At 42.5% G+C, this 71,183-nt stretch overlaps 4 protein-coding genes across 4 annotated transcripts; 1 reads left to right on the forward strand and 3 right to left on the reverse strand.

The window, feature by feature from the left end:
* Positions 1-11,514: 11,514 nt before the first annotated feature.
* On the reverse strand, positions 11,515-15,830 carry MEIG1 (meiosis/spermiogenesis associated 1). Its single transcript, XM_050915140.1, has 3 exons — positions 15,727-15,830; positions 13,687-13,849; positions 11,515-11,643 (listed from the first exon to the last, which is right to left on the reverse strand). The coding sequence occupies exons 1-3, from the start codon at positions 15,828-15,830 to the stop codon at positions 11,515-11,517; spliced, it is 396 nt and encodes a 131-aa protein (XP_050771097.1).
* Positions 15,831-18,536: 2,706 nt separating this feature from the next.
* DCLRE1C (DNA cross-link repair 1C) lies at positions 18,537-32,678 on the forward strand. Its single transcript, XM_050892121.1, is given in 15 exon segments — positions 18,537-18,645; positions 18,783-18,834; positions 20,860-20,944; positions 23,828-23,887; positions 25,208-25,263; positions 25,910-26,011; positions 26,275-26,347; positions 26,512-26,652; positions 27,191-27,292; positions 27,910-28,046; positions 28,211-28,265; positions 29,691-29,779; positions 30,646-30,746; positions 31,565-32,086; positions 32,089-32,678. Coding segments are annotated over 15 exon segments (2,130 nt in total). The 3' UTR covers positions 32,535-32,678.
* A 2,254-nt stretch (positions 32,679-34,932) lies between these two features.
* Positions 34,933-45,638, reverse strand: SUV39H2 (SUV39H2 histone lysine methyltransferase). Its single transcript, XM_050892133.1, has 7 exons — positions 45,620-45,638; positions 44,263-44,408; positions 42,609-43,280; positions 40,689-40,835; positions 38,968-39,097; positions 37,344-37,459; positions 34,933-35,328 (listed from the first exon to the last, which is right to left on the reverse strand). The coding sequence occupies exons 1-6, from the start codon at positions 45,636-45,638 to the stop codon at positions 37,350-37,352; spliced, it is 1,224 nt and encodes a 407-aa protein (XP_050748090.1). The 3' UTR covers positions 34,933-35,328; positions 37,344-37,349.
* A 1,288-nt stretch (positions 45,639-46,926) lies between these two features.
* HSPA14 (heat shock protein family A (Hsp70) member 14) lies at positions 46,927-60,711 on the reverse strand. Its single transcript, XM_050915118.1, has 14 exons — positions 60,655-60,711; positions 60,353-60,433; positions 60,168-60,250; positions 59,138-59,186; positions 58,199-58,292; positions 57,988-58,078; positions 56,706-56,810; positions 55,727-55,888; positions 54,661-54,816; positions 53,277-53,379; positions 50,873-51,085; positions 50,296-50,469; positions 49,204-49,274; positions 46,927-47,621 (listed from the first exon to the last, which is right to left on the reverse strand). Exons 1-14 carry the CDS (start codon positions 60,709-60,711, stop codon positions 47,543-47,545), a joined length of 1,518 nt encoding a protein of 505 aa, XP_050771075.1. The 3' UTR covers positions 46,927-47,542.
* Between the last annotated feature and the right edge of the window lie 10,472 nt (positions 60,712-71,183).

A 71,183-nucleotide genomic window follows, 5' to 3' on the forward strand; every position in this document is an offset into this window, starting at 1 on the left:
TATTGTCTGAGAATAAAGACAAGCTGCTAATATCAACTTCAAAACAAGTGCATCCATGACTGCCACAATTTTGATGCTCCGTAACACTGACGCACTTCTTTCTACAATTTAAAGTAAGTATATCAATCTTCAATGAAAAGTATGTACACTTTTCAGGGCTGAAATAAAAAATAACCTGCTTTTTAATGGAGGAAATAATATAAAAGGAAATCTCAGATGGTTTAACATTGCAAAGGTTTGTTCTGCTCAGGTTGGACAAAATTTGCCTTCCCTTGTTCTTGTTTAGTGCGCTTTACATTTATCACAGCTGGCTGCGTCTAAGTGTTAGAGCAGTTCCAAAGTTTACGTGCCGAGCTTTAGCTCTCCTTTCTCAAAAATAGTCCTGGCATTGCTTCCAAGAAATAGATTTGGCTCATAAATTGCAGAGAGCTTTGGAGTCTCTTCAGAACATCAGCATCGTAGACTCGTAAAAAAATATATGCTCTCTCCTGTCTAATATTTTATTTATTCTAAAGGCTATCATGTGGTTTTACCTGTACTCTGGGTGAAGATTTAACTCAGCACATATATGAAAATTTTAATATATCCCAAGGCTAATTATATATCATTGTCATTGATGCTGCTGCCTCCGTAACTCATCAGCTTGCTGTTTGAATCCCCAGGTGGAGGTCAGTAACTCATCTCTGCAGGCAATGCTGTCTTTAGCTCTTCACCAGCCCAGCTCTCTGATGCTCTACGTGTCCTTTCAAGTGATCTAATGCGCTGGGTTTTCTAATGCATCAATTTATTCCGTAACTCTTTGTTAGCACTGGCTTTCTGCTGCAATTTATCTTAGTCACAGCTCCAGCAACAGCAGCCACTGCTCTCCTGTCTCCTTCCCCGTAGCGATTTCAGCTTCCCGACACAGCCGTTAGTGATTACAGCCTGGTAATTGGTTTTTGCACCATTAAATCAGCCTTCAGCTCCCAGCGTGATGGCCCTTTGGCTGTTCTATTTGGCATGCTTTATTTTGAAAGGATACAGTTTTCTTTGGAGCTTTCCAACAAAGCTTCCACAACCCAAAATTCCTGGAGGACCCAGGAGCATTTTTCACCTGTGTTTTTAAGCCCAAAGGGAACCTGATTAACAAACTTGCTTTGTTACAATGGACCTTAAACTCATCTCTGTCAGCCCCCAACCCGAGGAAATGCTCTGGAAGAGGAAAAAATGGACACGATGTTTCTGACACTGAGATCCCTCTCTGTCGTCCCAGAAGAGTTGTGTTTGTCTCCTTCTGCAGAAAGGGTCTCCCGACCCTGGCAGATCATCAAGGGGAAAACCAGCTCAAGGACTGCCAGCATTGCTCCTCCGCCCTAGAGGAAGGGGCATGATTTTTTCCAATTAATCCTGCAATGCTGAGATTGTACATTTCTTGCCTTTGCACGTGCCAGGGGCGCATGCTCTGCTGCGAGGACATGGGGTTTCTGAAGACTGCATGTGAAAAGAGAAGAGAAACCAAAACCTTTATGTTTTGCAGTGCCCGTGGTCAGTTTTATTTAGTAGCTGCCTGTGAGGACCGAGGGATTTCTAGACTGATACCAAGTGGTGTTACAGACATACTCAAACTGAAAAAAAAACCCAAAATTCAGCAAAAATATTTCTAGCATACTCCAGCTGAGATCTAGTGATCTAGCCAAAGGTCCTTGCTTGCTTCTCTCGGCTTACAGCAACTTCCTTCGAGTCTCTGCCTTACAGCTTTCGGAGATTTTCCCTTAAACAAGGACTCACGCATTATTTTAGCATTAATAGAGAACTCCAGTGGCAGTGGGACCCAAGGGGCAGATGCCACACAGGGGAACACGGCACTGCTGGAGTGACCAGCACCGGCACCGCGGGGCTGGGGCTGACGTGAGCAGCTCGTATCCACCAGCTCCCTGGACGTTATGGTCATTGCTTGGGACACGGGGAGGAACATCAGCCCAACAGGAGGGGAAAAAAATCATGGCCTTTAATCGTTTGCAATCAAGGAGAGGCTTGGGGGAGGCAGTCAGCAGAGGGAGGCATGAGCTCACAGATTCAGCGCGAGTCTCAGCCCATGGCATCCCTCCAAGCTGGGAAATACAGGCAGCAGGCTTTAAATGGTACCGCAAAACGATTTCATTTTCCTTTTTCCACATTTATGTTTAGCTCTTGGAGATCGGATGAGAGATTGAACAAATGAAGAAGCTGAAACATTCAGAGTCGGGGATGTGTTGTCCAAATTATTCATTAAATCTTCACTCTCCTTCGGGTTTTCCAGCAGTTTGAGTTTCATGAGGATTATGGGTTCTCCCTCTTTTACGTTATCTTATTTAATGTCTCATAGAAGCTTTCCCATCTGCTCCTTCATGCCCAAAACCTCAGCTGAAAGAGTCACAGCATTTGATAGAAGAAGATTTAGAGAAAAAATATCTTCAAGCTTTTTTATTTTTGAGAAAAAATATCTTCAAAAAGAGAAATGTTTCATTAAAAAAATCTATACGTATGCATGTATCACGAAAATTTCCCTTCTGAGCCTCTGATACTTGTATAAGCAGTTTACCAACATCCAGCTCTTCTTTCAGGTTGGTGGCAGACTTTAAGTGGGGCAGCACCTGTGGGCCGGCTTCAAAACATCCCTTTGAAGAGCGGAGGAAAGTCGTTCGAGCTCACACCGGTCGTTTCCGTGTTTGGAGCCTTTGCACCAGCTGAACGGCGAAGCCAGCCCTCTCATCTCCTGCGTTTGCCCATTAGACAACATCCCTTGTCAGCCCAGGGAGGGTGGCAGTAACATCAGAGGGAAATCTGGATTGCTACTGTATTTTCAAGAGGAAAAAAATGCCACTTTTAATCACAAAAGGACAGAGAGCAACAGTACCACCTCCCAGTTTTGCAGGTTTTCTATCTTGTCATTTAAGCTTTCCACAGCGGAATGAACAGAAAAGAAAAACCTCCCTCTCCTTGTCCTTCCTCATTATGCGCATATGGTCCCCTTGGCACCGCCACAGCCTTGAAATACGGGGGTTTGTGATGCTTTCTGCCAAGAGGTGAGGTGAAAGACATTCCTCGCCCGCAGCCAGCATGCTTCGCCGTGCCAGGAGAGGTCATCCCACCAGCAGCGAGGGTCTGCGTGACTCCTGCATCTTCCCAAGTCACCTCAAGGCTACCTGGCAGCCAAGCTCATCCAGGAGAAGGAGGTTTTCTTCCCAAAACTCAGCGTCCCTGAGGCACATGCTCCATTAAACGGTGGTTAGCCGCGGGGCGACTAAAACACCTGCCTGAAATCCAGACTGCTGCCTCCTGTGCTGAAATGTTTCCAGCTGGCACTGCCAGCGACCACGGGCTTTTTCCTCTCCATGCAATTCAAACCCTGCAGCAGCTACAGCCTCTGAATTGAAAAGCAAGTAGTTTAAATCCTATTTGCACAGGGGAGCTGTTATCTTACTAAAAGTTGATGGATTTCACGGAGTCTGAGGGCGGAGGGCTCCGTCCCATGTGAGAGGTGTGAACCTCTCGTCTCGGGGTCTCGCACAGCACCAGTCACTGCTTATATTTAGGTAACTCTGGGCTGAGACTGATGATAGTGGTTAGAAACTGTGGCAGTCCTCAGGCAGTAAAATAAGATGTTCCAGAAACAAAACCTCTGAAGCGCCTATTTCTTCATCTTCCCTCTGGCTCGTCGCTGATACTTCAGATCAGCCAAGATGCATCTGATCGGCTGAGCGCAGAGGAAAATACTTTCCAACCTCTTTTTCTTTATTGACAGAGTCCCAGTGTAACCACTTCATTGATTTATCCCTGATTAGAGTCTGCTTATCCAGTATCATTCCCTTTGAAGTACCAGATCATGTTGACCCTCCATCAGTCCTCTGGCACCTCTCCAGTTTTCCAAAGTTTGTTAAGATCTAAAATGAGTGAATTAGAGAGTCCTGAGCTACTGGTCTTAAGACCCCAGACTTCTGAACTGGAAGTGTTTATATTTAGCAGGTGATGCTTCACATCCTCCTCGGTTCCTGATGGTAAATGATTTCATCTGGTGTAAATGGATCCTACTACTTTGCTCTGATATAGTAAAGCAGGAATTATGAACATTTGGTGTGTTTTTTCTCCTATCTGACGGATACAAATGGTAAAATTGTAAATAACAGAGAAGCTATTCCTAAACTAAGATCCTCAACAATATTTTAATGTCTTCTTACTGTCTGTAGCATACTTAAGCTTTTATATTTCCTCTGTTTCCTTTGCCTTGCATTCTCAATAATCTGCTTGCAATATACATACTACCAATGAATATCTCTTCTAAACAGCTCTTCTGAATTCATCCTTCAGATACATAAATCTTTCTTCTCTGATGAAATATTGCTCTGGTCTGACAAAATATTAATCCAATGACATTTTAAATAAATCTCTGTCTGTAGTTGCAAGTGTAGTGGTCTTTCTCACTTGTTGAGACCAAAGTTGTAAGTGATAGGCTATCAAAGAGATATTTCATGCTTTTAATGAGCGTCTCCTCAAAACAGTGATCTTTCAGCCCTTGGTACATAAACCTCCTCCTTTTTGAAGAGTCAATGGAGAGAAGCAGGGTCCCTCTGGGCTGCGACTCAATTCCTTCTGAACAGAATGAAGACGGATCCGCCAGGGAGGTTAGGATAGGAGTTGGCAGGCTCTACCCACCGCAGCCACAGAACAGGGCTACAGAACAAGAGCTCCGCTGTCTGTAGCTTCAGGAGACCAGAGCCGTGGAAGGAGGCAGATCTGCAGGGCCACCATGCTCTTTCATCCAGAAACACTGCCCACCACATCCCTGCATTGAGCGTGCCTGGCTCCAGCCCATCTCTCCATGCACAGCATCCTAGCACCCATCTCCTAGCACCCATCTCCTAGCACCCCCAGCCCGCCTGCTGGCTCTTCCCCGCTCACATCCCAGCATTGGCTGTTCCTCAAAAACATCGTGTAGTTGGCACAAGGACGCTCCCCAGGACAGCGCAGCGCAGCTGACGACCTCGAGACACCCTGGGCAAAAATGAAGAACCTGCCACATGTCCAGTCCGCCTGCTTTTTGCTCCATCCCCCTCGCAAAACCAAGGAGCTGCCAGCAGCTTATCCACCCAAGCAGGACACCTTCCCCTTGGCTGAGGCATTCGGGCGCTCCTGCCAGGGCAGGACGAACATCTGCAGCGAGGAGCTGGGACCGCGTCCTGCTTCCCCAGCCAGCCAGAGCTGAGCTGCTGCCAGCAAGGGAGGAGGTTTCTGTGGGTAGAAGATCACTGGCAAAATGCTGATGCATCTGTGTGGCTGATTCCTTACGCACACTCGTCCTTCCCTGAACTCGTGCCCTTTTTCCCTTCCTCCCCCATCCTCCTCCTCCTCCTCCTCCTGTTTTTACGCATTCCCTTCCCTTTGTCTCCACGTCCTTAGAGCTGCCACCTGCGTGGACATCTGCAGAAGCAGCACCGCAGAGGTCCTGCTGCGTGGGTGCCTCTACACAGCGTCATCCTTCGCTCTGCATCCAAGCCGCCTGCCTCAGGGAGGTTGGCATGAGGACTTGTGAAATATGAGAGCATCTGGTTCAGTAAGTTATGATTTGGTTAAGGACTATTCCGTATCACAGAAATAACAAATTACGAGGAAAACACTAAATTAAACACACAGACCCACAAGCATTGATGAGCAGGTGATGAGAGAGATAATTATGGAAGCCAGAGCTCGTCAGGCACTGACTGAAGGGCCGTTAGAAGAACTACTCCAGCCTTGGAGAGGGTCAGCCTCGATTTTGTACCTGATGAGGAGGAGGAAACAGTGTGGATATAAGGGATATTTGAGGGAGCTTGGGGTACTGCACGAAACTTACTATGGGATGTTTAGGGGAAGGACCGAAGACACAGGAAAGGAAGGATCAGGGTGGAACGAGTATGGGAAGATGGCAAGGAGGGAGACCCATGTGAGCAGGCTGTTGGGCAGGACGTTCACCTGCCTCTGATCCCTGCAGTCTGGCCTGTCTTCTTGTTAAATCCCATGGTTAATTACCTTTTCTGTGTCATCTCACTGTCTATCCTGTGTGCCAGCCCCTGGAGAAGGGGCCATGGGTGATGGGGACCACAGGCTGGGTGTCAGCACCAGGGGGACAGGGGTGTACATGCTTATCTGAGGGGTGTAAGTGCCAGCACCCGCAGCAACCCGCCTGTGTTTGTATTTCCTTAGTGAATTTAGTCCCTTGTGCATGTAATTTGCTAGCAAACGTCAAGCTGCACTAGCCGGTGAGTAGAAGAAAAGACACGAGGTCCGAGCCAGGGCTGGGTAAGGGAGCCGGGGTCCAGGACATTGGGCAGGATTTTCAAGGGATCCGTGAGCGCGGGGTGCCTGTGAAGGCAGAGAATAGGGAAGAGTATTGAGGAAAAAAAGAGCCACAAAAGCACCAACCAGCAAAGATACTCTATCCCAACACTGAGACGTGTAAATACACTGGCTGAACAGAGTATCCATAAAAACGGTGATGTTTGTTCAAAGTTACATTGCAGAGGTTTTTTTGGTGCCAACCTGGAACTCTCCTGACAGTAGACATTCACCAGCCACCCTCCCAAATGCTGTTTGCGAGTGTGCCGGGCTTCAGACTTGAAGTAAATGCAAAGTCTCAACTGCAGCAAGAAACAAAACGTGTTTTATTAAGCAATTACAACTTGCCAAGAGGTGCTCCGCACAGGCAGGCTACTAAGAAAGCAGCTCCTACAAATAAATAGAAGACCAGTGGAACTGGGGTAATAGGAGAGAACCTGCGAAGACCGTAAGGCAACTCCATTCAAGCTGCTTTCAGACAGACTTCACTTGTATCAGACAATGTGAGGAACAGCGGCATCAACAGCTGTTGAGTTAGAAAGTTGTCTTTAATGAGTTTGAAGCCAGTCAATCACTTTCAACACCTTGAAACAAGGGAACCATGTTTGAAAACCAAAAGGTTGAGGTTCAGCTGTCTTCAGAGCTGGAAAGACAACTGTCCACGCGGGTACCAAAGTGAAAATTAAAACGCTTATATCATCTTTCTGTGTGGTGCTTTGAGCTGCTGTGACTGCAAAGCAATCAAATAACCACAGTATCACTTTCAGACAATACCGTTCCATAATGAATTCAAGTAAAGGCTGAAAACATCATAGAAAACCAGCCTAGAACACACAAATGCAGCCTTATTTCCCCAGTGTAACTGGATGAATTCAGAGAGGTTGCACCCTTGCCATTTCATTTGTAGCTGTCAAACACAAAGCCTGAAAAGTAGGTCTTGGAAAAGTTTGTTTTACCTCCTTTTGTGAGCTGCAGCAGGCACTGAAAGCATTTATTCTTGTCTTGTACAAAGCCATGAAGTGAATTGGAATTAGACTAAGTACATCAGACTTGGGCAGCTTGTAAGCACTTGCTAACAGGGAGCCTTGCTATCATCCATTTGTTGAGTTGCTGCAAATGGGCATTGAAAGCATTACGGTATTGCCTGATAAGAGGAATACCAACAGAAAAGAAAAGTGCCTTGGGAAGTATTTTCACAGAATTACTTTTTATTAAGACTTAAATCAGCAAAATAGCATATCTTTTCATCTCTAGGCAATAAAATGGAGAGATGTGATTTTGTCTCTTTAAAGTTACTAAAGTTCAGTAAAAAAAGTTTTTGTAATGCCATTCAGAAATAAGTTATTTATCTTGATATGTTGTGTCATCCCTAAAATGAAGCACAGCTTCCCCAGATTGCTTACTTCTGATACTTTTTTCACAACTTTTAGCAACCTTAAATTAAGACACAAGTAAGCTAACAGTTCTCAACATGCTTAAAACTGAGGTGACAGACAAGACATTTCAGTTACAGATTTATCAAATAAGGGAAAATACTGACACATTAAATTCTTTTGACAGCTTTTTTGACTGAAAGAAGTACCTCCAGCATAACGGTAGCAGAGGAAAATTTGTTAGTACTCAAGTATCAGCTTCATGCTCAACAAGCACAGCTGAATACCAAAGCCACTTCAGGAAGAACTTGGACAGGCTGGAGGGGTGGCTCTGTATGAGCCTCATGAAGTTCAACAAGGCCAAGTGCAAGGCCCTGCACCTCGGTCGGGGCAATCCCCAGTACCAATGCAGATGAAGGGATTGAGGGCAGCCCAGTGGAGAAGGACTTGGGGGTATTAGTGGATGAAAAAGTGGACATGAGCTGGCAGTTATGCGCTTGCAGCCCAGGAAGCCAACTGTATCCTGGGCTGCACAACAAGAAGTGTGGCCAGCAGGTCGAGGGAGGTGATTCTGCCCCTCTGCCCTGCTCTGGTGAGACCCCACCTGGAGTACTGCGTCCAGCTCTGGGGTCCCCAGTACAAGACAGACACGGACCTGTTGGAGCGGGTCCAGAGGAGGGCCACAAAAATGGTCAGAGGGGTGGAACCCCTCTCCTATGAGGAAGGGCTGAGAGAGTTGGGGTTGTTCAGCCTGGAGAAGAGAAGGCTCCGGGGAGACCTTATTGCAGCCTTTCAATATATAAAGGGGGCTTATAAGAAAGATGGGGACAGACTTTTTAGCAGGGCCTGTAGTGACAGGACAAGGGGCAACCATTTCAAACTGAAAGAGGGTAGGTTTAGATTGGACATAAGGAAGACATTTTTTATGACGAGGGTGTTGAAACACTGGCACAGGTTACCCAGAGAAGCTGTGGATGCCCCGTCATTGGAAGTGTTCAAAGTCAGGCTGGATGGGGCTTTCAGCAACCTGGTCTAGTGCAAGATGTCCCTGCCCATGGCAGGGGGTTGGACTAGATGACCTTCAAAGGTCCCTTCCAGCTCAAACCATTCTGTGATGCTAAGAATTAACTCAAGCAAACGTCCTTATACTAGATTAGTGTTATCTTGTGATCACGGGCAAACTTGAACTCAGACAAGAACCGCTGTACCTATTTCTTTTTAAAGAGAGGAAGCCCTTCGGCTTCATAGCTAAGGCCATTACACAGCTACGGTCTTTTAAAAAAGAGAGTGCTTTTAGTTAACCTTAAGTTTAGCATGAACTGGAGTGAAATACGGATACGAACTGGATGTCAAAGGACAATTGTAACCAAAACCGTCACCACCAATACAAAATGTGCCGTTTTCCTAATGAAGTGGACTCAGAAGGCTATGTCTGTAAACTGGTCTCCAGCACTAACTACAAGGCTTATCTTTCCTTTTCATCCCATTAATCTTTTAAATATTACAGTGAGATTCAACCTTTTAGCACACTGACAATGCTGAAAAATGTAAGTAATAAAATCTAGGTAATTCACTCGCTCAAAGTGAAAAGAATCTGCCAACTCATACAAAATCAGCATTTCAGAAGTGGAATGTGAATTCCTGTGCTACTTGTTTGAAGTGAAAAGAAATCTCCATGGGCTGTATGAAATGCACACTCATTGTTTTAAAACATAATACAAGAGAGAAAGCACCCAGCAGTATTGCAAAAACATTGAGGTGTAGTCAGGCAAAATGAGGGAAGCCCAGAACAATCTTTTACATTTGTTTCAATTTTTAAAAGTCTTTCTTTAAAACAAGCTAAGCTCTAAAAAGTTACCTGCAGTTTTAATTCCTGTTCTTGAATGCCCAACTATTTATAGACTGAGAAAATGGCTGTACCAAACATTCTCACTTATTCTGTGTGTGCTGATAGCAATTTCTGTCAATAAATTTCAGTTGGCTATACAACACATCTATTTTTGTGAATTTCTTTAAAGGCTCTTTTCATGTCCACTGGAAGATTTCTTTTTTAGGCATCTATGAAGTTAAAGTGAGATCCACTATCTTAAAGTGACAAAATGGACGGGTTATCCTGATAATTGTTCTGTTCCCACTCTTTGATTGCAAAGTATGCAAAAAGTCTTCTCTTAAAAACTACATCCAGAGCAATCCGAATAAAAAAGAAATCATAATGAAAATCTGAAGTGAAATTTACGGTAGCAATGCTTTATTTCTGTCATTGCAGTAACTCACTGTTTATATGCCATTAAAACCTTCCAGGAATAAAAAAGCTTCACAGTTGCTTCCGAGTACCTTGCAGTCATTTCTCTAACAGAGCTCATACAAGTTTAAGCTAAAAATTTCCAAGCAGTCTAAATAAGGTGACTAGATCATCGTCATCTATCGTCAATGCGATCTTTTGACTATTGCACCCATACTACTTATTTTGCCTTGGAGCTGTAAGTCCTCTATTTCACATCTTGAGTTGGCCACCATCTTAGGTTCAAATGAAGGAAGAATATCCATAAGACAGATGGCCAAATGTACACTGCTAACCCGTGCCTGAAACTTAGGTACCCCTTGGTTTACACTCTAGAGACAGGAGATGCTCAACATTTTTTCTGTAACTACCATGAACACACCTACTGGTTTACATAACACTAATCTGTTCTGCTGGTCAAATAGCGAGAGTTCTGGCATCTTAAAGTATTTTACTTAGATTGCCTAGTGAGTGAAGGTAAGTATGGTACCTCGCGTTTAGCAGGTGTCTCAGAGCAGCAGACGTATGGACAGCTTCTGCAGAGCCGATGTCACAGCAACGTGCTCAAAGCAAACGTTACAGATCTACACTGAGAAGAGATGAGTTGTGCCCAGAAGAGCCAACTTCTCTCCATTCAGAACAAAGGGTGTCCAAATGACAAGATCAGGTGTAGATGTTGACAACGTGACATTTGAAGTTAGATGAGATGAATTCTGCCCAGAAATCCCACATATCATCTGTGTAAGTTACCTAACCTTAAATATTACCTAGTATGGATTCCATGTTCTCCCTGCAGTTTTATACTCCCTGATCCCATCATATGTAAATCCACCATCTTTTTTTTCCCCCCTCCATAAAAAGGCATATGCTACCAAGTCAATTAATACTTCCTCCTCAAGTAATTAATTCTTGCATCTGGCAAAAATACTTTGGGGATACCTTACCTATTGCTCAGAAAGACATTTTCGTTGTGACCGTTTCTATCACAATAACCCTTTTTTAAATCTGCAGCTCAGCACTGGTCCTTGCTGCTTGATTGTTCGGTGTCCTTCACTAAATTCTTTGCTTGTTGTTCTTGCTGTTCTCCAAGGCAACTTCAGTGAGCAGTTGGGCCTTCCTCCGGCCCTTTGTAGTCTCATAACCCTTAGCTATACCAAGAGACTGTGGCTGACATTAGCCAGTGTCAACAAGATTATATTGTTTTGAATAAAGATTGATGCCTGTACTTACAATGGACTTCACACACACTGTTAAACCAAATACATGATGCCCATTCACCAGCTTTTTATTTTTATGTCAAAACATTTGTAACTAGGAAAATGAAGGATAATAAGACTTTCAGTTATAGCAGGAAAAAAATGAAATTCCTATGTCTATAGTTCCAGGCTTCTCCACATTTCCAGTATTCCCCCTTCTATCCAAGAATGACATCGATACTTAAGGTAAATCAGATTACATAATCTCATTTACTTACAGATTCTAACAAACAGATTTATAAAAAAATACAAACAAATTAGAACAATAACAAAACTAATACACATAAACTTTCACTTTATGGACTTCTTTGTCTTCGCATTCTCTTTGCTTATTGTAATAATAGAACGTATTGTCCCTTCTCTGAAGTTTCTTAACAAATCCAGTTTCTGGCCAACACTCTACCTACAAATAGAATAAAAAGGATATACAATCACTGAACACGCTCACATTAAATTATGTTTGTGCATTATATTGCAAAGAATATAGAGTATACTTCCATGGGAAAACCTCATTTGCATCTAAACACTACTTTGCTATTAATTTGCTTAACTTTTAAAAAAACACTAAGAACAAGATGTCAGAAACCAGTTTTCTGGTCTAGTATAAAGAATTATGTGATCAGAAAAGTCTAGAAATAAGGATCTAAGAATATTTGATAGACTAGAGTAATTTAAAAAGTGGACTAGTCAAAGCTTTTAAAATACCTCGTTTAGGAATAAAACATTGATGCTATTCAGTTATTCAGTAATCTGAGAGGCTGAAAGATTCCACTTCTGTAAGTGACACACACTTAAAGGTTTCTTCAGGATCCTTCTGACCATGAAAAATGTGCTTTTCATCAGCAATTTCATAAAAATAAAGTGAGCTATATGTATGGTAGTCTCAAAGACAGCAGGATCAGTCCTGCAGGAAATGAGCACCGTCCTGGTGCTCTTCAGTGTTGCACAACATGAAGCTTTGAACTAAAGGCTTGAGCACTTGTACATTCAACAGCTTTATGGCTGTAGTAGCTACCTGCAGCTTGAACACCTGTGACTACTTCTGATCAAATTGAACCTTAAAAATCAGGTAATAAGGATCTTATTTCTCTTCCAGGCAGGGCTGACAATAGGATGTCAAAGCATTCTCTTAATTGGAGAGTCCCAGAAGTGGTAGTTTCATCACTTACCTTATTACTTTAGGCATACAGCTGAGTTATTTGCATTCTCTGTCTAAACATGACAGCCTTAATATTCATTCCACCTACATTATAATTGCATCATTAATAACAACTGCATTATGGAAACATAATATGGAGTAAACAAGACATTTCAACATGTGTAAGTTGAAAGAGAATCGCTGCCAGATCCTGGCAAGTTTGAACAGAATGTGCACTCATTTTACATTGAGTAAGCGGTGTTCTTTAACTTTTATCAGGGTTTAGTTGTTTATGGTTATGCCCTGCCATAAATCTTAAACAGACTGATCCTACCGCACTAATTACAGGATTTCCTTTTGCACAGTTAAAGGAATTTACACCGCAGCCTTTACAGTGGTATCCGAACCCACGTCAAAATAATAAACTGCATCTTATTACGCACATCAACGTTTTGCTATGTTTTGAGTTAACTGGATGAGGAGTGACTTTCTTAGGAACATTCTGCTCTTTCTTATGTGCACAGGAGGTTATGATCTTTTAAAAGTGGATTTTTCATACTATATGTGCTGCTTTGGAAGATAAATTACAGAGCTTTAATAAAGATAATATGTTGTTTGCTGTATTAACCTCTTGGTTGCTATTTTGAATCTCAGGTAGCCACTGCATATCTGGCCACTATTGATTAGCTCATTTGATGTACTAGGGAGCATTGCCATCAAGTGTAGTGAGCAGAGGACCACGTCCTTGGTGTTCTCAGTTGTTAAAAGCCTGTGTCACAACTCCCTTTACCACAGTTGGCATCAAATATTTCTATTGTGGACAGTTTCAACAGAAGCCAAGTTTTGAGTGTGCACGAAGTCTGATTATGCTACCATGCAAAACTGAAGTCGGTAGGAATGACACAGGACTGACTCCCTGGACAACGAATGAGTTTCCTATCAGGTTTGTTGGCTGAGTAACGGGGAAACTTCACAGAGAACTCACTTCGATAGATTCCTTTCCTCAAAACTGAATTATTCTTTTAGATAGCAGTTACATCTATTCAAAGAAATCTAGAATGCTTCTAAATGCATAAGAGAGGGGGAACAAAACCACAGGCTGGGAAGTGTTTCTGTTTCGCTTCTGTGAAACAAGTTATTCTGCACAGTTAATAATAGCTCAAGAATTCAAGTCAGACCTGGGAGAAAAAAACTGTATCAGAAGCTAGCCTAAACGAAAGGAAACAAGTGGCACCTCCATTTTTATTTAACCGTTTAACATGAGACAGAAGTTTAAAGTAATAACCCTTGCAGAGTTCTAAATCTTACCATATCAACTTGTTTTACTTGTTTATATTCAACCTCATCTCTGTATCCAGCTTGCTGAAATCTGTATAAGTTCTCTACATCATCTGACCATTTTTTGGCATGATGTATAGATTTTGGTTTGATGTCAGCTTTAGCCATGACTCCAGAGACTTCAGACTTTTTCCTGAAATTAGATTTTAAAAAATTAAATAGAGAAGACGGAAGCAAGTGATTTTGTTAGGGACATATAGAAATGGGTAAAACAAAATTTAAAATTAAAGGAATTACAGACAGTGCAGTATTATCTTCCCCTCAAAGTCTGAGGTTAAAAAATGAAAAACATTATAAGCAGTTGGAATCAAATTAAATGCACTACTTGACCTCAAACAAACACAACTCATCTATACTTCTATATACACCTCTACACCTTGACTTAACCTACATAAAATTTATTTGTGTATATTGATGCATTAAAAAAATATATAAAATACAGTAATGTTTTTAATTTCACATCTTCGCAGTTGCTGTCCCTTTGGGGCAGGCAGTTTTTCAAGTTTTTCTTTCTTCCTATTGAAGGGACACCAAACGGGGAACCACAAAATGAAGAGCTGGGCTGTTCCTGAAGAACAGCGAACACTCAGGATAGGAGAGGAGGAGAAAGGAGAAATGCACTGCCAGTCACACGGCCACAGTGGAGATGACAAAGAAGAGGTCTTAAGAAATAAATTGGGTAAGGAGGCAAGGCACACAGCCTACCAAAATTCATCCCATTCTACCCTTGCCCAATCAAAATGTGCACTGACTGCCACTGACCTCCTCCTCGCACAAAACCCATTTGTTCAATCTGCTGAGAAATAGTAAATAGGCTAATCAACTGCTAAACCCAAAGAGAGCAGAAGTGGGACAAGATGAAACTCAAACTGTAAAAAAAAAAAAAAGAATAAAATAAGCAATCAAAAAAAAAAAAGTTGTGAAGTCAGTGGAAACTCACCAGGGATGGATTTGAACTATATTTCAAACAAATATGAATCACTTGACTTCTACCTTATATCTGAATTTCACTACATTTGCTTTCTTGAGTGTATCTTATTCTGCTACTAAAACAGAACTTTATGTTTCTTCTGTAAGCAAAACACACAGAACACTATCATGCCTAGCAGATATGATCAGAAATTAGTTCTTTCCAAGTTTTGTAATGTCACCAAGCTTCAGCTTCATAATTAGGAAGGTATCTTCAAAGAAGGAGAAAAAGCTTCTGGATTTTGTAGTGAGAGGATGAACACAGTCTCACTCCCTGGGGGTAGTATGCTGCCTCCAAATCCTGCGCACAGAGTGAAATTTCCTTACTTGGCAAGTTCCTCTATCAACCGAGAGCTTGAAAAGTTGAATGCTGATATCTTATCAAATGCACAAATGCCCTTAGTCTCTTCGAAAGGCAGAAAAGGAGAAAAAAAATACTGCACCACAGCATACAAATCTTTGGAAAAATGATATCAAGAATTATTGTTATCATAATGTGGAAATAGCAGAAGTCTGCATGTCTGTCATCTAACTCTATGAGAGCCATTAGCACACAAAGAAAGGGCCTTTCGTCTCTTACTGCATACACTTTATTAAAGATCAATAAAAATACGCACAAGGGCTCTTTTCTGGCAACACTAAACTATTTCTTGCAGTTCAGCACTCCAAACATTCTTTTACCAGGCTCTGCATCATTTTGTAATTGAAGGCAACAATTTATTAAAAAAAAAAAAAGTAAAAGTAACTTTCCCACCCAGTTATGAGGTGTCACATACAAATTAACATGATAAGCATATATCCTTATTCCAAATCTTTAGTGTAGTCTTTGAGATATCTATCTCAACATCATTATTTTTCTCCCTTGCTGCAAAGGGCTCTTTTGTAGCCATTACAGAATTTTTCATGCCCTGTATATGCTCATCGATGTTCGATGGACGTGTTGTCAATCTGGGACTTTAGACAGTCAATATTATTAGCAATAACATTAGATCTTAATAAATGCTAAACCATAATGAATTTAAGTGTGTTATGATAACTTACATGTTACTAGTGTTAAGTACTTCTTTATAGGATGTACTGAATTCATCTAATGAACGTGCTTCTTCAAGACATCTAGATATGTGCGGCACTTCCTGAGTCACCATTAATTCAGATGGCCTGTCCACAGGCGTTCCTGCTCAAAAAATACATGTAAAGGTCATGTATTTAAAGTGCCAGCTTGGTGACTTCAAATAATAAAAGCACCATCCTGATATTTTTAGGCTGCTATTTAAGCCCTTTAAAAATTGTACTCTTTGTCTATTGTAGTGCCTCTGAGTTCCAGGCATAGAGCTGGTTTCATTGTACAAGAGCACGAGATGAGCTGTGCTCACACAGCCTGCAGTTCAGGGAAGAGACAAAAGACAGCAGACAGATATAGGCAAATGAAAGAATGCAAGAGAATGGTAAGAAAATATTCAGCATAATACTAACACTTTTCATTTAAAGGGAATTGTTAAACAGTGAAGTGGACTTTGCTAAGATGACAATGTTTGCCTACTCTTAATTTAGGGGAAATAGTGAGATTTTATATACCTCTGTTTTGGCTTTGGGAAAACAGTTTTTTAATGTCAATTATAGCACAATTTCTATGGAATCCTAACTAGCCTGGGCCTGCATATGGTAGTTTCCTTAATGCTTATACAAGTTGTAAGGGTATGTGGGAGGAGAGTGTCTGCTCCTTTAAGGGCATCTGGTCAAGGACTTTTTTCAATGCAACAAGGGATAATAAGAAAGGGAGGAAGCCATAAAACAAGAACATATGGGGACACAAACCTGACCAGTAAATTATGAGGGAGGTGGTGATGAGAACCAAACCTGGTCAGTCACACTAATTGACGGGGGCATGTGGGAGTGTGAGAATGTTTATTCCAGCAAGGTTATCTGATCAGGGACCTTGTCAATTGGGAAACTAAGGGAAAAAGGGGAAACCAGAAACAAAATATACAGAGACACAGACCTGACAAAACAAACATAGAGAACATGACAAGAAACAAACCTCACCACTCACACTAACTGATGGGCTATCAAGAAACTACAGGCACCACTTCCAGGAAGACAACCTGGACTTTGCAACTGATAAGACTGTAAACCAGGGGGACCCCGGACTCAGAGGGGTGTGGGAATCGATAGAGCTGTACAAACCTGTGAGGGATGTGCAGGGAAGGGGAGCACGGAGGAACAAAGATGAGAATAGACAGAAAGGAGTATAAAAGAGGCCAGTCGTGTAAAACAGGGCCAGTCAGTACTCTTGCCTGGCTGAGCCCTGCGCCTGATCATCACAGTCTGTCCTACCTTCTTGTATCTTCTTATTAAATCTTAACTATCTCTCTGCGTAATCATGCTCTCTATCCCCTGTGTGTGTGTGCTGCAAGGACTAAGTGCCAGCTACTGGTGAGACCTGTGTGTGTGAGTGAAAACTGGTGCCAGCTCCTGGAGTCAGACCAGGGGTATGGGCGCCCCTGGCCTGTGATGCCAGCTGCTGGAGCAAGCTGGGGTCTTTAACTTCCAGCCACTGGAGCAGGAATGGTACGTGTCCTGAGAAATCAGCTACTGGGGGAGGGCTGGCATGAGTGAGGGGACTGTGGGTCACAGCCTGTGTGCCTTGTGCCGGCTGCTGGGGAGGCGGGGTGTCCGTATCTTCCCCAATCCAGGTATACGTGGGGTGTGTATCCATATTCACTAGCAAAATTTAAGCTGGACTAGCCGGTGAGTAGGGGGACCTTGGGTACAGGCCAGGGTATCAAGTGGGCAGGGGGACCATGCTGGTACACCCAAGAGGATTAGCGAACATGAAGTGCATGAGGGACAAGTGTGTGAGTGCATGTTTGCTAGTGAGCATCAAGCTGGACTCACGGGCAAGTAGTGGATCTGTGAACCAGGTAAGGGGGCCTGGGATCTGTGCAGGGGGGCTGGGCAGACAGAGGGGCTGTGCTGGTGCTCGAGGGATCCACAAATGTGTGCGTGCTTGTGAACCTAGAGAGTGCAGGGTGTGCACCTGCACTAGTGAAGTTTTATTGCTACCAGCTGAAGAGGAGGAAAGGGACTTGTCTGTGTTCATGTTTTATGCAAGTCCTGTATGTAGGTACTGTTGAAGGTAACACCTCATCTGTGGCAGCCTGTGTGACCAGCCGTGTCTGTAATACATGCTCAGCTTTGTTACTGGTTGAACCTGCAAACGGGAAACCTGCATCCCTCAGCCCAGGCAGAGGCCTCAGGTCCCCGGGGCAGGAGAGGTCCTGGGCCAGAGCGGCTGGAGGAGACGGCCATGCTTCTTAGGTCACTTAACATGAGTCAGCATATGCAGGACCTATTTGGGGTCCTAGAAGAGTCAGTAAGAGATTTCCAATGACTTCCACAGACTTTACGTGAGAGCTTCTTGTATTTGCCAAGGTGTTCAGGCAGATGTCTAGGCCCTGGCCTGAGTCACCGCTGGGACCGTAACCCCACCCTGCTCCCACCACCATAGCCACGACCCGGCCACCCAGCCCTTAAGACGACCCACCTCGCTGCGAGGGCCGCAAAACGGGGACTTTTCCCAGGTCGGGCGGCACGGCGCGGAGCGGCCGCCGAAGCGCGATGGCGGCGTTCCTGACAGCGCTCCTCTCAGCGCCAACGGTCGCCGCCGACCAGCGTTGCTAGGCAACCGCCCGCCATTGCCTTTTTAAGAAGCCGTTCCCGCCTCTCCCGCCGCGCGTCTGATAGGCCGGCAGGAGGCGGAGCCACCTCACGATTGGCTGAGGGCCGGGGAGGCGGGGCCGGGGGGGCGGGGCAGGGGGGAGCGTGGCGGAAGCGGCGCGCCATTCGCCGCCATGAGCCGGTTCGGGGGTCGCGTGCGCGAGTACCCCGCCGTGTCCATCGACCGCTTCGACCGCGACAACCTGCGCGCGCGCGCCTACTTCCTCTCGCACTGCCACAAGGGTGAGCCCCGCCCCCCGCCCGTCCCCATGGCAACCGACATATTCTTCCCCCCCCCCCCCCCCCCCCCCCCCCCCCCCCCCCCCCCCCCCCCGCGTCCCCCCCTCTTCCCCGGTGACGGCCGTGCCCTGTCTCCCCAGATCACATGAAGGGGCTGCGGGCGCCCGCCCTGAAGAGGAGGCTGGAGGGCAGGTACGGGCTGGCGGCGGGGGGCCTGAGGGGGAGAGGGGGCGGGCGGGGCTGCCCTGCCCCGCTGCGGGCTGCTCCGGGGAGGCCCGGCCTCGGCGGCCGCCTCCCCGGCCCGGCCTGCGCCGCGGCGTGCGGGGCTGGGAGGCCCGAGGAGGAGGCGGCTGGTTCAAAGCAAAGCGTGAGCAAAATAGGGTAAGGAAACTGTTACGGATCATAGAGTCACAGAGCCAGAATGGTTTGGGTTGGAAGGGACCTTCAAAGATCATCTAGTTCCAACCCCCTGCCATGGGCAGGGACACCTTCCACTACACCAGGTTGCTCAAAGCCCCATCCAGCCTGGCCTTGAACACTGCCAGGGAGGGGGCAGCCACAACCTCTCTGGGCAACCTGTGCCAGTGCCTCACCACCCTCATCGTAAAAAATTTCTTCCTTATATTTAGTCTGAATCTACCCTCTTTTAGTTTAAAACCATTACCCCTTGTCCTGTTGCTACAAGCCCTACTAAAAAGTCTGTCCCTGTCTTTCCTGTAGGCCCCCTTTAAGTACTAGAAGGCCACAATAAGGTTTCCCCGGAGCCTCCTCTTCTCCAGGCTGAACAATCCCAGCTCTCTCAGCCTTTCCTCATAGGAGAGGTGTTCCAGCCCTCTGATCATCTTCATGGCCTTCCTCTGGACCCACTCCAACAGGTCCATCTCTTTCTTGTACTGGGGACCCCTGAGCTGGATGCAGTACTCCAGGTGGGGTCTCACCAGAGCGGAGTAGAGGGGCAGAATCACCTCCCTCGACCTGCTGGTCATGCTTCTTTTGATGCAGCCCAGGATATGGTTGGCTTTCTGGGCTGCAAACACACGTTGCTGGATCATGTCCAGCTTTTCATCCATCAGTACCCCCAAGTCCTTCTCCACAGAGCTGCTCTCAATCCCTTCAACCCCCAGCCTGTATTGATACCAGGGTGTTGCCCCGACCCAGGTGCAGGGCCTTGCACTTGGCCTTGTTGAACCTCATGAGGTTCATGAACTTCATGAGGATCGCTGCTATTATTCCCTGGGAGCGTGTCAGCGCATAGAGACAGCGCTGTGCCTGTGCCGTGAAGGAGGCCAGCTGCACTCTGAGGTGTATGAGCAAGCAGGTAGCCAGCAGTGTGAGGGAGACAGTTATTCCCCTCTGGTCAGCGCTTGTGAGACTTTGTCTGGAGTACCGAGTCCAGTCATGGGCTCCCCTGGACAAAAAACAACAATGGTGTTTTGAAGCAGGACCACCAAGCTGGTCTGGGGCTGGAGCACATGGTGCGTGAGGAGAGGCGGAGAGCTGGATGTCTTCAGCCTTTAGAGTAGGAGACAACTGTGTATCGCTGTTTGCAGGTAGGGGTAGAGAAGATGGAGCCAGACTCTTCTTGGAGGTGCATAACGAAAGGGCGAGGGACACCTTTTATTTTTCACCGTGAGGATGGTCAAACATGGGAATGGGCCCAGAGAGGTTGTGGGCCAGTTCCTAGGCACTGTTTAATTTATTAGAGTAGATGTTGCGTCTCTTCAAATGCAAGCAGAGAATCTCTCCTTGCTCGTCAGGTCTCTGTGCACTGTGCAAAAGCTAGAGCTTTATAGAAAGTATTCTGTGTTCTGGTGAATGCTAACTGTCCCAAATGCCTGTTCCAGGGAAAGCATGCACGTCTGAAACAGACCTTGGTGGGTATAGAAACAAGCAAAGATACGTGTACATGTGACCATGTACCACACTTATAAATAAATGTCTGCACAAAAACACGCAGGCATGGGCACACACAGGTAGGTCTTTGGGTTTGCTGTATTGAAGAAAAGCCTACTCAACAAGGTGGAGTAACTCGCCTTGATCCTGCTTCAGGTTGGGGCAAAACAGCTCCTGCAGGCTTACTGCTCTGCAGGTCTCTTCAGATGAGAGGGGGGTCTGAGCACATGTTTTGATGTACTAGGTGCCGAGTGCTGATGCATCGTTAGGTTGTTCCCTGCCTCTACTTTAAAAAACACTCATCTGTGTTTTGTCTCCTCACAGCTTGAAAGTTAAATTATACTGCTCACCGGTAACTAAGGAATTGCTGTTGACTAGCTGGAAATACAAGTTTTGGCAGAATCACATTGTGAGTTTTTGTTTAATTTTAAATTAACACTTTCCAAGCGGTGATTCTAGGGAAGAAGAAGACGCTTCCCTGCCTCAGAAATGTCTAAATATTGGTATTGGTGTTGATACAGTGTTTCAGGGCTTAAGTACGTACATCAGTATGCCTTTCCTTGCTGCTTGCTATGTGGGATTGGTTTATTGTTGTTTACTGTTTAATCTTATTTTTGCCTCTACAAAATTTATCGTTTTCTCTCAACTTCAGCTTTAAATGTCCTCCATCTGTACATTGATCATTTGTATCACTTCTTCATTTCCTTACCTTGCTCATGTCTCTTTGCTCCTGTCCTTATTTCCTTTCTCTTTTGCTTCATTTAAAATCTCGTGTTGCTTGGAGTATATATAATATTTTCCTTCTGCTTTTTGGAAAATGGACTATCTCTAACATGAAAATGTTTTAGTGATGTAAAACCACTGAAGAACTTAATTACTTTACTTGATTTCCACCGTTTGGAGCCAAACTTCAAGTGATCAGTGGTCGTGTATGGGTGTGACTTGTAGTTGTTTATTTCCTTCCCTTTGCAGATGCAGGCTTTGAAATTGAACATGTTTCTTTTCACATCTTACTGTATGTACGTACATCATCACCTAGTGTAAGGATTTTGCTGTATCCCCCAAGCAAGGACAGGAGAGTTTTCTAGTCAAGTGGAAGGTCAAGAAGGACTTCAGGCAAGCTGAAACTTGTTTTCTTGGGGGAGTTATGGCACGGAGTTTCCTTAAATAGGTTGTAAGTGTGGGTCTTAAGCTCCATATCCAAAGAAACTCATACGAGTAGGACCTAAGAGGTAGGTCTGGGTAAGAGAAAAAAAGAGAAGTAGGGGACTTTTCTGTTCAAAGTCCTAGTTTAATTGTGAAGCTGAGGGAGAAGATAACTAGCTTTATACGAAGCCTTGAGAAACTGAAAGATTTAATGATTTGGGGAGTGAACGTGATTCAGGGCTCTGTAAAAAGGACTCTGAGCATCCCGTAGGCATGTTTGATGTGTGAAGGAGCACAGTGTGCGTAGGTGACAATTTTTCTAAGCCTGTAATCTTCTTGGGCTAGCAAAAATAAAGCAAGGTGGGTTTGTGGTGGCTTTTCTGTTGATGTTGGTTGGGGTTTTTTTGTTTTTAAGCTTGTGTCCGTTTGCTTCTAGTATCCCTTGAGTTTAACCTAGAAGAAGGGGTCCCTTGAGGGGAGATATCTGTAAGCTATTAGGAGTTTGTATGAGCAGTAAAAAGAAAGTAGACAGTGCTGGTCCTGACATCCCTGTTTGAGAAAATTTTAATCTGGGAAGAGATGCCAGAGGTACCTGTGGTACAGTCTAAGATGAAGCACAATTAACACAAATCAACACAATTAAAAAAATACATAGATGTTTGCAGCTGCTGCTCCCAGGAGTGACTGCTGGTAATGGCATGAGCTGCACAGGCCCTTAATCAGATAGTAGCTGTTGGATGTCTTGTTCACAAGCTTTGTCTTACAACAAATAAGCTTTCTACTTGTAGCGTGACTGGGAAATGAATTAACAGCTGATTTGATATTCACCAGACTGAAAGAAGCAATCACGATGTCAGCTTCCAGACAAATGTTTTTATATTTCCAGTCTGACCTTTATTTGTACGTACGGCGTAAGAGGCTCTTTGAATCTGCTGCTGGCTTCAACATTTAACCTATCAAAGATGAGAGGAGAACTCTGCTGTAGATATTATCATTTACGGTTATGAAGCTAAACTGTGGCTGTCAGTGAAGAATTCTTCAGGCAGTTGAGATCTAAAACTTGACAGTTGTTGCACTGCAGTAGAAAATTTGAGAATTACTGAGAAATATTGAGCATGCAGAATTTCGTTCGGCCTCTTGAGTTTATTCAGCTTCAGAAATTGTAGATGATAAAATTAGTATTGATGTTTAAAAAATCAACTCCTGCTAGTGGCTTGAATTCTTAGGATAAAATACTTTTTAACACACATATCTGTGTTTTGGAGCAAGCTCTGAGTTTGATTGGTGGTGTGGTTTCTGCTGGAGAAGCCAAACGTTACCACCTTCGTGTGAGTGCCAGCTGAATGGATCTCATGATGCTGGCCAGAAATTTGTGATGTGGTGTCTTGTGAACCCATCTAGTGCAGTGAAACCCAAGGTGCTGAGGAGACCGCTCATCTGAGAAGCTGGAGGTTATACCTAAGGAGGGTAATGATGGGAGACTTTCACTTCACTTTGGCTTTTTTGGGCAGGAGAATTATATACAAAAATTGTCTGAAACAAAGGAAAAAACCCCAGGAGGATGGGAGAGGAGCCTGCATAGCAGCGCTAACCTTGCAGACGGCCACAGAGCATGTATGTTGCAGGACTCTTAGTAGAGGATATGGCAAAACGGGATTAATTGCGGTCTATAGATTAATCAGCTGTACACAAACACAGAAATATGTGCTGCATGTGATTTGTGGGCTCTGCTTCTGGTAATAGGGAACAGCGAGGAGAAGTGCTGCAGCACAGAGTCCTAGTAAGATCCACTGGTGTGCTCTGGGACTGGGATATCTTGGGCTTCGCAGTCATCCAAAAATAAGGCATATGGTCCAGCCAGAGAAACTAGAGGTGTTGCTGTTAGAAGTCCAACATGTTCTAACTTTTTTAGGCATGCACACCTTGATTGAGGTATCTCCATTTCATTTTTAGACAACTTTTAGGAAACTTCTTTTTCCACCGGAAATGGAAATTCGTTACTTATTGTGGGAAAATGAGCTTAATTTTACAGGCTTAGCATTAGCTGCAGTGGGTGCTAAAGATGTCTGCATAATGAACACTTAGCCATAAGCATGAAGCAGAACGTTCAGTAAATCCTGTAACGCATTTACTCATTTTGTTACAGGTTGCATTGGAAGTTGAAACTCCAACTCAGATTTCTTTAGTGGATGAAACATCTGGTGAGGTAAGTTACAGAAAAAAAAGATTCATATATTTGTAATGGGCAGCAATACTGTTTAAATGATCACGGGAAACAGATCTTACCTGTAACATCCCAAGTGGACAAGCTATTTTTAAAATGTATGTTCCCCTTCTCTCCAAGATGTGCAGCCATATGATTTCTTCTTCTTACCTGCTTTGTTCTTACTATCATAGCATTTTTTTGGTAATGTCTTTCCGGGGTGTTAGTGATCTCCAACTTACCTATTGTTTTTGTGATTTTTTCACTTTGTTTTTCCTAGCTTATTTTAACAAGCTTAAAGTGCAGGACTTAAAGTCCGGTAGAGCATCTCCAGGCAAAGCGTATCCCAAGATATTTCCATGATGCTGGTGGATGCTTGGTGGATGAAAAGCTGGACATGAGCTGGCAATGTGCGCTCGCAGCCCAGAAAGCCAACCATATCCTGGGCTGCACAACAAGAATCGTGGCCAGCAGGACGAGGGAGGTGATTCTCCCCCTCTACTCCACTCTGGTGAGACCCCACCTGGAGTACTGCGTCCAGCTCTGGGGCCCCCAGTGTAAGAAAGAGCCATGGACCTGTTGGAGTGAGTCCAGAGGAGGGCCACAAAAACGGTCAGAGGGCTGGAACACCTCTCCTATGAGGAAAGGCTGAGAGAGCTGGGGTTGTTCAGCCTGGAGAAGAGAAGGCTCCGGGAAGACCTTATTGTGGCATTTCAATACTTAAAGGGGGCTTACAAGAAAGATGGGGACAAACTTTTTTGCAGGGCCTGTTGCAATGGGACAAGGGGTAATGGTTTTAAACTAAAAGAGGGTAGATTCAGACTAGATATAAGGAAGAAATTTTTTATGATGAGGGTGGTGAAACACTGGCACAGGTTGCCCAGAGAGGTGGTAGATGCTCTGTCCCTGGAAACATTCAAGGTCAGCTTGGACAGGGCTCTGAGCAACCTGATCTAGTTGAAGATGTCCCTGCTCATTGCAGAGGGGTTGGACTAGATGACCTTTAAAGGTCCCTTCCAACCCAAACTATTCTGTGATTCTATGATTTTGTGCTTGTTCACCAGGAACCAAGGAAGTAGGACTGTCTTCTGGCTGACTGGCTTTTATGAGCACCATATAATATTCAGTCATCTCTTCTGGCATGACAGGATGGTCGTTGCTCTTCAGGGCTTGTTGGAATGTGAAGAAACTCTCTCTTCATTCAGAAGCAATGCTAAATGCTGCAAGAGGCTGTGGGGAGTAATGCATTGCTTTCACTGTGTCAGTGAAAGTACTGGTAGTACTTATTACAGTGTGAAAATAATGCTAACCCATCTCTTCCAGAAAGAAGATCTAGAGGTGACACTTCTACCAGCTGGTCACTGTCCAGGATCAGTCATGTACGTCCTTTCAATACTCTACATGTTTCTGCTGAGAAATTTGTCCTATAGAGTTCTCACTAAGTACTGGGTTTTTTCTAACTAGAAAAAGCTAGTGAATTTAAAATTCTTACTTGGAGATAATCCTGTTGTGGCAGGGCCCACCAGCTTTGGTCGAGGTTGGAAAACCACTGTACTATCTGGGATCTCTCCAGACAGAAGTTGTTACCTTGGCGGGCCAGATTACTTTTCCCCATGCCTATGAATAACAACTTTCTTGATTTCAACTGTACTTAAAGATGACATACAGAACCGTGATTAAAAATAAATTCTCTATTTCTTAAGTATGACATTCAAAAGAAGGTGCCCAGCTTCCTGGTACAGATGCCTAATAGATTCCTTTGGCTGCAACAGACAGCTGGGCTACCAGCTAGAATCTGTGAGGCTTTTGTCTTCGACTCTGACCAGCCTAGGCACAGGTTATTTCCAGACATACTGAGTCTGAATTATTTGGTTTATCTGAAATTACTCTACGACTGAATTGAGCCCAGTATTTCTATTACATCATACATTAGTCACGTAGACTGCCCTAAGCAAGGTAACAAATCGACACCTGGCATTTAATGCTTTATACTGTTGAGTTTGACCAAAGTGTTTCTGTTTGTAGGTTTTTGTTCGAAGGTGAGAATGGCACTGTGCTGTATACAGGAGATTTCAGGCTTGCAAAAGGAGAAGCAGCCAGAATGGAGCTTTTGCATTCAGGGACCAGGTAAGACTTCAGCTATTCATGGGATTTAGAAAGAATAAAAGATCACACAGGCATGGACAATTCGGGAATAATGTACTCTTTTTCCTCATTTTTTATTCTGGATTAAATATATTTGCAGTCAGGCAATACTGCAGTTACAAGCCTCTTTTGACTTGCTCTCTGTAATAAAGAGGAAGAATTGCCTCCTTTTGAAGAGAGAGGAAGTGGTATGTCTTAGTACTGTGATGCAGTGCTCACTCTGATACCACATTTCTCTTTTTCAGAGTAAAAGACATCCAGAGTGTGTATTTGGACACTACTTTTTGTGATCCCAGATTTTATCATATACCAAGCCGGGTAAGTCTAAATAAGCTGTGAGAGAAAGGTCCTTTAAGCTGCTAATTAATTAACCACCCCTTTGTTAGGTAAGTCTTGCAAGGCAATGCCATTTTGCATTACCAAATCACAGCACTTTGGAAGTATCTTCAAAGATGGTTCACAACATTTTCTAAACTTTTCAGGAGGAATGTTTAAGCGGGATCTTAGAGTTAGTGCGAAGCTGGACCTCACTGACTCGCTATCACGTTGTGTGGCTGAACTGCAAAGCTGCTTACGGATATGAATATTTATTCATAAACCTCAGTGAGGAACTTGGAATCAAGGTAACATTTCTAAATTGTTGCTTTAGAACAGGTCCTCAGTAATGATTGTGGCCAGTCACCGAGCTGGAAGTGGCTGTTCAGAGGACTGCTGTATGTGAAAGATGTGCCTGCTTTCATTAACTTCACTTAAAAAGCTACAGTTGTGCTCAAAATGAATTAACTAGTTGATTTCAGTCTGGAACATCTGGGCTCTCCAGGGAGAAGTCAATCCCCAGTTTTCAAGCTCAGTGTTTACCCCTCTCCCTTTTATCTTGTGAATGATAAAAGCCTTCTCATTTACATATGACATTCACAGCAGATATACTCTGACTTTCTTTGATGAATATTCATCCCTCTTCAGCATTGGAGGTATGTTCTTGTTCTAGGTGTCCAAGTTACTTTTGGCTAACACTTCTCTGCTTGGACGTTATTAGTGGGTAGTAATTGCTTAAATGCCTACCAGCATTTATTGAGAGCAGAACCACATCTGTGTAGTTGCTCCAGCTGCAGTCTGGCAAACACATTGAGCTAATTAAGAGTAAACTCTGCCTTTCTCTAGGTGCATGTGAACAAACTTGATATGTTCAGAAACATGCCAGAAATCCTCTACCATGTTACTACAGATCGACACACTCAGATTCATGCCTGTCGACATCCTCGGGTGTGTATCATCTTGCAAAGCCTCTGCTAACTTTGCTGTGAAAGACTGGTTATAGGTGCTAATGTTTTGGTCCTATTGTGCTAAGGAAGACTTTGGCCAAATGGTGGCTTAATGTAAAGAAGAGTGAGAACTTTAGCTAGTGGGTTGAAGTTTTTTTTAAAAGAAAAAAAGGGAAAAAATATATTAGCTGATGCTAGAAATAGTTTAATTGTATTTGAAACTTGAAAACTGTATTTTTAAATGAAGTAAGACAAGGAGCAGATTAGATCAGTCAGGTATTATCCATTTAAATACATCAAAAGCAGCTCAGATGATGCCTCCTGCAGCCACACACTGTGTGCTTGTAGTGTATGGCCTTCCCTTTCCGGGAAGTCTGTCAAGCTGAAGGCTCCAACGTGGAGGAGTGCAGGCAGAACTGGAGATGGCACGTTGGGGCATTGGTCTCTATGATTGATTTGCTTTGTCAGCTGCACTATGGAAGCAAGATGCAACAACGACGAGTGTTTCAAAGGAGTTGGAAGTGAGATGAAAACTTGGTCTGGCTAGATACTATGTTGCTCAATTTCTGGGGGGAAAAAAGGTCAGGATTACGCTTAATTTTATATTGCACTTGACAGGATGATGACTACTTCCGAGGGAACAGACTGCCCTGTGGGATGACTTGCCAAAATGGAACTCCCTTGCACGTAATCAGCATCAAACCCTCCACTATGTGGTTTGGAGAAAGGATCAAGAAAACCGATGTAATAGTGAGGTGAGCGTTTGGGCCATGCAGAAACCTGTTGTTTCAGGTGCGTGTCTTGCCTGACGCTTGTATAACTGAATCTCGAAATGGACTTTTTAAGAGTAGGTTATGCTTGCCTGTTGACTGAGGATGAAGAGCAGTTACCTAATTTTTGTGCCTCCTCTTTTTTTTAGGACTGGGGAGAGTACATACAGAGCTTGTTTCTCTTTCCACTCTTCATACAGCGAGGTTTGTATACTTATAGTACTGAGTATATATTGATTAAAAAAAATTAAAGGAGTTTTGATTATTTTGGAGCGGATGACATGACTTGTAACAATAAAAAAAATCTTTAAGACATAAGGGGATAGGAAGTTCTGGATGCTGAAGACAGAGAAGTTTGTTTTAATATAGCTGCAGAAGAGCATGTTAAGGTAGGGCAGGATTACAAGCCTATTTTTTTGTTCTCCTCAAAGTGTAGGTCACTGCTACAATTGTTTTGACTGCCTTTCTATTTTAGATTATTGTGTGACTATGCAATGCTTAAAGCTTGGATTTTTGGTTTTCAGTACATTGTTTATCTGCTGTGACTCAGTTTTGGGTGGGCTTGCCTTCTTTTCCCTGCCCACACATTTAAACAGAATTTTCTCACATCGTAGCTGCTGCTGTTACTCCTCTTTCTGTGATAAAAGCTAAAAGGCAATCGGTCATGGCAGCATCCTCTCCAGAATCACACACTTTCATTTACTATGACTCGATCCAGTTCTTAAAATACTTCTCTCTCCTAAGAAACTGAACTGAAACTGGATCAGTGCTAACAATTAACCTGTCACAAAGCCTTGCACATACAAAATGGAGATTATTCAGGGCCCTAGGAAGACAGTCCTGTTTTTAAGATCCTGATTAAGTTTTAATTTGCTCTGCCATGCAGAATTTTAAATGGAGGTACTAGCGTAGCACATACAACATGGCAGCTTTGCTGGCAGAATATGGAGGGTAGTGTATTGTAACAGACTCATACCTCCACATGCAAAAATAGATGGGTCCTACTGGTCTGTATAGAAAGGAGTGTAATCTGCAAACTTGCAAGTGTTTTCAGTGCTCAGCACTGATAAAGCCTCAGCTGGAGGGGAGTGCCCCAAACCAGACACAATTCTTCAAGAAATTTACTATCTGGAGAGCATCTAGAAGACAAGGCTTGGAAAAAGTGACATGTTTTGTCATAATGGGCTTTTATAGTGGACTGAAGGCAGACTTCAGGAAAAGTCTTTGAGGAAGGGAATACCTGATCTGCACAACTAGGGACTTGAAGTCCAGCAAGAAAAATGCAGGTCTGAAAAGATCCGCAGCAGTAAGGACAGTGAAGCACTGGATCACATTCCCTAGGAACAGGTCTGTCTAGCCTTTTCTTTCAGAGATAGCATGGTCTGCAGTGTAGTTGATAATTGCTGTGAGATGGTTAGGTGAGGCTGAGTTCTCAGCATCCTTGCAGACCTGTTTTCTTGTTAGGAAGCTATCCCCTTTGATAGAGTTTGGCTCATGGGTCATATTGGTCTTTACATGAGACAACTGGGAGTACTTGTTGTGGGTGTGCTTTGATCAGTGCTGCCATTAAGTGAAATTATTACCTGTTGCTGTAACTTGTTAAACTGCTTCTTCTTTTCTTCAATTTAGATTAAGGATTTCCTGAGCTATATCCGTCCTGTGAATGTGTATCCCAATGTACTGCCAGTGGGTGGGACGGAAGACAAAGTTATGGAAATGTAAGTGACGAGTGGCTGCTGAATGGAGGTGATCTAATCTCTGTTCTTGTAAGGACAACTCCCCTCCGGAATCCCAGCCTCTCAAGCAGGCCACTGCCTTTTGCTTTACTTGTCTGACAATTCAAATTTTTTTTCCTATATTCAGTCCTGCAAACTTCAGCTTTCTGAAGAACACTTGTATGTCGTGCTAAGTCTGAGAGTTTGCATTCCACACCCTACTTATATCTATGTATAGAGGCTTTTCTGCTGTTAAACTCTATTTGGGTGGAATCTGAATACACATTCATCTCACTTGATTCTGTGACCTATTTCTGTTTGTCACTGCTACTTCTCAGAAGTTTCTTTTAAAGAGGGTTTCTCTGGGGACTTGAACTCCTACCCCCTGTACAGCATCAGAGGCCTGTTCTCTTGCGCTGCTACAGATGTTGGCAGCTTAGAGAGCGCTCTTATGGAGCAGAAGAGGAGTGGTGTCACTGAACAAAACGAGGAGTCATTTCTTTGTTCCTTCTTCTTTTCCTCCTTAATAAGAAAAGAGATACTTTACAATTATTGAATAAAACTGCAGTCAGATTTTGAACCCTGTCATCTTGTCTCCTCTAAGCAAGGGACTAAAAGATAAGTTTCCAAATGGTGTACATGTTTTAAGGTAAATATATAGAAATGACAGATTTCTACCTGTAAGCTGCCTAAGCTCACCAATGAATTAAGAGCTTTTCCCTAGCTATTGCTGCCTTTAACACTTTTGCTGCAGTGCCTGTGAAAGGCATGAAGCAGTGTACTTAGACCAAGTTAAAATATTTACTTTTGCTCCTGAAAGTATCATCTGCTGAGTTCTAAGTATTAATCGCTTTTCTCATTCACCTCAGATTAAAGCCATTATGCAGGTCGTACAGGAGAAACATGGAACCCAGGTACAAGCCCTTAGGAACACTGAAGAGAGTCCACAAGAGAGACTTATCTGATACAGGTAAAGGTTCTGCTGGTGCTAGTGTGCCTTAAATCAAAGTCGGGGACTAAGCAGAGGTGCCAAAAGCCACAGTGTTCACCATAGTCTGTCTGTGTTCAAAGCAACAGTTAGAAAGGAGAAATTTAAATTACATGAACTTAGGTTTTAGGAGGGTGAGAGCGCACTAATTGTGTAAAACTGCACTTGTTTGCAATCTTAAAATGTACTTAATGCTCAACAGCCCGTTAAGTTTCTGGAAGAGTTCCATCCCACAGTCCTAGACCATCCCTAGTAAAGCTTTTTCTAACTTTACTTGCATGGCCTCCTGTGTTGTGGAGGACTGAGTAGTGTTATTAGTGGAATTGCTCCCCTTCATTATCTCACACTGCTGGCTTTTTAGCACCTAGTAGCTTTTTTAACTTATGATGGTAAATGGATGCTGTACATAGCCTCTGGAAAGCCACCTGGGAACTAGAAGACAGCTTCGGGCCTGCCGCATTCTCTGTGGCCATTTCTGAAGTGCCAAGTATGCAAGGGTGATGTAGTCCTGGCAGAACAGGTCAGAGGCCTGAATAAACGAGTCTACCAGGGCTACACCTGATCTGCTGTAGCTTATCTGGCGGATGGCAACTAGCAGCTTTCCTTTTAGGGCACGGTGCTAGACAAGGCAAGGCAAACACTGTCAGTAACGTCCTGCTAAGTCTCCATCTGGGTTAAAGAACTTTTTCCTCTCTTTATACTAAATGAATTTTTATTAAAACTTTGCTCTCAACAAAATTTTAGCAGAGATGTGAACTTTTCTTAGTTGTTTTTTTTTTTCCCTGTTCTTTTCTTGACAGACGAAGATGATCTATTTGATTCAGAATTAACTTCTGCAAGGCCTAAGATTCCAAAACAGCAGAGAGAAGAGAGCAGGCCCTCCGGCACAGGACAATCTGAAAATGCTGAAGGAAACATTAATGAGAGCACAGAAAGTTACAAAGCGACCACAGCTTACACCTCCCTCAAGGTAGACTTCGTGGACTGTGAGGAATCAAATGATGATGATGATGATGAAGATGACGAAGAAGAATCTGAAAAAAATACAGTTCAAGTTCTTTCCCATGAGCCAGATGCCACTTCCACATCAAATTTCAATGGATTAACTAGTGACCAACAGGAGTCTAATGCCGATGTCCCTCGCTGGGATGCATTTTTTAAGTGTAACAAACTAGAAGAAGGCTGTGAAAATGAGGACAACTTCCCATCTTCAGCAGATGCTGGTGGGTCCCAGTCACTCTTCAGTGATTCGGATGGAGTGAGCGACTCAACACACATCTCCTCCCAAAATTCTTCTCAGTCAACGCACATCTCGGAGCAGGGAGCCAGGGCTGGGATAGCCAAATGGACACAGTACTCATTACCTCCCAAGAGAGGAACGCCTTGGACTTCAGCTGCTTCAGCAAAGGTGGGAGCAGAACGGTTGTTTCTGTATTGCAGGAGACTGCCAAAGACAGCCAACCTGACAGCAGCAGGCAGAAGCCACCGGGTCAAAATAGATCTTGTGCCTACGATGCTGCCTGTGACTTGAAAAGCAGAGGCTGCGAGAAAGTTGCAGAAGCCGGCACTGCTCACGTTCAAGATGTGCTGGTGGAAATCAGTGACAGCTCCAGGACTCCTGATCTAGAACTGAGGAGGGACTCTCAGAGCTCCTCCGACTTTGAAATTCCCTTGACTCCTGATGCTGAAGTGCCTCAGCCAGATAAACTGCACTGTTTATATAAGAAGCTAGCAGCAGGTGAAAACATACTCGAGAAAAAAGTCTCCTGATGACAGGTATAACTGATCACATCATGATAACAAATACTGAAATTTGTTTATTAAGCCCTGAATTATTTTTCTCTTTAGTGTTGATTACTACCTGCAGCTATGCTAATTCATGCCATTTTTTCAGAAATATCTTACGGTCAGAACTAGGAATTTGCAGCCTGTGTAACTTCATTGTTCCTTCCATGAAATACTGAAAAGGAAGTATTCCTAGGAGGGACTGTAAAAGCCTTCTACCTCCCGAGGTTCAGTTCTCCAAGTCTGTAAGTAGACAAAAAATGGACCAGACAAAACTAAGGGTAGAACACTAAATGAAATTTAGTGTTTCTCTTTATCATGAGCTCTAAGAGTTTGCCTTTGATATGTATGTGATCTCAGGTTTTAATAAAATACCACATTTTTAACTGTGGGAAGGAACACAACATCTTTCAGGAATGACCATGCAAACAATGCAATAGTTGCACTTTGACTTTAATCCTGAGTTTTCACTGCAGTTGTTTTTAAAAAACAACTGCAGAACAGATTGGAGAATTACTGAGAAGGGTTTTTTTTTTTAAAATCAAATTGTTCTTTTCAAGCAGTCTCTCTTTACACTGAGCAAGTGTTGTCATCCAATTTCAGCTCCTGAATGAGGTACTATATATACATCATTGTCTATGGTTTAAATCTAACTCCTTGCGAACAACTTGTCATCAGTTCCTCTGTGTTTTGGTTTGTTCTGAATTGCTTTTCAGAACAACTTAAAAATAAAATCCTGTGGCATGTGGTTCCACAGCCCCCAGCAGTAGCCTGCTCTGGAGGCTAACTCACAGCAACAGATGCTAACCTGTTACCCTGGACAGGCTGTTATGTTACTCAAGGCTCTTGTATTATCAAATTTCACCTCCTCTGCAACATTCTGTTGACTTCACTGAATTCAGATGTGTTTAGATTTCTTTAAATCAAGACAATAGATTCTCCATGAATGTGTGCCATCATAACTCACTTTGCCAAAATTCTTAGCTTCTAAAATGGAAATGTAAGTCAGGTTTTTGTCAAACTGCAGTGCCTACAAAAATGCCTTAACAGCAGAAGTCATCTAAGAATCCATGAGGTTTCCCATCCATGTGGTCTTAAGTCCCAAAGAATTAAACAGACCTTTAGAATGACAGCTCTCCCCTCCGAGTATGTCTTCAGTCTTTCTGCCATCTTTAGCGATACGTGAATGTTAAGCCAGCCAGCATTCTGCTATTGCAAACAGTGGGGGGGGGGGAGAAGAAAAATTGCTATCAATTATCTATGTATAGTTTTAAGGATATTCAAGTCCATGTATTTCTCCACTGTCACCTTGCCCATGCCGTTGCTGGGATTTGTTAACATAATGTCAAAACATGGTCTATCAACTTTTTTTTTTTAAAGCAAGGTTGAGTGAGAGAAACTGCTGTTGTAACTACCTCTGTGAATAAAGTAATTCAGAGCAGAATTTCTTCTGTTGGCTTGTTTCCTTAACTGTACTACACATGTAAGTTCAGGGCTGTGTTTACAGTGTGCTTAAATATACAGGAACCCAGTCTGCTTTAGACAAGTCAACAGTGTAAATTTATACCAGTTCTTATCAGCCATAAACTGAATAGGAAACACATGACTTCCTCATGATCGCTTTACTACAGTCCTTATAGTGCTAGAAAAAACAGGAATTAAGAGGCTGCAGTTCTAAGCAAATTCTACTGCTCAGCTACAGCTAATTTTGACAGGCTACGATTTTTTTTTTTGTTAAGAATGACAACAACAAGAGAAAAACTAAATTTAATTTATTTTATCAAAAACTATAGGAAGATAGCAATACTAGAGATCACACATTATGAAAAGAAAATGTTCCTGAGCTTACAAACTGCATATTCTAATGTACACAGTCCTAAAACATACATTAGAAATAACCAAAAGATTGACTTAACTTTGAGATTAAATAAATAGACAATAGCTTTTCTTACAGGTGATCTTGCAGCTTTAGTTTTGCTACCAAAAAAAAAAAAAAATTAAATCCAACAAAAAAGAACAGCTAGAGGATCGATCACAGGTTACCAGTCTCTAAGAAGTGCATATACACAACTGAACTGGTGGCCATGATGATGCTAACAGACCACAAAGCAAAACAAAGGCAGAAGCTAGGTTCATTTAGGCTCCTTAGGAAATTGAAAACAGCTTTTTCTCCTTTTCCAATTTGGCAATTTTCCCCCAAACTCATAAAAACAGCAAAAGGAGTTTTAAAAGTGACACAGTGTCCCATTAAGCTAATTCACTGACTGCAATCCAAATGCACTGTGAATATGTAAATATAAAATACTGTTCAAGGCTCTCAATCGGAAACTCGATACATGGGTTTACTTCAAATAAATACAAAATACTGTTACCTCCCAGAACATAAATTAACAGTCCTTTATTTATCGCACAAGAGGTAACACACATACCCTTAAAGAACAGCAGTGTTATTCCAATGCTGGTGGTAACATATACTGCCTTGGGAAAAAGGCAGACACTGAACTCAAGTACAACTACTAAGACTTTTATCTTTTAAAATGAATTTACTTGCAATATTTAAATCAAACTGGGCATGGACGTAGACAGACAAAAAGAGTGTCGAACCAGCCCTGTGTTGTCTCGCACAGGAGAGGGCAGAGAAACCGATTTGGTAAGGAATCCATTTCTTGCCGCAGCCACTCTCGCCATCCTGTACCGACAGGGAAGGCTGCAGACTGCAGCGGATTAAGGAGCTGGAGATTGCAGATTCCATCCACGTGGAATGCATCGCTGAATCGGGCTACATGCAAGAGAAAGCACTAATGACTCCAAATGATGTAAGATCATCTAGAGTTTGCCAACATTAAAGCTCCACATTCCATTCCAACTTTATATATATATATAAAAAAAAAATCATTAGAGACGTGGCATGATAAAAATTGACTAGATTCAGCATTTATCCAAGTGTGTGGATACAGGTGAGCCTGGTAATGTCAGATACTTTTAACCTAAGCAAACTTGCTCCTATTCATTAAACAACATAAAGTATCTATTTCAACGTGTTATCTCTTTGTATTGTAGATTACAAAACTTACACAGCACTTTCAGTGGCCCACACTCTTCACCCCAACCGTGAAACTGATTTTGGCTAGTAGCATATAAAATTTCACTTTCTGCCAAAGAGCCGGATCTTCAGTGCAAATGCAACTGTGCTTCTTAATGAACAAAGAACCTGTGTTATCCTTTGAAACACTCTTCTCGGAGTGCTAGTAATTAATATGGAATTTAAGGCATTTTCTAACAAATTAAGTAAACAGTTACATGCTGGGTACTTGACTTCATTCACCTGAGCCGACAGCTGTGCACCTTATAAAGGTAACTAGCTGACCTATGATACATAGCTAGCATCCATTTACGGAGCAACATTATTCTGCCTGACCCTATCAACATTTACATGATTTGTAAGCAATATGCAAGTTTTACAAGCTTTTAATCCATGAGAATAAAGCACTTAGATCATCCCTGGGGCATGGACCTTGGCTGTAACTCCACTCATAACCTACCTCAACTGCTCTTCAGTGTTTCTGAAGCCAAGCAAAACTTAGCATACGTTATGAATAGATCAAGACAACTTTAAGACGATCAGGGAAAAAAAAAAAAAAAAAGACGACTCGAGCAGCTGAAGAACAGTACATTTCTCAGCTTTTACATTCAAGAACATCTTACAAATGTCTACAGCAAACGGGTAAACTCACCCCTAGTCTAACTTCACTGAAGTTAACATTTTTGCAACAAGAAAAAACAGGCCTAGTATCTTAAAAGTCTGTCACTAGATAAAAAAAGTCACAGTATGTAAAAACTTAATCAAAAACAGTTGTGAATACAAATCAATTCCCAGGGTATTTCTGCACCTAACAGATAACTGAGCATATCTCCATAACGCATCAGCTTTGTTAGACAATGGGCTGCTCTCCCTATTCTTTTGTTATCTATTTCCAAACTGTAGCCAGTAATTTGTTTCAGCAATGACTGCCAAATTTCTGCAATGAAAACAGTGTACGTTACTACCGGTAATCCGGTATTTACAAAATCTCTGTAGAACTGCAGACCTCCTATAGCATCCTAACTAAAAATCAGAACATAACAATTGACAAAACTTCTATATGTAAAACTTCTAAATAACGTAACATCGGCTAAAAACGTTCGAGACCTTGATCTTGCATCTGGAATCTGCTAAAACCAATTACTTTACTTGCGTGGAGTTCAATGGACATTTTACAATTTGCGTTCCTGTGAGCCTTCATTTAGACACAGTCTGATGGCTGTCCTTAATCCTTCACCCTGGTGCCATAAATGTTATTGCTAATCTCTTGAAGCTTTTCTTTATACCACAAAAAAAGCAAAAGAACTGTCAGCTACGACTTAGGATTCAAATCAAATGCCTCCAGACTTTTCAAGGTATAGAAAATACATAACATCACTTCATCCCACTGAAATCAGCTCCTAAAAGGCCTATGGCTGTAAGCTCACACTCGAATATTCAAATCAAGGTAAAGAGTTTTCTTAGCATACGTTTTACTGCTTCCTAAATAACAGTTCTAGAAAAATCAATTTTTAATCCCCGTTATCAATTCTGTATTTGCCTGAAACACTACATCTCTTTCTTTGGCCAATGCCATTTCAATTACAAATGTAATGCCTTGTTTTCACTGTACTTATTTACATTAGATGTAAGAATACTTTAATATGTGTGTGAAAGAAGAGTCTTCTTAAAACACATTTAAAAGAGAACAAAGTATTTGTGACTTTGGATACCCGAACTCAGTTGAGATAACCTCTGCAACACACAGCTCCACATTTACAGACAGTTCTGATCCTCTTTCTGGATGGGCTAAGGCCATCAGCAGAGTCTGAAGTCAGATCTATTGAACCTGCGACACAGATAAACACAAATAAGGAAGTTTTAAAAGACAGACTGAAACCGTGCCAGGTATTCAAATGGCTTCAAAAAGCCTTCTACCACCCCAGTTCTTAAAACAATTGTGTGTGAAGCTATACTCAAATTCTACTGACACCCACGTTAAAACTACTTACACAACACCTAGCATACAAGTCAGAATCCAAACAAAGCTCAACAAACTCGAGCCTTGTACCCTCAGGTCTGTATCCATACTGATCAGCTGAGAGTACAGCCTGCCTTGAACGTCAGTGTCACAGACACCATAAAAAAAAGAGGAGTTTTAAGGATTCAAATAAGATGAATTTGTCAGTACTTAAAAGAGAGCTTCTACGAGAATGAGGTATGGCTCTGGAGTGTAGAGCTGCTTCTCTGAAAACAAAATAGCAGGGCAAACAATACATCGCTGTTGTGGATAAATGGTTTGAACGCAAAGTTTGACACACACAACACCCCTGCCAGCAAACCTCAAGAATTTTTTATTGTACTGGAAAAAAAAAAATAAGTCATAGAATGGTTTGGGTTGGAAGGGACCTTTAACGCCCATCTCGTCCAACCCCCTGCAGTGGGCAGGGACATCTTTCACTAGCTCAGGTTGTTCAAAGCCCTCTCCAACCTGACCTTGAACACTGAATGGAAGATCAAGTATCAAAGATTCATCGAACAGCCCAAGTTGGAAGGGACCTCAAAGGATCATCTGGTCCAGCCTTTCACGGGAAAGGCAGCCTAGATAAGATTATCTAGCACCCTGTCCAATTGCATCTTGAAAAACTCCAGTGATGGGGACTCCACCACATCCCTGGAGAGGTTGTTCCAGTGAATGATGGTTCTCACCGTAAAAAATTTCCTTCTTAATTATCAAAGAGCCGATAGTATTTCACCAAGAACTTTGTTTCCTCAAGCCTCTGCATAATGATCAATGTATCCAACCCAGCAAAACAATAGTAAACTTTGGACTGTCCTTCCTCCATCCTAAACATCTGTACCATAGGACCTACATCCACAACTGAGGCCTACAGACACCAGAATCCAGAGACAAACCTATGGTGCCTTAGACCACTCAGCTGTTACAACTGTCTTTGTAACTATCACTAGCAGATTACTTAGAAAGTAGTTTACCCGAAATGCCAATTTGAATAAAGGAAAGCTTTTTTTTTTTTTTTTTTAAATGGTAGCCTGACCATTCCTTTGAGCATTCCTGTGACAAATCTTCGAAGTAATTTGCCTCGTCAGACATTCCAACCACAACCCCTTGCTGTGAGCTAGGAGCGCTGAAGGAGGTAATGCGCTAGAGGTGCACACAAAAGCTTCTGGGTGCGCTCTGTCTGCACTACACGTCAATGAGCGGTGACTGTTCTAGAATCCACAGAGCCGTGTTAAGGAGATGCAGTGCCTGACCTAAAATGCTACCATCAGTCAGGCTGCAACAAAACCCACCAGTGCCCCAAACCTCCTGCAAGCACAGTTTTAAAATCTGCAGACCTTTCATCTGATAGTCAAAGGTTAGCTCTTCTCCAGCCTTAATGGTTCGTGTAGAAAACAGCGCTATTCGAGGAAGACGCAAGTCGAGGTTATCAATAAACACATTGAAGACTTGAAGATTTGGATCACACTGTAAGGCAAAAATTAATGTAATTTCTGTTAAGAAAGAAAAATGCACACTAAGTTTCACCGAAGTGTTTAAGTAAACCAAGGTCACAGGAAAGGAAGAACTCGTTCTTCTCTCAGTGACAGAAGTCTGAAATTAAGTTATCTTCTGAAATCAACAAATTACGTTCTTGAAATAGTGTTAAAGGAGAACATTCACAGGTTAGAGTCGAGTCCTTTCACGAAGGCAACCTTTACACAGTAGGTAGACTACACTAATATGCAACAGCCTATTAAAAAAAAATATGGTACCTTCAAAAGATGACAACAAAAAAGATGACAAAGCAATTAAAGCTACATTCAGAGGTTAGTATTTACCTACAAAACCCACAAAAAGAATTGAAGTTGAAGGAAAAGAAAAAACAACATAGTGTTTCAAGCCACACATACTCACTATTCTGTATTTAGGTTTAAGTATTGCTTCCAGGCCAGAAATAATATTTTCATACTATGCATAAATTTCTATTTTCAATTGCTAACCTGCTTGGCTTCTGAATTATCTGCTGTGGGCTGGGTGGCAGGAGAAGGGTCAAGGACACTAAGCAGGAATTAGAAACCACTTTACCTTTTTTCTGGATTAAGTGTCAGAAGTCAGTAGTCACTGAAACAGTGTATTAAACTCTGTGTGCTTTTTTGCTCTTTAACAGTAAAATATAGCCCACGTTAAAGAATCAGAAGTGAAGGTAGACATTTAACTTTACACGAAAGAGTGAGAATGCTTCACTCCTATTTCTGAAAGTGAAGAGCAACTGGTTGTATCTAAAACTCTTCTTCATCCTTCTCCCTGGCAAGCCCGCACGAAATACAAACATCATCAGCTCACATATATGAAGACATGAATTTACCGTATTTGTAGAACACTGACTGCATACCTCACAAACATTACATCAGTAAGAAATCATAATTTTTAGTTCAGAAATCTTTACAAATGCAGTTCAGCCTTCTTGCTTCAGGTACTTCAGTTGAACAGGAAACAAAACACTACAAAAATTTCCTGTTTAAAATTTACTTTTGAGTTCTCTGGCAAGTTTAGATTTAGGAGAGAAAAAGGTACCTACAGGTGAGAAATACACAAGAAAGCATAGGAATTTTTATTTTTTCCTCTACCAATGTTTGAAGGATGAAATTCGGCACAACCCCCTATCGTGCCCGGCTAAAAAATAATGCATCAATTCCTATCGTCTTTGACTCTTCACTAATTTTATTAAGTACTTCTCAAGTGTTAGGTCTTTTAGTTACTTGGAAAAAAACACACCCAAATCAACCCTATTTTGGTCGCCTAGAACCAGCAGTTTCAGTGACAACCCCAGTCCTACCAGATGCCCACTTCAGGCAACATCTCATTCCCAGATTTTGGTACGTAGTCTTACTCAGAGTAAGGCTAAGTATTCCATTCCACTTATTATGTCATCTAACTGACTGGACTGTGCTGGCATGAAACAAACTACTCCAGAAAAACTGTGAATATGGTAAGAAAATGTTTACAGTAGGAGAAGATATTTCTGGCACAATTAGGACAATTCTCCAAATTCTTAGTATACAAAACAAGGTCTTACGCTGTGATTCACAAAGTGGGACACATTTCCATATCGAGCTGCATCTACTGTAAATTCATCTGAGTCATAGTCCAAATCAAACAAGTATGTATTTCCCTGGTTGTCATAGAGCTGGCCTCGTCTCTCTGCTTCCTCACTTGTAATCACCTACAAAAAGAGAAAAAAGAAACCTGCATCATATTATTAACTATTACTAAATTAAAACAAAAATCACAATCAAGTTAGAAAAACTTTACTTAGTAAAAAATACCACATTTTCTTTTTGATGTTGAAATAGCATTCCATCTCTAATGAATAAAGAATACATACGTACAGCTAAACTAATTAGTGACTGAGGCTTCTCTGGATCTAATTTGTCTACAGCTGATGCACAGCACTACCTTGTCTCAGGAAAAAAAAAAAAATATCAGCACCTTCTATTAGAGTTTTGATGATGACAGATACAATCAACTGTTTCTACACACACAATTTTTTCATTAGACCCAGAAAGTTTTGTTTACTTCCCCTAACATAAAGTTTCAACTTTCTCCCTTTGCACAGGCGAAGATCAACAGGTATCAGTCTTTACAACCCAGTCACAGTTACAGTCCAGCATTCATCTCCTCCCTCCCTAGAAGCATCTCTTCCTGCTATTTTTGACTGCAATGAAAGATCTTATTCATGACAACTTAGACAGATACATCACTTCACAAAGCTGAATCTATGCAATTTAGGCTAGCATGTACTAGCACAAGGTAGAAATCCAGAAACTCCCCAGAGGAAGAGAAGAACTACAATCACTTTTGACAGAAGCAACAGCTTAAACAACTTCATGTGCAGCCTGTTACGTTAAATGTATTCTGTTGTGCAGACTCAGCAAAGAAATCACAAATTGGCAGCAAGACAGATACGAAATGTGGTGGAACTGGACAAAAAAACCCTCTAAAATCTTTCTGACAGATCAGATTCGAGAACTTATTCAGCAGTAGGGAATAAGTAGATTCAGGTGAAAGGGTAAATACACACTCTTTCCTTTAAGCAACAAAATTACATCATCATCATTCTGCATTAACCCCTCAACAGAGATACTTTGAATGACTGACCTCTTGTATGTTTACAAGAAAGGTATGAACATGAGAATTCAGAAGATTTGGGGCAGGAAACAAGGAAGAAATACAATTAAGACCATAAATATTTGTAGGAAGGGACAGAAGGAATTATTTTGAGTCAACTTAGTAGCAAGGCAGATTTGTGACAGAAATACGACAGACTGGATCAGAGAGGCTGCCAGGAGCTACTGATGTAAAAAGCGCTGAAGCAGAGCAGCGGTTGAACCAAATAAACACAGGGCAATACAAAATCTCAGGAGTAACTCAAGGTCTGTATTTCATAACATGAAAGTTCTGTTTGAAATAGTATGAGATTGAGTAAACAGATAATGTCCATACTGCAAGTCATCTTCTTGCTGTTAATCAAAAGTAATAAATAAGTTTGGAAATTCTACCTTAAAAGTTCAGACAAAACAGAAAAGGGACTGACAGACTGGGTGGGGAGTTTGGTAACAACTGTGCCTGGGGAACAGCAAAAAACTACAATAATAAAGATGATCAGGGAAGAACGAAGAATACGACTGCCATGAAAGAAGGACTTCCTTTTAGAAATACTATCAGGGCCAGTATCTAAAATAATTCTTTAGCAACATATGGGATAAGTATTCTCTTTACATTCAACCTTTTACAATTGCTCTGGAATGGAGGAACGCTCTGGACAATATAATTTTGCTGTCATCCTGAATGTCTATTTACTGTATTTTTCTACTCAAAAGCAGACTTATCTAATATATAGTAGAAGTCAAGAAGTGTTAAAACTGAAAGCTCATCAAGATTTTCTCCAACATTGCCTTTATTGTAAATAATTCATCTATATGAGATAAATACATACCTCTCCAACATACTCCATCACAAAACTGTTGGTTTTAATTTTCTGGAGGGTTTTTACTCCCCAACCACGGCCATTGTTAGTTCTGAAGATGCAAAGAGAATACGGTGTACCTTTCTGTACTATCCTATTAGGGCAGTCAGGCCCACACCTACAAAACGAATTGCATTCATAGATGGGCAAGCCGGGCTGGATTTTCAACTTCTTTCGTTTATTGTAAGCCAAAATAAATCCAGCCTCCTTTGGACAGCACTTCTCAGCGGGGCAGTCAGCGCATTCACAGCCAGTCGTTATTCCATTTATTACATTTATTCCCGGAGCAGGTTTATACTCATTAATGTAGTAGAAGTCTAAAGGAGGGCCTTCAAGATCCACAGTGTTTTCTACCAGAATCATTGCCTTATGATTCTTTTTCCTGTTGAGTTCTTCTTTCCATCTCTGCAGAGCTATTCTTTGCTTAGCCTTCTTTACAATGTAATCTGCAACCGCAGGTTTCAAAGCTTTAACATGGTTTCTCACTTTCAGTGCTTTGCCTTCTCTCACCCGAGACAAGTATTCATTCTTGTCACTAAGAAAGTTTTGAAGAAGCAATGGGCATTTCAGATTTTTCTGAGGTTCCCAAGTATTTGAAGATTCTGGCCATCCTTTCCATTTCACAAGATAGTATTCTGTGCCCTTGAAATACAGAAACAGATACAGATTTAGCCACATTTCATTTTGCTGAAATCTAGCATCACAGAGTACACAGAAAAACAAGAGCTCTGGAGTTAAGAAACGGCATACAGGTCTTGATGTCCCCATAACAATTAGAATTGGGGAGAAAGAGAAAAATCAAGTTTTCTGTTTGCAAATTAACTTACAGCACAACTTTGGATACTCTACATACCATCTCTAGGAGCAAAGAAATATAACAGCTGGGATGAACTCTGATCGCTAACGGTATACCTGGAGGAGGCTAGTTTGTTAAGGCAATTACTAAGTTATGCTAACTAGTTGTATGACTCGTACGCACAAGCAGAATGTAGTAATATCAGATACAGAACAAAAAAAGTAATTCTAAACTTAGCAAAAAAATCTCTAAAAAACACTATTTGTCATATCAACCATCCTCCCAAAAAACTAAGCCATTCAAAACAGGTAATATTGTATCAATAATCAAGAAGCATACATTTTGGTACTTATTTTAAAAAGGCCAAATAACTGTAACAAGGCCAAATCCTGAGACTGAATTTCATTGGCACGATCAAGCCATAGGAATCCAGTTGCAGCACATGGCCCTAACTCTTCATCAAACAGACTACAACAGTCAAGAGAGAAATATAGACTGTTACCTGCAAATAAAGGAGAAGCATCGTAATACATACCAAGCTACAACCTAAACACATCAGCGTTTTGCTTAACTTCTAGATACGCAAAGGCAAAACATTTCATATTCTAACATCTCTGTAATTTCAGAAAAAGACCTTCCTTCAACATACTGAAACCAGTAGTTATACTGCTTTCTGTTTACAGTTCAAAGTTTAAAAGATATTTCATTCGACGTCAGCAACAGCTTTGTCCTCACAGCCTGCTACTTTATATTATGAGCAAAACTACCTTTGGCTCGCTTCCAAATTTCAGCTGAAAGAGTGATCAAATTGGTCTGTGTTTCTCTTACCTCTTCTACCTTGTAGTCACACAAATATTCCACCTCATAACTCTTTAGATTCCTGTTGGTGATTCCAATGGATTTACATCTGAGATTTTCCTTCCTACATAATTCTTGGAGGGTCTCAAGTGAAGCTAGACATGGCACATACCAAGCTACAATAAGAAAATTGGTAAAGAATCCTATTTAATGTCTCGGCTAAATTGAAATCATTACGCCTTATCCCAGAGTCCCCACATTATCATTTGTGATAGCAGTCCACGAGTCTCTTGTACAACTACAGTGTCTCACAGAGTCAAACTCAACCCTTCTCTAATGGGTAAAGTGAAACACATCAGTGATTCCCTCCCTGCACCTTTATTCTGTACAGTACGTACATTTATAAACAACAAAAAACATTTTGGAGGGCAGAGACTTCCACAAGTGAAAGCTGCACTAAGAACCGAATAATTTTCCTACAATTACAGCATCCCATAACTGAACTACGGCGACAAGGAAACCTCCATTCTTTAGTAAGACCGCCAAATATCTGCAGTTAGTCAAGTGGAATCGAGCACTTGCGATGCAACCATGGTGACTGGACGAGGAAAGAAAGATCCACAGCGCTCTTCCAGAAGGATCCCGGGCGCCTTGTCGGCTAGGCGGATTTAAAGGGACGCGACACGCCGCAGAGCGGCGTGGCAAGAGTGCCAGCTCCCCGCCAGAGCCCGGGAAACACCGCTGCGGTGGGGAAGCGCGGGTGGGATGAAGTTCAGAGCAGGAGCCGCGCGTTGCGATGCGGCGAGGGCCGTGCCTGCCTCCCTCCCCTCGCCGCCGGCCGGGGCACCGCGGGGCTCTCCCGCCTCAGCACCCGACGGCAGCGCGCCGGGACCCCCCCCGGCCCCGGCTCCCAGCTCCTGCCGGGAAAGGGCCGCCCCCGGAGGAGTTCACCTTCGGGGCGCACCGCCAGAAGTTCGGGAAGGCGGGGAAGGGGCGGCGGGCGCCTCTCCCGCGGCCGCCCTGGGCCCCCCCAGCGCCTCTCCCTCCCCCGCCCATATTTACCTCAGGCGCCTCCCCGCCCTCCCCCCCACAGCCTCTCCCGGGCAGCAGGCAGAACCCCCCGCAAGGAAGCGGCAGGGTCGCCAGCCCGCCGGGCCCCGCTGCGGCCGGGTGGCTGAGAGCGGTGCGGGGGGGGGGGGTGGCGGCAACGGTCCGAACGGAGTCGGGTGAGAGGGACCGGCAGCGGCTGCCCACCGCCGAGAGCGAAGGGGAGGCCTCCCCGCACCCTCCCTCTCGGCCCACCCAGCGCAAGGAGAAGGGAGGGAAAGCCCGAGCGAGGCGCTCCGGGCGGCCCCGTCCCCAGCCCGAGCCGCCGCCGCTACCTCACCTCCTCGCCAGCCCTCCATCTTGGGGGGGGGGGGGGGGGTGGGAGGGGAGAGGGGGCCGCGCTCGGGGCCGGAGGCGCCAGCCGCGGGTCGAGGCCCGCGCGGCTCCGCCCCCCTCCGGAAGGGGGCGGAGGGGAGAGCGCGGCGCCGGCGCGCGCACGGCGGCCCCGCCCCGGCGCGCAGGCGAAGGGGTTTGGCGGCAAGGGCGGCCTCAGCGGGGAGCCGCCTCAGCGCCGCGGCTGCGCTCCTGCGTGAGGGGAGGGTGGGGGGCTCCCCGGCAGGAACGGAGCTGTGGAAGTCACAGCCGTCAGAAAGATGAAAAAGAAGCGAGGCAAAGTTTAAAGCGATTTCTCTTTGTTCTTTTATAGCACTGCGAAGGTGGCAGTGCCCGGGGCGGGGGAAGCGCAAGGCACCGGGCAGACTTCCACCGGGCCCTTCAGCACGCTGCTAGCTAGAGAGCTGAAAGAAAGAACCACGAAGAAAGGTTTCAGACACCTTTTTAAAAAAGTCACGCTCTCATCACAACACACGTCTCAGAAGAGGTGTTCCCTATCAATACAGCTTTCAAGTTAACCCCAAGCCCCATAAACCTCACCAACTGGCACTGTAACAACAAAACGTCCCTTAAACATGCCTGGCCGCTAGTTAGCGCTTCAGTGCCCCTTCACTTGTATTTATAACGGCTGTGGGACTCCACCGCCCCAACAGAACCAGACTTTGGTTTTTCCAGGACCCCTTTTAGAAGTTTTCACAGAGGAACTGGCAAACTCTTTACTTATTTAGACCCAGGGATAAGGGGGGGGGGGGGGGCAGAACTTTCCCAGCACTTCGTCCACTCAAGGAAGCCTCACAAGTTCAAACGCCATGTCTAGGCTGGCAAGCCACACAATACAGACACCTGTTTGGAACACAGTACGATTTATAGCTATGCTATGCAGTATCTACTCTTCCTACCTCACAAAAGCAATATAGAAATGCATGTTCTGCAAACACAAGAGAATTTGGGAAGCCTGTAGTAAAACAGGTAATTGAACACAGGTCTCTTCAAATCCAGACGGGCATCCCTTGCTCTAGTTTCCGTCTGGTTTTGAGGCTCTACTGTGTCACTTGGAATATTTTACAAGGTAACATCTGGTCCTCTCAGGGCTGAACTGTTGCCCCCTAACTGCAAATCCTGTAACTACACTTGCCTGCTCCATCTCCTTCTTGTTACTCCCCTACCTAAAAGGAAAAAAGCTGCCAGCTTATATCCAAATATATGACGACATACAGATTAGAACAGTGCCACACAGAACAGAGGATGCCAGGATCTGCATTAAAAAAAGTGTATTTTATTAAGAACACATAAATAAGCACATATAACCCTTACACACATTTTTCAGGTAATACCACAAAACCATCTTACAGTAACTCCGGGAAAAAAAAAATCCCGCTCAAGAGGCCAGCACAGATGGGCATCACCTCCCCGGTTTCAGGCAACATCAGGACCACACAGGACTTCAGTACAATTTGGTACAGTTATCAGAGAGTGGATTTGCACCAGTCTAGCTCTCGACAGTTCAATGCTATGCTGTTGAAGCCACAGATATACTGGCTGAATGGGCACACGACCTGATTAGTCCAAGGAAAAATCTTTAGACTATGTAATACGCTGGTCGCTGAACCACAGGCACGAGGATTTGCCCTTTGCATTTTTTTTAAAGGAGGTGCTGATAATTCAATGCTCTGCTGTCTGCATGTCTTGATTAACATTTTGCACCGTGCTTTCCACTCCAAACAGACTTGGTGGCAAATTAATGTTTTACTTCAGTTTATTACAGTCCCCTAAGAATCATTAAAGACATCTCAGAGAGAGTCACCACTTTGGCAGAAAAGCCAACAAGAGACAAAAATCAACTTAGAAAAACGTTGCCTTTCAAAAGAGACTATGATGCCACTTCAACAGTGATGATTTCACACTTTCCAGTATCTTGATCTGTGCAGGTAACATGCAAGGACCCATCCCTAGATAAAAGAAAAAGGTATGTTTAGGACTATCTCAACACAACACTTGGTATGTTACTGCCTGTTCCAGAGAGGATAAACAATGGTCATGCAGACCAAAGGAAGAAAGATTAGCATCAAAATATCCAGGGAAGAACATGCTTCAACACAGATGAAATTGATTTATGAAATTAGGTTTAGTTTATTGAGTATTTAGAGGGCACTTCTTGCCCTCCATTAAAGCACGTATCTTCTCTACATGTGTTGGAACAGATTCAGGAATATGTTTAAATATTGTAACTAAGTTTATTTAGTACAGGTTTGTAACTAGAATATGTAGTAATATTCAAAATATTCATCTTGAGAACTCTGAGTAACAGCAACCAACAGATAAGCATGTCTTCTCAAAGCATGAGACCTTGACTTTTTAAAAGTAGTAGTCTTTAAATACCAAGGATCTCCTTCAACGAGGAAAACCTTAATTTTCAAAATCCAAGAATTAGAGACAATATTGACTCCTACTTCACCTAGACATACAACAGTCACATGCAATGTTTAGATAGAAATAGGTGTGTTCTAGTGAACTTTCCCCATCTTTTTCACCTAAATATTACTAAAAACTCCTTTAAAATAATGCAGCTTTTCTGCGCTACACAGTTGCATATATAATACCTAAGACGTTTTTCTTATCAATGCTAAGTGCAAATCTCTGTATGACTAACAAGGTATTTTAGGTGAAGTCTATTAATAGAGCATTAATACACCTGATAGTTAATGTAAGAAAATGAAGTATTTTGAACTCAAGTAGCAAGCAGGCATTTAGTTTTTCAGCAACATCTAGACAGCTTTCGTATTATTTAGAAAAGCAACATGAACTTCAGGACAGTCCTCAGGAGACAAACATGCTTTGACTACTTAGAATTCCACCTTCTGATATCTTTATAAACTATTTAGAGTATTTCAAATGAGCCCAAGGCCTATTAAGGCCTAAAACTGAGAAATTTCTTCAATATCATGTCCTCCCCAGTCCCCACCCTGCCATAAGATACTTCATATTTTCCCATAATAAACAGGTAATTCTGTAAAAAGTAGATTTATGAAGCCTGATTTCCTGTGGCTTTATTTCTCATGCTTAACAACCCTGCCTCTTGAAAGGATAGAGCCACAGGCTTTCATCACAAATGCTGCATATGAGAAGACCTTCATGGATTCCTTAGCAACCAATAAAGACAGGTTCTACTTCAGTTTTCCCTAAGAGTGTGGGCATTGAACAGAACTACCTGACCCCCTTCCACAGGAAATTTGAGATCCGGACTGCTCTCAGGCATGGTTAAACTGATCAACGGTTCAGAAGTTGCTAAAAATCATCTATACAACTGTGTTAAGATTTATGTCGTTAGGAATCAAACAATGAAAGCACAGAAGGTACTGCATAAAACCCATATTCCTAGAGAATTTACCCCTGCTAGGACACAGCCCTGTAAGCAATGAGATGCTGAAATTTCTCAACACAAAATTAAACATTCTGTAACTGGAGAAAAGACTGCTTGTCAGAAGTGTGACATAGCAAGTTAAACAGCAGAACAATAAATGTTTTGGGTACCTTTTCATAGTGAGAACAGTTAATATATCATGTAGGCCATCCTCCTTTTTATCTAAATCCTGGAGTACAATCTAATTAAAGAAAAAAAAAAAAGAGAAGTTCAATTATAATCAAGTTCTCTAAATCCTTGCACAGCAGTTTAATGGAAGTGACACAATAGCTAAGGTGTGCAATTCATTCTGTTCAGCATCTCATACTAATGATTCAACATCAAAGCATGCCCTAGTGGACTTCATTCATCTGTAGTGCAAATCTATCCATTTTTAGCTATTTGCACTACTGTTTCAGTGGTTTTGTTTCCGGGTCTATCAGTAAGATAGCTGGAATACCTGCAACTCCCACAAACTACAGTAAGAGCTGAGCATATTCCTTTACTTAGGATCAGTTCTGTAATTATGAGGGAACATCCTTTGCCTATCCCCTTCAAGATCTTTGGGCAGGACCAAGGTGGAATAACAATTTTCTCAAGTGTTTCATCCATTTCAGCCACATCTGCCCCCTCTGTGATGCTTTAAGTGCACTGAAGCCAAGGTAAGCACATCATCACTGTTTCAAACAAGCTGTGTTCTCTCAATGGGTTGACTCCCGAGTAATATCTTTGTATCGGGTGAAGATTTAATCACACCATCTTACCACTGTGAAAAATCAAATCTGGTATTTAATACCAAGATCCTGTCCAATCTAGGAAGATCAAAAAGTAAGCAATAGTACAGACACTAGCTACGTCATTACCTCCAGCAGTTTTATTTCTAAAATGTTGGAGATGCACACTACTGGAATGACTGGTTATGATCTCTTATCCCAGGTGAGCTTACTACAGTAGCGCCAAACATCAAACCCAGTCAGCCATTTAGAAATTCAAAAGGGAAACTTCGATTTAAACTTTAAAAAAGTGCACAATACTTTGTAACACATTTATAGAAGAACGCTTAAAGACCATTTCCAAAGAGATGCACGTCATTCTAATTTTGTAACAAGAAGTTTTGGTAGGGGTGGGATTGGTTTCGGTTTTAATTTTTTTTCCCCCCCCCAGATTCATTTGATTTCCAAGTGGTTGATATTAAAAATGCCTATGAATGTGTATATACTCACCTGTGCAAATTTACCTTCTTCATTCATGGGACTTTTCCCCAATGACTCGTATAGCTCAAGGCATACAGAAGAAGTGTTTCCAGGAGCATGCAGGGTGTGCTGCCTTCGAGCTGGTAATGGTGTCCCTGATGGAAATAGCACTGTGAATTTGTCAGCCCCTGACTCGTCTACTCCCTTTAAAAAGAAAAAAAAAGTTCATGCCTTTCTCTAAGTACTTTACTGAGCTAGAAGCGTTACAAGAGTGCTCCATGAGAAAAGAAATCCAAGATTCATGCTCTCTGCCACATTTACTATCACAGCAAGTAAAAAAAAAAAAAAAATTTGACGTTCCTATAAAAAAAAAAATGAAAAAGTCCAGCTATTACAACACAGGAAAGACACAATCTATCTCCCCTTAAAATCAAGCAGTTTTTCCTGTCAATTTTCTTGTCAATAAACCTGTTACCACTTACTGCTGACCTACAGCCAATCTGTAGAACTAATAATAAAACAACACTGTTTCTCAATCATCAGTCATTCATAAGTAGCACTGTATATTCATTGCAGCAGTAAAATTTTCTAAGTTTCTAAGCCTTACCTTAAGAAGAATATCTTTGGCGGAACACTCAATAAGTGCTGCTTCTTCTAACAAAGGATTCTCTTTCCCTAGCAGAATTCCTGCCTCTATGGCTGCACCAATGGGAATAACTTCATCTGGAGGAATTGAATTCAGTAATTCCACAGTTGGGAAAATGTCTTTGATCAGCTGCTGTAGCTTTGGGATTCGAGCAGACCCACCACACAGAACTACCTGGAAAACATGCCTTAATGATTTCAAATCTTTCTTCTGACAGATAAAACAGACAGATCACAACCTGCAACACAGAAATGCAAACTGCTCTGGGATATTTTATCATCTGTAGTTGTTAAAAGAAAAACTGATGCCATCTTTGCTTGACTTCTGTTACTTTTGTATTTGAAATTAAAGGAAATAGCCTGCAAGTTTGGAACGGTGTCTTGAAAAAGTGTTTCTTATAGTAAGCGTCAGCTAGATGAAGTAACATTTTAAAAATTGAGGAATTAATCATAAAATAATGCCAGGCTGAAAGGGACCTCCACAAGTCATCTAGTCCAACCTCCTGCCAAGAACAGGTCCAGTCACAACAGGCTGCTCAGGACCTTATCTCCATGGATATAAATTCCACAGACTGAGGGCCCTTGTTTCAGTGTTTGATTACCCTCACACTACAAATTCTTTTCTTGGTATCTAAAATTTCCCCATGTTGTAACTTGTGCTGCTTGCCACTCACCCTTCCATCATACACCTACTGGAAGGAGTAAGTCAGGTTTTGTCTCGATTAGGTAACTGTAGGCAGCACTAGTCTCCCCTGAGCCTCTTCTTACAGGTGAGCAAACCCAGCTCTCTTGGCCCAAACCATCTCGGTAGCCCTCCAACCAGACTGGCACCAGTAGGTCAGTACCTTTCGTCTCCTGTGAAGCCCAAAAATGATGAGACTGTATTTGGACACTCTGTCCAAGTGCCAAAGAGGGAAACAAACGCTTTCCTACACCCACGGCTACACCCTTGCTATTACAGCCCAGCATGCAAGTGGCCTTCTTTGCTGCAGAGGCACACTGCTGACTGCTATCACACTTACTGCCTATTAGAACCCCCACATCTTTTCCTGCAAAGCTGCTTTCTAGCAACCACGAGCCTGTCCTGCTGCACAGGATTACTCCATCCCAGACTCTGCACTTGCCTTTGTTTATCTTCGTTATATTCTTCTCCATTGGAGTAGATGATCATTGTAGGTCCCTTCCAACTGAAATATTCTATTCTATTATATACATCTCTCTTGCCTTTTTCAACCCCTCTGAATAGCAGCCTTGACCTACAGTGGTAGTGATTGCTCCCCTCATTTTGGTACTGTCTGCAAACCTGCTGAGAGCACATGCTACCCCATCATCCGTGTTATTAGAGACATTAAATGGTATTAGCCCCACTATCTGGAAAGTTATTAGCCCCACCAGATCTGGAGAGAAAGCTAATTCCCACTTTTCTTCATGTAAAATATAACTTAAGACTTGTAAATTAAGTTTATTTTTATATTTAAGGTGCCCCACCCCCCACCCCTCCAAAAAAAGCATTAAGGCCTGAGAGAACATCACATTGAGCCACCTAAAAAATACTGCCACCAGAAAACAAAAGACATTCTCTGAACAATGGCCTGGGATACTTCATTATCCTACCAGTGAAACTCAGATGTGACAAACACTAATTAAGAGTCTGAAATAGCATCAAGTATCATTAAAAGCGCCAGTTAACTTTTGCTGCAGAATTTATGTGCCAATTCCACCAGCAATAAATGCAGCACTTTTTGCCACACACAGGTGCACACGCATTGAGATGAAGTTACTCTCTTAAACCAAAGCAAAAAAAGACATTTGAATGAAACTAGTAATGTTTGCTACTTTACTCACCATCTTTGGTATTAAAGCACTCTATGGTTTGGCATCTAATGTGTTCCTAAGCTTTTTAAGCTAACAAGGAGGAGCATAGGCACCAAGTAGACACTAAGCGATTTGTTCAACTCGTAAGACAAAAGTCTAAGCTCGGGCTTTCTTCAGAAGTGTCAGCAAATCCCATCCAAAGCTCAGTGAAGGTAGAAGAAAGTCTATATACTAAATTTAAAAGAAGGTACTCCTCAGCTCTACCAAGAGCTACGCAAACACACCAAATGGAGACAAATCCTCTACCATTTACTCAATATGCAACAGTAAAAACACATGGTTGACTCTGACTCTACCTTATACTTAACTTCAAGTAACCGAAATCAAAGATAGGAGTTCTAAAGATCTTGAGTCTACATACTTTGTTGGATCTGAGCCAAAAATGCTTAAACACATAATGAAATAATCTCAGTCTGCAAGGAAAACAGGCCTCAAATATTCTTCTTGTGGAGTTATAAAGCATACTACAGACAAGTAATTTCTATTATTACCTTATTTATATCATCTGCTGTAAATCCAACTTGCTGCAAGAGCTTTTTAATTGCTTCTACACATTTACTAAAAAGTGAAGAACAGATAAGTTCAAACCTGGCCCTAGAAGAAAAAAAAAAAATTCAAGAAGTGTCATCTCATACATTAGAGACAAATAACTGAAATGGAAGAAAAATCATTTTTAGAATATACTTTGGTTCTCTAGCTATACCTGGTACTAAGGGATTTTTTTAAAAAATCTTATTTCCCAATTATTAATCTTGAAGAAGCGATTTTTTCTGCTGCTGTTGTGAAAATATCTGTGCTATTGATTCCATCATTAATACCTACATGGAATGCACATTCATTCTTCTTCAGTGTACTCTAGAGAAAAACCAGTATTGTTGTCTTGACTCACACAAGAAAAAAAGAAGCAAAAATCCTGGAACTGCTTCATCATCTTTAAAATGGAGACACAAAGACACAAATGTGCCTCTTGAATTTTCAGAGGCAAATCAAGCTGTGTCCTGATTTGCAACACAGGGAGTAGGTTAAGCAAACTGAAAAACAAACTTGTGCTTGCTTTGGGCTCTTTCAAGCCTGAAGAGGAAGTTTTACTCTGTATGAATACAGCAAGTCAAATCCTGCAACACGAGTCCACAGGACTAGCATCATTACCCAAAACTGAACCAAAACAAGTTATACAGTATTGCTTCTCACACTTGCAAACATACCGTGCCTTATTTTACCAGATCCAACTGCTGCAGCAGTGGATGCACAGTTCTGGAATTGAAAAGTCTATTTCATTTTGCTAAAGCTGCTGCTGACTGGAAGAGCAATCAAAATTACCTAAACACCTCAATAAGGGATCATCCCAAGAGAGAAAAGACTTAGAGTAGGACACAGCAGCATGAACAAAAAAGACAGAAAACATCTTTCTACTCCAGCTGTCAAAAAGAGGCAACATCAAGACTTCCATGACTCCTATTGTTCTGGAGCTCATTTAGATGAAAGAGTCCAAAAGTCATCTTTTCTTTAAGGAAAATCCAACAACAAAAACAATAATGCGGTGGGGGGAACCACCTTAAGTAATTACAGTATCTATTCCCCTTTCATCAACAACCAGACTCCAAAGATGGGGTCTCTTTGTGCCTTTTTGCACTTTATTTTCTAACCATTACGGCAACATTGTTAGTGTTACTACCCCAACTACTACAGATCGCATCATAACAGAAAGATCAATATGAAACAAAGCTGAAAGCAAGCAAGTTGGTCTTCTATCTTACTTCCATTTCTAAAATTAATGCCACCAAAAATCAAAGCTTATTGAACATTCTAAATGCCACCTAGAAAGACTTCAAGCATAGTTTTATATAAAAGCAGTAGCTTCAAGATTTGCTTTACCTGGACACATTACAATCAAAATCCAATCCTTCATACAATGAATCTACAAAACAGTTTGCACTTCCGAGGGTTGACAAAGAGTGCTTTGCAATATCAGCGCTGTTCATTAACTTCATCATGGCTCTGGGATTTCCTCTAATATCATGTTTACAAGACCTACATTTAAAAAAAAAAAAAAAAAAAAAGAGGTACCAGTTTAGAAAGGCAGGCATTAAAGTGATAACACTAACCTTCCGAAAGGAAGAACAGGTTAAAGCTATTGAACTTTTTCTTCTGTAGACATTTTAGTATTATCTACAATGCCACTACTGAAAGCTCGCAAAGAATGAAAGTGTCTACTTCCAATTTCAACTAAAGAACACTGTGTAGAGGCACCCTGATCTCGGGCATTAGTGTTTATCATTCAGATTTAAGTCTTTCTGAACAGTTTCTCAGCTGAACAAATCCTGTAAGTGACAGCAAGAAAAGGCCTGCAAGTTAACTAATTTTAATGACAGATTAAGAACTAGAACACCAAACATTAGACACGTCAACAAAATAGTATATTTCATCCAAAAAGTCTCCTTCTGTGATAGTACACAACTGACCACCTCAAGACAACTAGAGCTAACGGTAATGCCATTTGTTCCATTTTTGTTCAGCATAGGATGACCTGCCATACAGACTTCAGTCTGATGACCCAAGCCCCTCCACGGTCCTTCAAGCCAACAAGAAAAACAAACAAAACCCACACAGGTGAATTCCCTGCCACCCCAAAAGCTTGTGGCTGAAAGAACGTAAGCAGCCTGTAGTCACGTACATCACTCAAAACACAGAACAGTTCATAGCTGAGCCCTTATAGCTCAACACCGAACTTCAGGCGACATCTACCCAAAAGCAAGTATTTCCCAGCCTTCCTCCTCGGCCCCCAACAGCTGACTGTTCCTTTAATAACTTTACTTAAGCCATTTCACATGCAGACAGTCTGCTAGATCTGACAAACTAGTATGAGGTTTTTTTTTGAAAGCAAGCACCAGATAACGAAGTTCCTGTCCTAACAGCAACATGCTTGGAATTCAAAACCTACCTCTGAAATTCAGACGCCAAGTGCTGTGCTAGAGCTTCTGTGAAGCAAACTCCACCAATGCTATCATCTGTGTTTGTAGCAAGCACACGATATATTCCACTGTTTACTTCTATGACTGTGATAGAAAGCGATGTTCCACCAAGTTTATAAACCAACACATTGCTGCCATGGTAAAAAAAAAAAAGAAAGTAGTATTAATACAAGTCATCTAAAATTATGTTTACTTCGACACACTTTCTAAAAAGATGACCACCATACAACATGTTGCAGGTTTTCATCAGTTTTGTCAAGAGAATTTGATTTGGGGTGTTTGTATTTAATGCATCTTAGTACCACCGACTGCTTGACAATGTTCCCTAAAGGACAAAATTAGTCTATTTCATACAGTGAGAGTAGCCAACACTTTTCCTATGACACAATTGAGAAGTGAACATTACATTCAAGATTATAGGCCAGAATTATGAGAAGAGTAAATAAATACCAACCAAGAAGAAAAAAAAGACAAGACATCTGTTTGCAGTGACAGCAGTCTGCTATTTTGAAAATCTTGCAAATTATCTGAATATTCTTAAGGGAAATCCAATGCACCTACTGAACCCAGGAACTCGGCTTTAGTTGTTCTACCATATGTAAAATGACCCCATCTCCCGCAATTAAAAAACAGCTATGCCAAAATCTGTTTAAGAAGGGATGCATTTTTCTTAAAGCCAGTCAGCTCATTAAAGAGCAAGACAGAATCTGGGGACAAATCTTTAAAAACAATTCTAAAAAAATAAAAACCAGAACAAAGGGATTTAAAACACTACGGATTTACAACTTCTAAATTGTTATTGGCTTTATTGAGAGAAAAAAGAAAAACAAGCCTCAAATCATTAATTCTGTATTGACTGCTAAGGCTACACAGCATTCCCTGATTCAAGATTTCTCAGGATTTAAGTACAGCAGCTTACATTTAAGAAGTAAAATATTAGGATTTTACCTTTTCCCAGTGGGTGAATCTTGGCCAATTCCATAAGCCAGGAGAGCGGCAGACGGTTCATGAATTAATCTCATAACATTAAATCCAGCAGCTGCAGCTGCTTCCCTGTGATAAGGCATAACAGCATTTCATTTTACTTTAATGATTTCACTATAGTCACGCACGCTATTAAGATTGCATCTGAACTACATACACCACCAACTCAGAACTTGGTTACAGCATGGTATAAACAAAGCGAAGTGACTGGAAAAGAAAGGTATCAAGAAGTTCAGTTGCTATTGTGTTCTTCAGGTAGTTGGATCTGCTGTGTGCTCATTGTCAAAGAAAACACTGATGTATCAGTCTACAGACCTCATAAAAACCAGCAAAACCCCCCTCAACTACAAGATGAAAAACCCCACCCTCAAACTTGGTAACTTATCTTCAAGTGTGGCATTAAAAGTTTTTGGTACGTTATTTCAACAGATATCATGCTAGGAAAATTTATTTTACTTCCAAATCAAGCTACCGCACCTCACTTCTAACATTTTCTTTACATGTTTTCTTGAAAGTTCAGTAACCCTGGGACTGCCCTGCAAGTTGTTTCTTCCACTTTGAAGTTATTTTGAAACTCATATACCAAAGCAATAGAATGTTTCATTATACATACTGCAAATACCCAGCTCACTAATGTTTTATGACCAACTTTAAGTGTGCTTTAAGTATTTCATGACAGTTAAACATTACGGCTTCTACATATCAGAAAGTAGAAATAGATGCTGCCAATTATGCACAGCTTTAAGTCTACTTAAGTTTTCCTATGAAGGAACTTTTACGGCAGAATTTTTTTCAAACAGAACTTCCAAGTTCAATACTGGTGTGTATTCCGTATCTGCTCTCCGACAAAACAGTCCTCAATAAAGTCATGTAACACCACTTGGTTTGGTGCGCACTGCTGTATGAAGGGATGGGAAATTATGGAGGAGGGTTGAGAAACTATTTGCATTTCAAAGGGGACACTGAAGATCCACATCTGAAATGACATTCTATCCTTGATGATACCAAAATTCCCTCTCATTTTAACTGATTCAGAATTTCATTTTGGCTACAACAGTGAATTCCATTAAAAGTTTCTAAAGTCAGGATTTAATCTCCTGCTTTCGTATTTTCCCAATTCAGATAACATCCCAATGTCTTGACTGATAGTCGCAAGCTGAAGTCCAGCAGGAGAATTCCCATTGCTGATCTGCCAGCCGGTCTGCTTTAGGCATGTTAAATAACAGAAAAATCTTAATCCTCTTACCCAAGGGCATTTTTCTGATTCTCTCCAAAATCAAATGGTACAGTGATAACAACGTCATTTACATCTGAACCCAATGCAGACTGAGCAGTTTCTGTTTATAAACATAGGCAGAACATGTTGATTAAAAGCAAAAAAACCAATACACCACATCTTAAAAATATGAGGACAGCTTAAAAAACTAAAACATGTTATGATTTTCCTTATTATATACCTTTCATTTTACTGAAAATTAGTTTTGCCACATCTTCTGGGTTAATAAGTTTATTATCTATTTCATATTGAAGTTTTCCATTCTTCTCAGTTATCTGTAAGCAAAACCAACATATCTTTGTTAGATACGCAATTTGATTATTAACAAAAAGTAATGTTTCATTTAGTTTCTGTTCAAAGTAAAAAGCACTGGACTGTGTAAATACTTTCTGTGTTAGTACTCTACTACAAGAGAACAAATGCTTCCAAGATGCTTATCGAAGACCACAAAAAACTTGTATTATCCAACAGACATGACAGTGACATTCACATGGACTTAAAGACTACAGACTTTCTTTTTCTATGAAGAAGTTTTCGTTAGTACAAAAGCAACATTTAGAACAAAAGTTCTTGCCTGTTTATATTCCGTAAGAAAAAATGACAACTATTTATATAGGCATGTCAATATGAACAGTCAAAAACCAGAGAAACACTCGTTCCTTCTTCAGGAATGTATCTTCCAGGATAATTTTTCTCTTATTTTGCAAAAAGATTTCTAGTAACAAGCACAGTATTATCCAAATTAAATACTGAGATTAAATCAAGTGGTTAAGCGTTTTTATCACAAGATGTTGTAATGAGCATCTTCTACTGGAGCTAAGAAACGCCACAACGCTATTACCCAAATATATTAAGAATCATCCCTTTTGAGAATGGCCAAGAGATATATATAATTTTTCTGTTGGACTATATTATGATGGCAGATCTCAGAACACGGTTAAGTTCTCTCCTTTATAAAAACAGAAACATTCTATATGGCAGCAAATGGACCTTATATAATGAGAGCTGATCACTACAGAACACAAACATGCTGTGGCACAAACAATGCCAAGAAGAAAAGTATAAAATGATACAAGTTATTCTGGGAACAAAAAAAAAAAAAAACCCAGATCATACTCACTGAACATTTGCTTTCTGCAATATATTTCTCTGCCTGTGGGTCACCAGAGCTGTCCAGACAAATTCAAAGTAACAAAATAAATCACATGCTCAAGGGTAATTGCACAAATTCATCTTGCTGATATTCCTTATAACATCTACAGCATATGAAGCTATACTTCACCCAAAATTCCTGTTTCCACTGTACAGGAGAAGAAAAACCAACAGTTCTGACTGCTGGTACCTTTCAATCTCCCTTCCCCAAACCAATGATTGAAAAAATACCTACTAGTTAGTGAAAAGGGAAAACAAACACCAACACATTGTTTTAACCTGCTACCTCCAATGATCATTATAAAAGACTTCAGTGGCACTTTTGCTGCAATGATTGAAATAACATGACAGCAATAAGCTGACTATCCTTAACCCTCTACTAACTATGTAAAGTTATGCCTCTGAAAAGTGCTGAGAAATACATCAGAATAGACATCATCTTGTCAACTCCTTTCAATGAAAGAGCTGTAACACACAGCTAGGTCATCACTGAAAAGTTTTGTCGCATCTCTGATGTTTGACCTAAACCAACAAGTTTAGTTCTAGTATCGCTGTAACTGCCAGTGCAAATCATCACAGCTCCACTAACTGAAGAATCATAACAGGCATTACATCAATGTGTTTCACAATCATAATAAAAGCAATACAAAGTTTCATGCAAATAAAACCACAGTGGATTTTAGCCACAGGAAAGTTAAGAAACTTAAGTATGTATCAAAAGCACATATGCAACTTGTTACTAAATGTCACAATTTGATTTTTGCAGACAAATTCAGACATAAAATACTACGCATCTCTTTACCCCTGGAATGAAATGTCGAACAAGAAGTTCATAACGTAATTTTAAGATATGACATACCCTCCTGTCAATGCCAGGTTAACTTAAGTACTATCACACTAGATTAAAATGCCTTCAGTATCAGTGCTGAGACTACATTTCACTGACCAGCTTTAACGAGGAAAACTTCTCACCTTCCCTTTCACACCTGTTCTCTTACCTTCGCCCAAGGATCTGCTTTACTTTCACTACAGTGTTTGAAATATTTCTTATTCTACTTTGCTTTGCAGCTAAGCCAACAACCTGAATGAAAAATAAATAAAAAAAAAAAAAACAAAACAAGAAGTGAGCAGCAGGCAGAGCTCCTCTCCTCTCCAAACCACCACCACAGAAGCAAAGCCTCACCTCCTCGCTTTCCGAGAACGCAACCACCGCAGGAGTGACCCTGTCCCCGGCGTCGTTGGCGACCACGTCGGCGCGGCCATCCTGCGGACAGAGGCACCACCGGTGAGCCGCCCCTCAGGGCACCCCGCGCCCCGTCAGGGCTTTACTCGCTGCATGACCCGGCAGCGCCGTGAGGGAACAGAGATGACCGCGGCCCGGCCCGGCCCGGCCCGGCCCGGCCCGGCCCACCCCCTCCTCCTAGCAAGGACCCCCGAGCGACCACGACGGCACACGGCGCAGGGAGCGGCCCCTCAGCCCCTCACCTTATAGACGGCAGCGCAGGAACAGGTAGCACCCAGGTGAACACCGATGGCCGCCATGAACCCCCCCCTCCCCGCTCCACGCGCGCCCGCTGCCCCACAATGCACCGCGCCCCCCCCGGCTCCCAACCAATCCCGCTCCCCTCTTCTCCCTGGCCGCCAATCAAAGCCCGCGCCGCGCTCTCTCACAAACCAATCGCGGAGAGGCGCACTTGGAAGTGCCGTCATCGGCGGAGCAGCCAATGAGAAAAATCGAGAGAGAGACGTCATCACGCATGGCAACGGGGCAGAGGCCGTGCGGGTTTGGCGCGTTTGGCGCGGAGCGGCCGCTGAGGGGAGTTCGTCAGGCGGCGGCCGGGGCCTGCTCGGGCTGGAGCGCGTTTAACCCCAGCAGACCCAGCCAGTGAGAAAATAGGGATTAAAATGGGGAAAGGCGGTCGAAGCTCTTTCGTGCGTGGGCTGGGGCGCGTGTGTTTTATGACAGTGGCATCTCTCGTGGTTTAATTGCAGGCAATGAAGCACATGGAGTCGGTGTAAATATTTTTTTATCCAAGTGCTGTAGTTATTAGCGAAGCAGTCAAGCTGAAGCGCTGATTTTGCATAATCTAACCAGGCGTGACCAATGTCTGAAGGCAAAGCTCAGGGTCTTATTATGTTGCACTTCTGTTGGAGAAATCCATCTTGGCATTACCACAGGAAAAAAAAAAAAGAAATTATTTCTAATCAATCCTGGGGGAATTTAACATCATTCACACACAACTCAGTTCTTCCTGGCTAGAGCCATCGCCGTGCTGAGGGCTCTTCCGATTTCATATGGCCCCATCACGGGCACAGCAAAGTTCTCTATGTACCTTAATGGGGAGCAGGTCACCTCATATATGCGGCTTTGGGTCCTCTCACTGTAAAGATGACAGCGCTTCTGTAGGTTTGGGTGCTCATTTCCCTCTCATTTCCATAGGGAGTCTAAGTGCCCCACAGTACCATCTCACTGCATCATTCAGAAGCAACGATTTTCCTTACCCTTGCTTTATATATGATATGCTGAAGGGTTAAAGGAATGAATCGAGATCACATAGAGGTTAAAGGAGCTATCCGGAGTCGCAAAGGGATTTTGTGTCCGAAAACTGATCCTGGGCTTCCTAAGTCACGGGGCAATCTTCCTTTCAGTAACCAAGCTTGCTGAAGTCTGACCAAGGGCTGGAGCTCAGTTTGCCAGCAGTCCATGCTCGGGAGATAATCACAGTGTTGATAAAGGCGAAACTTGTGCAACTGAAACCAATACCTTTGAAGTGTGTCCAAATTGTAGCTCCTTTCCGCCTCCTTTTGTAAATGGAGGAATGAAAAGAGAAGGGTAGAGGTGAGCAGGAGAGACCTGCGGGGACTGGAGAAAGGTATTGTAGAAGAAAGCGATGATAGAAGTGATGCTTTTGTCAAAGGTAAAGATGGAGAGAGTCTGGGAAGAGACACTGAAGATAGGAGAGTAAAGGAGAACAGAAGCCCCTAGTACAAAAATCATCCAGGAATGATTTTCCTGTGCTTTCCCCCAAATCCTAATACCAGTTGCACCACTTATGACAATAGACCAGTATGTGTAATCTGTGCCTCAAAAAGTGCTTGTGGCCACACTGCTAACATCTCCTGCGCAACTAAGCACATCCACGGTTATTTTCCAGTTGTTGTTATGCCATGGACACGTCAGGATGGACACACAGAAGTTCTGCTTATCTTAACTAAAGCAGTTAATGTTCCTTCCAGGGGTAAGCAAATCTGCGCGGAAGCAGGCAAGAAATGCCTTGGCAGGGGTTTGTGGTGGCCAGTAGCGTTTGTTGAGGAGTGAAAAGATCTGTCTGTCTGTGTCCCTCGTATCTTTTCGGGTGGCATCCTTAGCTAATGGGAAGCTCAGAGGCTGCAGTGAGCTTGAGTGAGCTGAGAGATGGGGTGAACAACCCACTTCTAAATAAAAATGGAAGAGGCCGCCCTACTTGCTATGGCAGTTCTGTAAGTAAGTGAAAGCCTTGTTGTTCATTAAAGGTGGAGTTGAGGAGGCGAACACTGGCCCGAGCAGCAGTCTGGTTTCAGGATGCAAGAGAATTTAATCTTTCACATCTCCAGGAGAGTTATCCCTCTTAGTCAGAAGGAGGAGAGAAATCCAGCCCTAGTCTGACAGGAGTCCTGCACATCTCCAGGTACCTACATCAAACAAACAAGCCTACCATGCTCCCCCTGCAACAAACTCACCTCTGATTTAGCCAGGTACTCTGCTGAAACCTCTTGGTATTATTTCCCGGCTGACAAAGCAGTGGCGCAAACCTTCACAGCATCAGAGCTGCCCCTTCTCTCCCAGTCTGTGGCACATCTCTCAGCCATCCAAAAACCAGACCAGCTACCATCAGAGCAGCTGTTAGCACAGTACGACATGAGCTCGCCTAAATTCCTTCTGTACCGAGAGCTTGCAGGCAGCCTGAGAGGCTTGAATGCAAAAATTGATCCCCCGGCACTGTCCGTAGCTGTCTGACTGTAGGAAAATCACAGAGATTACAACAAAAAGGCAGTAACATCTGCTGAGTTATTTAAAGTGGAAGCAAGTGTCTCTATTGAACAACAGACTGTTTTGCGGCTGGTAAATAGTATATACTCTAAAATGTCCCTTGGGGTGAGGAAAGAAGGATGAGAGAACTTCTTTTAATTATCTTGTGCGTGTTCTGACTTAATTCTCAGGAAATTAAGCTCCAAGGAGGCTAGAGATGGCAGCTGCAAGACCATGGCCTGTGATCATCTCCGGCCTGGGGATGTGAACAGAGCCAGTGGAGTCGATTCTCAGGAGAGCTGCGGGAGAGGCCGGCTGCAGGGGGACCTGGACAGTGGTCCTCCAGGTGGCACTTCCCCACTGGCTTTTAAAATAGCCTCTTCCCCAAGACAGCGGCGTGAGGCTGTACAGCCCTACTGGAGATGCTGATGTCTCTGTTGGAAAACTTCCGTCCCCATCGCTTGCCTTCATAAAAGCATCCATGAGGGTTTGGGGTTTTTTTGCATAAAAAGAGGCTCTTCAAACTCATTGCCTAAATCCCTCAAAGTAATTACACCATCATTGTTCATTGCATGGCTTATTTTGGGCACAGGAATACATGCTGTTGGGAGGTCTGTCTGTATATCACCCCCAGAGTTGCTGGGTTTCAGTGGAGGCTGTAGGCTATTTCTGGGTTTGCTGTAACACTTGCCACCCATTACAAAAGGCACTTGATAAAGTTGATTTCAGTATCCTCATTGCTTCATAGTTACAGTACCTAAGTGATAGGGAAGAGGCATGTTCAGTTAGTGAATCAGATTAATCAAATACTTGTGTTAATTTTTAATAAGCTGAACAGAATGTTTTTATGGGTCGAAGGTCAGGGCTGACTACTATGGAGTCTTCTCACAGCAGTCCAAAAAAGAAGTACATAGAAATTTTGGCAGGCAAACCTGTTGAAAAGCTGGTATTAATGCCTGTAGGTGGCATAAACGCAGCATGTAATTGCAGTGCTACAACTCATCTGCAAGATTTAGTCTGTTTGGCAGCTCAGTAGGTTTGCAGTAAAGTTGAAGCCAGATTTATTTTTTTATACTTACACCAGAGTGCTTATTAGAGAATATCCCAAGATTTTTTTATATTTCAGATGACATAAAGCATATTAAACGTCTATTTGATTTTGCTTCTAAGTCAAGAATGTTAGTTTTCTTTCTCTCTTTTCTTGAAGAAGCTTTGAGTGCCTGGAAAATAAACCATCCTTTATTGCACTCCACATCACAAACTTGAGTCACAAAGTAGGAAAAATCCGATTTTCTTACAACCCGGAACAACCAAACCCCCAGCCTGTACCTGGGGCATTGATCAGTGTTTACTGAATGAGCTGCTGACCCACGCTGAAGTATCCCGAGGGAATCGGCCAATGACTCCAGCTGACGCGCTTTGTCTGAAAGCAACGTTGTCCTGAAGATACGAACCTCTTCCAAGTTCCTCCAGCACAGTTCTTCTCTGCTGCCATTCAGCCAGTTGCGGATTATTCTTGACAGGAGTAAGGAGGCACTAAAGGCTAATTAGACACAGCAAACATACTTCATAGCTAGAACAGAGAACTAGCGCAAGTCACCTTTCACAAGGCTTTGTTGGCTATTATGAAAATTGAATATGTATTATTTTCTTTAGAGTAAGGATAAGCATGTGCCACAGATAATTGCACATACAGTCTATGTTAATAAAACAAGGAATATGTAATATTCTCATTGCTGTTTTGAGAATTGCTGTAGACTGTATCAGGCACGATCATCTCTAGGCACATCTATGATGGTCATGGTTGTCTGAACAACTTTATTACTCTTGTCAAGTCTGAGAACTTTTAAACATACATACAAATGACTTTTTTTTTCCAAGGAAAATAACAGAAAAATCTTCAAATAACTTCTTTTTAAATTTTTGGCCTTTTTCCTCTCCATGTTCCAGTTTTTCCATCTCCTAAATGATGTCAAATTCACTTTACAGGAATGTTGAAAGGTTTTAATAATAGATAGGAAGTGTACTGAGATCCTTGGCTGGAGGATGCTCTGTAAATATAAAATGTTGTGGTTAATAATGCAGATCTAAGTTATGACATGAATTACAAAGAGTGCCATGAGGCAATTCCAGAGCTTTCCAAGCAAGCTTCATGGTAAAATATGCCTGAAATTCACTTTTGTGCTCTGGGTGGAAAACCTTGTGTTCATTGAGCACTGGCATGAAGTTTATGCTCTGCAGGGCAAGTTCAATACAAAACTGAGCGGTGTTTAAACCAGCAGTTTAAGAAGAGCCGACTACCAAAATAGGTCATGATCAGCATCAGGTTAGTTAGTGACAGATGTCTTAATTTTAGGCAAAGAACTGATTTAGGCGTGAGGGTGCCAGCTTGAAACAAGAAGTTCTTTCTGTGCACTGTCAGAGATTTACTATATGACCTTGAGGAAGTCATTTAATTTTACTGTTTCTTGAGTTCTTAATCTGAAAAAAAACCTAACCAAGAGTAGCATTTTCCCTTCCTCCCAAGGGTGTTGTGAGGATAACCACTTTAATTAGTTTCCTGCTTAGAGGTGAGTGTAATAGGATGGAGTAGCTAGAACATAGCTCTTCCTTATCTCTGCTGACCAGTCCTGGTCAGTATCATGTCAACTAAATTGATTTTTGCAGAAGGTGATTAAACACAATTAAATGTCCATGTTAAAACCAACGCTAGGATTAGTTTTATTGAACTGAGATCAAAGTGGTGATAGATTCTGAGCTCCTTTTATTAAAAAAGTGTTAATGGGATACATGCAGAGCTGACAGAACGATTTCCTTTCCCACAAACCCACCATTATCTATAAAGCTAAAAGATGAAATTAGAGTTCTTTTTTTAAACTACAGAGCAGTCATATTTTTTTTTAAATGTTAATGATCCCTGTCTTTAGCTAACTTGTTAACATTCCTTTGGCAGCTTTACCAGTTTCTGCTGTTCAGCTTAAGGTTTTTATTTTCTTGTTGCAGTATGTAAAGAATTTTTGGACAGATTTTACAATTCACTTAAAAGAAATTCAGATTTTGCTGTGGACACCATAGCTGGTCAGCAGCTGTGGGGATGCAAAAGGAAAAGAGCAGCATCTGGAACCATTCTCCTTTGTTTTAAGTTCTGAGGAAGTCTGAGTTAAATGACAGAATTTGTGTTCGATAAAAATCTCTGTCCATCTGCACTCACGGGGATTAATTCAAATCCAGTAATGACAATAATAATGATAATTACGAGTAACAGAGGACAGTCCTGTGGCCTGTGTGAAGCGAATTTGGCGGGTCTGTGTTTAATTTTCGGCGTATATGGCTGCATGTTGTTGGACAGCCATTGAAATCAGTGGGACTCTTTCCAGCAGCTTCCCTGGTCATTGGCTGGGGCCCTAAACGGCCTATTACAACAGGGGAAAATTAACATAGTTGTTGGCAGCTCATCAGCTGATGACTGAATAGATACACTGAAATCCCCTTCCACCTTTCCAGACTGAAACCGGGAAAGGCCAGGGGTGCAGAGGAGGGAGGCTGCGCTGCTGATGGACAGCCGCACTGTTCTCCCTTAGTGACAGCTTCGGGGCTTCGGAGGTATTTCAGGCACCCAATATTTTTTACTGTGTGATGTTCTGGTTTTAATGACCTGGGTCCAGATAGCTGCCTCTAAAAGAATAGCTGTCGCTTTTGTGGAATGCTACATGTGTTTATGGACACTGAAAGACTTCTCGTTCAGGGCAGACTTGGGGTCCAAGCAGTTGGGACGCATTGTATTGACTGATCCTACCACAGGAGCTTTGTGCAGTCAGGCCATTTGTATTGTAAAATCTCACCACGCTCTGATGTTAATCGGTCGTGCTGCAGGGACTCCTCATGTCTTTGGAAGCGGGAGGGGAATCCCTGAGGTCTTCACAGAAGAGCTGCTGCAGAAGACACACTGCTTTCTGGTAGCTCACAAAGGACAATCTCACTCCACCGAGTAGCAGTTTTAGGTCAACTTCAGCAGACACATTTGCAGCACTGATCGCTTTTGTGGGCCTATCCTTTGAAGAAGGGCATACGCTGGATTTTCAGCTCTGGATTTTCCCAGGTTATTATTTGGGGATTTTCCTGGCCTGTTCTCATGCCCAGAAGACATTCCTCTGAGTGCTGTTCAACCACAGAACAAAAAGACAAGATCTGCTCGAAGAACTTACAGTCATAATAAAAGTGAAAAGTGAAGAAATGAGCCAAACCAACAGGAATTCCCTGGGGTGCAGAGAAACAGTGAATCAGTCTGGCCAGAAGATATGCAGAGGTTTCAGCGGATCAGCCTCCTCCCCCTGTGCTGAAGAGTGCTTATCTACCATGGGTCCTGGTGGGACAGATGAGATGGGTAGAGGTGGAAGACTCTCATCCTTGATTTAGAACCACAGGCGGTCTGTTTGCCTTCTCTACGCTGTAAAAGCTGGTAGGAAAACCCCATTGCTTTCGATGGGATGCATTCTGCCATGAAGAGGAGTGTTTCACTGGTGTATCACCTTACTCATTAATTCATTTAATTGTACATTCATTATGTTTACTCATGTGACAGGCCAACACAATCCAAGGCTTACCTTCAGGATTTATTATAAGCACAAAATTAAACAAAATGTTGCCAAATAGTAATAACATCATTCAATATCACCTTGAAAATCCATTATTTGCACATTAGCAACATCCTTTACGAGCAGGTCTGGCACTGCTGTGCCCTCCGCTTTGCCATGTGTTTTACCCCATGGAAGAGGGAGTCCCATGATCTTAGCAAGTGGCTTGCGGCAGTCAACATCCCTGACTTTTGGGTGCCTTCTACTCCCACGGGCTTCTAGGAGTGTGAAAGCATTCCCCACTTTGCAGCATCCCCTCTCTTTTGTCTTGGCATTAACTCCCTGTCCGGTGTTTTTCAGTTCTGTTACTGTGGAGCCACCAGTAACACACCCACAAAAATCATTGCTGAAGTCAGTTGCACGGTGGGTGCCCACATGCCCCTGCCAAAGATCTGTGAAAAGTTTAAGGTGGCAGATAATCATCTTGGTGAGCTCAGATAAGGTAGGCTGAGGTTTTAAAGCAAATTGCTGGGCTTTGAGGTCTCATTATCTAGTCACATTCATTTATCCCTCTGGGTCCCTGCCCACAGACTCTTTCCATTCTTTAGCCTTTCTAAACCTAAGCAGAAAGGGAAATAAATAGTTCTGTACTCCCTCCCTCCCTCTTCTCATCTACTTACAGCTTAGGCCAGGAAAAGTAAAGAGTTTGGGGCTTATGCTTTCCTCCTAGCCAGAGCAGTCTTTGTTGGAAGCCTGTCCAGATGACTCACTCATGCGGATGGGCACTTTCCCAGCTCTGCAGTGAAGGAGGAGCAGGGCTGACTCCTTCAGAGAGAGGTTGCTTGTTCAAGTTGAGCAGCTGTTAACAAAGACTGCAGAGTTTTAAATAACCCGAATAAATGAAATCTCTTCTCCCTCTTCAGTTAATCAGGCCTTGCTTTCTTTGTACGTCAAAAACCTGCTTGCTTTCCTCTTACCCAGACAGTTTTTCACAGCAGATAAAAACTGAATGTAGGACATAAACAGCCAGTCCCATGGACTGAATGAAGCCTCATTTCCAGTGGTTTCATGTCTTGTGGATCTGCTGCTTTTGTCCTAGTAAAGCACAAGGGTTGGCATAAGCTTTTCTCATGGCTGGGTATTCTCGTGATTCATTCTCCTGTGTGACTTCTCTGGTGTCTAGTAAGATTTATTCTACAGCCCTTCTCTTGGGGAGGGGAAGGCTGTGGAGATCCCAAACTATGGGGAAAGAAGTGAGACAGAGGAGCTGGTGGCATCGCCTCTAGAGATGTCATGGACTGGCAAAGCCCTGGTCCTTGGCTTTAAATACGTGGAGCTGCAGACAGATCACTGGAGGGCATGGGACTGCAAGCCCATGTCATTTGGGGTGCAGCAGCTGCTCTCCCTGACTCCACCACCCCCTGTGTTACAGTAATTGCTCCGCAGCATTTGCTTGAACTGGGTGATTTTTTTCCTCTGCGGCAGCACAGAGGAGTTAAGGACAACGTGAAAACTTACGTGCGCTCTAAAGCATCTCTCACATTCTTTCCTCTTGCAGAAAGGAAACTGGACTTAAAATACACGGAGGTCTCCAGGAGGATGAGAGAGGCTGAGCGCTGGAAGTACTGACAGGCTGGGGAGAAGTGAGCAAGGTCTGTATGGAGAAAGCAGAGCTCGTGAGCCTGAGTAAGGAGCTGGTCCTGAAGTGTACGTGCGGAAACCCCAGATCAGACCTTTAGTTGACAGCGATATCAAGCCCTTATTGGTCACAGATAGTGTCTAAAGGAATGGTTGGGGGTTTTATTAGGAATTGCTTTTGTAGCACCCTAGCAGTGGAAGGCATTTTTCAAACACCTTCAGAAAAGGTTACTAACAGACATACAATCATTAATTATTTACCTTGCAGTAGGTGAGCAGAAGTCCCAATATGCCAAGACCTATACATACGCACACGCGCGCGCACACACACACACACACACAGAGAAGCTGGTTTCCTACATTATTCTCTGAGGACATGGTGTAAATAAAGCCACAGACAAAATCCATAAATAAATAAAAGGGCTCTGCCCTATTACCAGTGAAGTCAAGGGTCTCTCACTGATGATACTGAGAGCAGAATTAGCCATGGGGTATTCCTGGAGCACATGGTACTGTGGAATGGAGATAGGGAAGGAGGGAAGTGCCAAAACACAGTGGAGGTGAAACTCATGTGCCCTGGTTTAGCTGCCTGAAGCACAAGGTCCAGGTCTGAGCTAGTTCACACATGGCAGAAATGGGCATCTCAAGAGGCGCTTTCAGCCTGTCGGTTTTCAGAGCGCTGGCAAATCCCTCACAGGCAGAGATCTCGCCTTCAAACATGTAGTCTAGCACAGATGGATCCTATCCTACGTTCTCTGTTGCTTTTTCTCTCTCTTTCAGCACAGGTAGGCAAGTGAGCAGCAGTACAGATAAAAATTGCAGCTATTAGTCAGAAAATGCTAACCAAAACTAGCAAGCCTAAAGCCTGTGTTGCTAGGAAACAATCTGCCTCTTACTATCCATTGCTACCATTTGTATGCATCCACTCTTCTGATTTTCTTATTAATATTCTTTGCCTCAGACCCAGTAAGAAATTCCCACTACAAGCTGGCACAGAATCCAGTCCTCTCCAGGTCCCACGATGGTTTAATTTGACCTCAGACTGTTGGTGCAAGTGGCTTCAGTTACTTCATTTTAGTCTGGCAAAAAACTGGCAGAATTCACATGCCCATGTGAATGCCCATGGGCATATGCAAACAGGGACAGCTGAGCTTTGCAGGACACAGCGGCATGTACTGCCTTCTGGTTTTTCAGCCTCTCCTGGAGGTTTCTTCCTTTCAGCAATGCTGTTGTGTCTTACATGTCTTAAGGAACTAACCTGCCTGCTTGTGACTGTCCAACCATATCCAGAGGGAAACGCAGGCAAAAAAAAATTAATCCTGCTAAAATTATTTTTCTTAGGACAAGCTACACTGATAGAAGTACCTTTAACCTGCGTTTTTATGTCAATGCTAGGGATCTCTATTGATTTACTATGTTTGAATTTAAGTCAATGTAGTTAAATCGATACCCAACCGGAGCGGAGATTAGGTTCCCTGTTGATTTTAAGTGTGCCTGACACCGGTAGAGTTTGTAATTTAAAAGCACAAGATATATTGATGTGAGGCAGCTTTAAATCTCTCTGGCCACATTGCACGGGCTGCATCTGAGCTCTGCTAAGATTTAGGCTGGGAGTTGGAGGGGGGTTTCCAGTGATGCATTCCCAGTCTGCTGATGGTTGCTGATATGTGAGGTCACCTGACGAAACATGACGTGTGACTGCTTCGCAATGCGGTTCTATCAGAAAATTGAAGTTTAGCAAAAATCATGGTTTTTGCTCTTTTTTTGATGTGTTTTCAGGTGAGTTTATTTGA

The sequence above is a fragment of the Gymnogyps californianus genome, chromosome 1 (assembly GCF_018139145.2).
Source record: "Gymnogyps californianus isolate 813 chromosome 1, ASM1813914v2, whole genome shotgun sequence".
NCBI lineage: Eukaryota > Metazoa > Chordata > Aves > Accipitriformes > Cathartidae > Gymnogyps > Gymnogyps californianus.

Coding starts and splice junctions, on each gene's coding strand:
- MEIG1 (XM_050915140.1), bottom strand. CDS start 15,830: ATGGTGACTCAGGAAGTGCCGCACATATCTAGATGTCTTGAAGAAGCA. Junction 13,850..15,726: donor GTACTTAACACTAGTAACAT/GTAAGTTATCAT, acceptor ATCTAATTTCAG/GAAAAAGTCTGAAGTCTCTG. Junction 11,644..13,686: donor AAGTAAAACAAGTTGATATG/GTAAGATTTAGA, acceptor TTCTATTTGTAG/GTAGAGTGTTGGCCAGAAAC.
- SUV39H2 (XM_050892133.1), bottom strand. Junction 40,836..42,608: donor TGATGGAGTATGTTGGAGAG/GTATGTATTTAT, acceptor CTCTTTTTGTAG/GTGATTACAAGTGAGGAAGC. Junction 39,098..40,688: donor CCCACTTTGTGAATCACAGC/GTAAGACCTTGT, acceptor TTTGCCTTACAG/TGTGATCCAAATCTTCAAGT.
- HSPA14 (XM_050915118.1), bottom strand. CDS start 60,711: ATGGCGGCCATCGGTGTTCACCTGGGTGCTACCTGTTCCTGCGCTGCC. Junction 58,293..59,137: donor TTGCAGAAAGCAAATGTTCA/GTGAGTATGATC, acceptor TTTTGCTTACAG/ATAACTGAGAAGAATGGAAA. Junction 58,079..58,198: donor AATTTTCAGTAAAATGAAAG/GTATATAATAAG, acceptor GTTTATAAACAG/AAACTGCTCAGTCTGCATTG.